Genomic DNA, 72,089 nt, shown 5'->3' with positions numbered 1-72,089 from the left:
ATGACCCATCTTTTTTGCACATCACAGATCTTTATTATGAGCAGTATATTATTGAGCCTTGCTTTTTAGAAAACAAATACAATCCAAAATTTGTTTTTTTAATTGTGGTGTACTATAAATTACATTTAACATAGTTATTGATATGATTATATTTAAGTCTAATTTTGTTGTTTTCTATTTGTCTATTCTGTCCTTGGTGACTTTTCTCTCTTCCTCCTCTGTTTTTGATACATTGATTATTTTTTGTATTTTATATTTCCCCTACTCATTAGATATTTATTTAGGTTTTAAATTTTCCATAGTTTCTCTAATGTTTACAATTAGCATCTTTAATTTATCGGTCTACCTTAAAATCATATTTTACCTTGTCATATTTGTTGTAATAATTTTAAAATTTTATCTTATCTCTCACCCTTTGTGCTAGTATCATTGTACACTTTACTTTTACATATGTTATAAACTCTGCAATACACTGTCATAATGTTTGATTTACACATTTCATTATCTTCAAATAAATTAAGAAACTGGGCACAGTATATATATATTTTACATATTTTCCAATTTTTTTGTATATATTTTTCATATATTTTCCAATGTTTTGAATTTTTCTATAGGCCCAAATTTGTGTAGAATACATTTTCTGTCACCTGAATGACTTTTTTTAAGAAAATTTTTTTTATTATAGCAAAAGCAGATAACATGAGCTCTATCAGCTTAACAAGTTTTCTAGTGCACACTGTAACAATAGCATTGTTAACTATAAGCATAGTATTGCACAAAGGTCTCTGGAACTCATTAATCTTGCAGTACTGAAACTTCACACTCATTGAAAAATAACTCCCCATATTCGTCTTTCTCCAGTCCCTAAAAACCACCATTTGTCTTTAGACTTCTATGAGTTGGACTATTTTAGATACATTGTATGAGTGGAATCATGCAGTATTGGTCCTTCTGTGACTGGCTTGTTTTACTTAGCATAATGTTCTCAAGATTCATCCATGCTGTCACATACGGCAGGATTTCATGTTTTTATGCCTAAATAATATTCCGTTGTATATATATACATTTTTATTATCCCTTTTTTTCTGCTTAGACATTTGGGTTGAGCTCACATCGGGCTATGGTGATAACAGTGCAGTGAACATGGAAGTGCAGAAACCTTTTTGCGATCCGGATTTTAATTATTTTGGATAAATACATAGAAGTGTTACTGCTGGGCCAAGCGCAGTGTCTCACACCTGTAATCCCAGTACTTTGGAGGCCAAGGTGGGCGGATCTCGAGGTCAAGAGTTTGATACCAGCCTGGCCAACCTGGTGAAACCCTGTCTCTACGAAAACTACAAAACTTAGCCAGGCATGGTGGCAGGCGCCTGTTGTCCCAACTACTTGGGAGGCTGAGGCAGGAGAATTGCTTGAATTGGAAAGGTGGAGGTTGCAGTGAGCTGAGATCATGCCACTGCATTCCAACCTGGGCGACAGAGTGAGACTCTATCGCAAAAAAAAAAAAAAAAAAAGTAGGTATATTGGTTGTGCATATTAACCCTCACTGTTTATATAAATCAAGTTTATTCTCCAAATAATTCTTTTCTAATTATAATAAAAGATAACTATCCAGATTTTAATTTTGGGAAGAGCATATTGAAGGCAGCATTAGAGATATAGAGAAGACAGATGGCATTAATAATAAACAGAAAGTGTACCAGGCATGTAATTATTTCCAGGTGCCTGGTATATTATTTAATCCTCATAGTAGCTGAAGTAGGTATTATTATTGTCTTTGTATTTTACAGAGACATAAATAATACAATTATTGCTCTGTATTTCATAACTTGAGGTATGCAAATGCATTAGGTCCCAGAAGACAGAAACCATGTCTTTATTTTTCAGAGGTGTATTTCTATCATCTGGCATGGGATCTGTGTATCCAATTAATGGTTTTTGAATGACCGAAGTTCACAAAGTGCATTCCTTGAACTTTTTATTGTATTAGACATTAAGACAAATGTTTCCTTTAGAAAAAAGATTACTGTTTTCAAGTGAGGAAATTGAGGACTAGAGAATTTGAATTTTACTATTAATCGCACAATTAGTAAGTGACACAGTCAGAACTAAAATGAAGTTTGGCATGACTCCAATTTTGTAGCCATTGTCACCGTGGGAAATGTTAGCATATGTAGCTTTAGCTTGTAAATGATCAGACAGAGATTAGAAACTGTCTTATATGCACAATTTATGTAGCTGTTAAGGAAGAAACAGAAAAATGTTTTAAAATATTTACAAAATATTTTCTAGAAACACGAATTTAAAAGCTGAATACTTTACTCTGAGGTGTCTGAATTAAAATAAAATTCTACACCAAGCATAGCAGGACAAGTGCACCAAAAGAAATTCTAGGACTAAATGTCACCTTCGTTTTATAAATTCCCCAACCCATTTATGTCACCACTCTACTTTCTGTTGTCTTTCACATCAGCTTTGAAAAACAGCAGCTGAGACTCTTCAGAATGAGAGTAATGTGCCTCAAACATACAGATGCAGTTTTTTTCTCTTTTAGGCCATACCTTCTGCCTGAAAATGACAAGTTGGCTTCATTTAAATATTTAGTGTTTCCTTTTTCTATTTATACCTAGAAACTTTTCATTCATGAACATTCTTCAGAATGCAGATTCTAAGAGTTGAAAGCCTATGTGGCATGTATAGTTTGCATTATCTTTCTGATATATGAATATATTTACTTGAAAAGGGTTTTAAAAAATAATTCAATATTAGTTACTGACTTATTAATTTTATAACCATAAAATTATTCAACGGAGATGCCCCAAAATTTATATATAGTTCACCTATAGATTTAATAGCATATTCAAATCTTGAAATCTTGACTATTATAAAAATAAAGACTATGTCATGATTATTCACTAATTTATTTATTACCAATTTTTTTACATATTAAGGTCAGTAAAAAAATGATTACAACTCAGATTACTTTCATTTTTTCTTATATATTATAATATGATATAAATATATATACATATACATGATAGAAATATACACACACATATATATATGTATGTATGTGTGTACATATGAGATAGATAGATACACAAATCTAACTGGTAATTCTAATAAAACTGCTTGTGTAAACTCTATTTCTTTAAAGAGTGAATGAAAGAAGTCTCGCCCATACTAATCATACCTCTTACTTTGCATAAGATGCTTTTTGTAAAGGTGAATGATAATCTTTCAAACTGTTTACTATATTTCCCATCACAAACATGTATTTGTATAAAAAGTAATACAGGCTCATGTTATAAGATTAAATATTAAAGAACTACACAGTGGAGAAAATAAATGTATTTTACCTCAAAATTGAAAATCATTAACTATCAGTGATTCAGTATATATTTTTTATTTTTCTTTTCATTACACATATGGCATTGCCTAATATTCTTAATATTTTAATTTGAGATTCTCAGAAACTCACTGTTCTTTGATAATCCACTATATCTATCAATCATTGCACACGTTTTCCATTTACTTTAACCAACAACACTAAATTAAACTGAAACTCACTAGATAGAATATTAACATGATATAAGGGAGTTAGTTGTACAGGGTGGAGGAGATATCTATAATACGAAGACAACATTGCAGGCCCTGTAGAAAAATTTACATGATAATAAGCATGCAAGGTATTTGTAGTGTCTCTATTTATGTGCCCTGGTAATTGAAATCCAGAATAATTGGTAACTAGCCAAACTCTTTCCATTGTGTCAAATATGTATGAACTCTTTCATGTAGCCTGCTGGAAGGTGCAATAGTATATGGAAATTGAGTACTTGGAACAATGTATTCATGTTTAGAGAGAAGGTAGCAATAAGTCAAGTGAGGTTTTCATGTTGGAATAATTTTAGATTTAGAGAAACTTGATAAACCTCTACAATAATTTAATAACCACTTATTCATCACCTACAATATATGACTTTTTTTTACTAATTTCGTCATAAAATAAGGAAAACAAAATGTTTGCAATCACAAATATTGTTGGACCATAAAGAAGGCTGATACACAATTATTAAAATATATACCTGTGATGGTTAATTTTATGTGTCAACTTGGAAGATGTTTTTGGATGAGGTTAACATTTTATTTGTGAAACTGGAGTCAGAGTCAGCAGATTTCCCTGCATAATATCACTGGGCCTTATGCAATCAATTGAAGGCCTGAACACAACTAAAATACCACCCTCCCAAGCTAGGAATTCTCCAGCAAATTGCTGTTAGACTTTATCTGCACTTTTAGATTGTCCTGTGTCTCTGCCTGCCTGCCTTTGGACTGGGAGTGTGCCACCTGGTCTCCTGGGTATTGAGCATGCCCGCCCACACTGCAGATTTTAGATTTGCAGTCTCCATAATCAAATGAGCCAATTCCTATAACATGTCTCTCCTCTCTCTCAATATCCTGTTGTTTCTGTTTCTCTGGAGCACTCTGACTAATACAATAACAAATACAGAGTTAGAGATGTAGAAATGTAAGAGAGTCCAAGAGAGTGACACCTGATGAATGAGTCATCAGATGTAGACAAGTAAGAGACTCAGTGAAGTGACACCTGATATGGATTAAATAATGATAGAAATTCAACCAGCTAGGGTAGGGAGGAAGCATATTTTGGGAGGAAAGAGAGAAAGCAAAGACCAAATGAAGCCATGTATAATGGCAAATTTGTATTTTCCAACATAATAAATAAATGAATGAGTATTGCAGAAGGCAACAACGTTTGTCTGAAAACTATACAAAATCTACTGTACAGGTTCCTAACGTGTCAGGTAAGGGACAAAAAAGATGAGTTTACTAATATTGGCAGGATTCAAATAACTGGGCCAGATCCAAGTCACTGAGAGACCTCTATGTCTTGTTAGAGAAGCTGTTTTTTTTTTTTTTAATCTTAGAACTGATGGCTAGTATTTCATGCCTATCTTCCCATTTCAAGGATATCTTCTCATGATCATGTATCTGTCATGGTACCAGACTGGAGAAGGACAAAGGAATTACAATGCAAGAAATGCTGGTGGTCTGAATGAGTGAAGGATATTGCAGGGGAAAGGATGGAGGCAAAGACAAATGACAAACCCTAACTTGTGAAATAAGGTATATGGTAATGACATTACCGAAATAAAGGATTCTGTACCAGACACTTTAACTGGAAGAATTAAAATATCCCAGACAGAAATGACAACAAGAAGTTGGATGTAAGAGTAAATGACTGAGACCTGGACTGTTTATGTAAATATGAGAGTCTAAAGCATTTCTATGGTTATTTGTCTAAGTATGAAATTTTTGGTACAACAATGGGGAAAAAACAAGTTGAAGACAATAGCTTCTAAGTAAGCTAGGGAATGATCGAAGGTCTAATATGTTCAGTGATCAAGCACACAAGCATGTCAGACATTTTTGGAAGAAAACAGCCTTCATTTTCCTGCTTTGTCCTGATTGATCAGTCAACATGTCTATTTTCAGAAAGCCAGGGGTAATAACTAACATCAAGGCCCTGTTCAGGGAGAGGACCATGCCATTGTGTGTGGAGTCCTGGTTAAGAAAATGGCTGTAAGTAGATTTTCACTGGGAGCATCTAACATAATTTTTGTGACGTGATTGTTAGGACCTTAATTACAACAAGGGATGCCTGGAGGTTGGAGCAATTGGGTTAAATAAAGGTAAATATACATAAATCTTAAAACCACTTCAGGTCAGATGAATATGGAATGAATATAAAGATATACAATTGTTTATTTTAGTAGCTCTTTACTTATTTCTATAAAAATTATTTAGATCCAAACATACCCTTTATTATATCCAAGGAAAACATAAGGATGTGATTGTAAGAAAAGGGGACCACACAGAAACAACCTAATTTAAATCTTTCAGTTACCCATGTTTGACTATGTTCTGCTCTGCATACCAAATGCCTCTTGGCTTTAGTGTTAAAGCTAGGCTGAAGGATTGCTTTGGCAGCCCATCATTGTCTTTGTGTAATCAGGCACTTAGCAACCCTGACACTGGATGCTGGCATCCTTTGTTTGGAAACAGCAGTTGATTTCACAATGAACTAGTTGATTGCTAATTTAGTGCACTAATGTGAAGAAGCAGGGGGCCCCCATACTGCACCTGAATCCAGATGTCAGTTTACTACCAAGATAATATGTTGTTTAAAGATTTTCACTCACACTTGGTTCTACACAGATTTTTTTTTTAGTGTGCATTTCTAGACTCTGGCTCTTTTCTTACTTTTCTCAATAGCAATAATGAATGGTCATTATTGCATTTACAGAGCTTCCCTTAAGCTATACAAAGTTTAGAAAAATGAGCATATTTCTTATTAATGGCAATTAATAAAATTAATACAAGTAATTAACAATTCTCTTATAACAAGACGTAAAGAGGCATATATTCTAAAAAGTTTATCATTTAAAAATATCAAATATCTATTTTTGATTAACATTTGGTAATTTGTCAAAATATAGCATACATATTCAGCAAAATTTCATATATTAAGAAGTATTTTCATTACAGCAATATTTAAAATTTTATATAAGATATTTATTATGATAACAGCTACATATTCTTTTTCACAGATCAGTGAAAACTAAGTGTAATTTTTTTTTTTTTTTTTGAGACGGAGTTTTGCTCTTGTTGCCCAGGCTGGAGTGCAGTGGCGCGATCTCGGCTCACCGTATTCTCTGCCCCCACGTTCAAGCGATTCCCCTGCCTCAGCCTCCTGAGTAGTTGGGATTACAGGCATGAGCCACAATGGCCGGCTAATTTTGTATTTTTAGTAGAGACGGGGTTTCTCCATGTTGATCAGGCTGGTCTCCCAACTCCCGACCTCAGGTGGTCCACCCGCCTCGGCCTCCCAAAGTGCTGAAGTTACAGGCATGAGCCACAGCGCCCAGCCATGTAATCTTAAATAAACTTTCTAAAGAACAAATATTAAAGATAATACAGTCCCTGAATATATTATGTATAAGTAAGTCATGAAGTTGTAATCATTACTTGACAGATTTTTAAAAAAATAATATGTTTTAACCCTGAAGATACAACATGGATCCGAGTGCCAAATGATATGTTTAAAATAAGTATACAATTAAAAGATTTTGAATTAGTATTTAAAAATAAAATGCATAAATAATAAATAACAAAAATAACATGTAACAAATAAAGAAATTTTAGAAGTATGAACACTGACATTACCTTTTACGACTATATATTCAAACTCTATATTTCAAACCGCTTTTGATGTATCCCCTAGAATATCTTTGTAGATGATAGCAATGCTTTTATTAGCTTCACTAATTTCCTCTCTTAAAATTTGCTGCCTGAATTCCAACATAAGGTGATGATGATGATGATGTTTGTGGCCACATGTAATCTCTAATTAAATGCATTTATTATTTACATAGACCATCTACTGGATTGCAGATGTGTGTTAAAAGCAATACATACTTCACATGGAACTTCCATCACTAAAGTCACAGTATACTACTCTATTAAAATTATGTACAATGTTTAAAATACAACTTAAATGGTCTTACCTTTATGTCCCCAAAGTATTTGGGTTTTTTTTTTTTTTGGTTGTTGTTTTTGTTTTTTAAAAGGCTACCCTTTTATTTTTATTTTTATCATTGTATTTTTCAACACTTATTTTGGATTCAGAGAGTATATGTGCAAGTTTGTTACATGGGCATATTATACTGCTGACGTTTGGAGTACAAATGATCCCATCACCCAGGTAATGAGCATACTACCCAATAGATAGCTTTTCAGTCCAAGAACCCCTCTCTTCCTCCCCACTCTAGTAGTCCCCAGTGACTTTTTTTCTCATTTGTATGTCCCTCAGTGTATTAGTCCATTCTTACGCTGCTGATAAAGACATACCCAAGACTGGGTAAATTATACAGGAAAGATTTTAATTGGACTTACACTTCCATGTGGCTGGAGAGGCCTCACAATCATGGCAGAAGGCGAAAGGCACATCTTACATCACAGCAGGCAAGAGAGAGAATGAGAACCAAGTGAAACGGGTTTCCTCTTATCAAACCGTTAGATCTCGTGAGACTTATTCACTACCACAAGAATAGTATGGCAGAATGTGCCCCCATGATCCAATGATCTCCCACTGGGTCCCTCCCATAACACATGGGAATTACAGAAGTACAATTCAAGATGCGATTTGAGTGGGGACACAGAATAAAACCATATCAATAAGGAACAAAACCATATCAATGAGTAACCAATGTTTAGCTCCCACTTATAAGTGAGAACATGCCGTACTTGGTTTGCTGTTTCTGTGTTAATTCACTTAGGATAATGGCCTCTGGCTGAGTCCATGTTGCTACAAATAACGTGATTTGGTTCTTTATTATGGCTGCATAGTAATCCATGGTGTATATGTACCACATTTTCTTCATCCAGTCCACCATTGATGTACACCTAGCTCAATTCCATTTATTTTATAATATCTGAAACATGTGTTTAGGTTTCTGAGTTTTCATTATGAATGTGAATGGCAGTGTTTTCTTATAAATCTCCAAAACTATATTTCACATTGTAACTGCTCAGAATATATTTTTGAATATGTAAAGACACTTGCTATTTATTCCCATCCATTTTCAGTTTTTCTTATTCTTTTTAATCCTTGGAATTTTTTTGGTAATCTATTTGTCTTTGAAATATAGTCCTTACTACAAACCAAAATAGAAGTCACACATTCAATTGCAACTGAGCCCCATGTCATTTTGCAATTCTTTTTGATTTTGGGGTATTACACTCTTAATATTGCATGTGTTTCCATATAACCCGAAATTGGTGGAAGCCTAATAATACAACTATATATTTTTCCTTCTATCACAACTCTATTTAATACTTAAGTCCCTAAATTTTGTTTAAATATGTATTAATCATAATGCAACTCACTGATTTCTTTTTCCTTCAGTTAAAAAAATTATTTCAAGAAATCTCTTTACTGTGTTTGCTAAGCTCACAACATGTCATATATAAATGTTTACAGTATGATATTGCTTAAATTGAAACATCAGATCAGCTAATTACAGTAATTCTGAATATGAAAACAGTATAGATAGCCAAGCTGGACACAGTTAAACAGATTAAATAAATAATAAAAATGATTCATTTAAAATAAGAGAATTTATTTAAAATGAAATGAATATACTTCAACACATACTGTGAGGGTTAATTTTATGTAAACATTGAAGGTGCTCTTGGATAAGATTAACATTTAAATAGGTAAATTTTGGGTGAAACAGATTACTCTCCAAAATGTTGGTGGCCCTCATCAGTTGAAGGCCTCACTAGAACAAAATGTCAGCCTCCCGGAGCAATAAAGAATTCTCCAGTCGGCTACCTGCAGGCTTCCTTACGCTATTGGCTCTCGCTGGTCTCTGCTTACTGGTCTTCAGGCTGGAACTGCACATTGCACTCCTTATCTCTTAAGCCTGCTGACCCACGCTACAGATTTTGACTCGCCATCCTCCGTATCATGTGAGCCATTTCCTTATTTTACACATACACAGACACACACCCACACTTACCCACATGCATGTATCCTATTGGTCTGTTTCTCTGGATATTTCAGACTAATAGAGACCCCTTATTCATTTTGCTACCCAGTTTAAATTAATATTGAAATTCTTAGTAAATTTATTTAGTTGTTTTGCAGTCATTTAGGTGGGCAGGTATGAAACTGATCTCTGCCCTGCATATACAATTTCAATATACTTATAATGAATAAGAGTATTGGCAAAAGCTTTTATTTATAAAGATTGCCACGTTTAAGTTCTTGGATCACAGCCGATTTCTGAGCAATGAGGCGATGCACATTGTAACAGAGCTGCTGGGGAAGAAATCCACAGAAGACAGATGACAGCAGGATGACAGCTGCGATATGGTGAGGTGAGGAGGGAAAACCACCAGCACGCAGCAGGCAGGAGAAACGCAGCAAGTGCTCAGTGAGGCACAGCTTCCCACCACATGACACAGCAATGGAATGTGGAGAAACAGCAGTGGACAAAGTGTCTTAGGCAACAGTAATTATAAATGGTGACTCATGTGGTTACAGTAAAGGCATCAGTTACCCCATGGGGAGAAGAGACCTGACACCGTATAAAAACATCAGCTCTCAGCAAATGAAGTTTTGACGTTTATGAGGTGTGTAAAGAAAATCAGTTGTCCTTGAAGCACATTTATACAAAGGAACCAACATGAGTGTTTTTTGTTTGTTTGTTTGTTTGTTTGTTTGTTTTAGTGAAGGTCAATGTAGCAGAAACAAATATCTGTTACTTAGGTGGAACAAGCATTTTTAGTAATAGTTTTTATATAAACAAAATTAGGAGATATTCATTTTGCAAATATAATAGTGGGAAAAATTACTTAAACGAAAAACTCTACTTTAATCACATGAGCTCTACAAGATACTTAATGTTATTACATTCTTAAATAATTTTCAACTATTTCTCTCATTTTTCCTGGCTTATTTGACTTAAATGCTAATATATACATATGTATATATATATGAACTCTATGTTATTGACTTAAAGGTTCATATAAACTAACGTATTATAAATGTTTGTATAAAATAATTTACTATTATTAATTCTTTTAGTCTCTTAGAGACATGAGACTTGCTGAGTGACAAGGATATTTCAGATTGAAAATACCCTAAAAGCATATTCTTTTTAGCTCATACTTAGTTTAGTCCAATAAAAGGTTCAAGAGCATTTTCCCAGCACCATTTGCTGGTAAAAAAAAAAATGGTTTAGGTCTGTTTGTGACAATCCCAATTTAGAAAATTTAAAATAAAATGTAATTGATATTTATTTTCTGTGTTTCGTTTAACAGGAAACATTGAGATTCCAAAGTTTAGTATATTTTCTCACATTCTTAAACTTGCCAAAGGTTACACTGAAAAAAGTACCATAGTTTTGCATGCTCTCTAACTCTTCTTTTTCTTCCCAGCATACCATTACCCATTTTCCTCCTTGTTCCAAACTCATATACAATTTGTTTGCTCAAAACATGTTTGTGTACTTAACAATAATTAAAACATGAGAAAATGAAGGCTAAAGGGTAAGTAAAATTATGGCTTTAATCCATGTTGGATTTATAACATTGTGGAGAAAATGTAGATATAAATGACTTTAACAACAGGAACATGTTATGGTACAAAGACTTTTGTTAAGAGTTGTAAAAAATACATAAACAGCATTTCTATTTGAGATTCTTAGCAAAGGATATATAAAAAAATTATCAGTTGCCTCAGGACATAAGAATGGGTAGAATCTTGACAGGAAATGATTCCAATGGGTATTTGCCTCTATCCATCTTACATATGAGAAAATATTAATTTGACAAAAACTGTCTTGATGATTGTTTTACATTTTGGAAATATACTTTTATAAAATTCCTGGTGTAGAAGTTGAAATAATGAGAGCATGCAGTCAGCAGGATATACAGTCATTCACTGTGGTGGAAGAAAAGGAAGCTTGTGGGTTTGAACCTGACTAGGGGTGAATGCTATGTGTAAATAGTAACTTTGTGTATTATTTATTTGCCTATTACTATATCAAATTTAACTTATTTATAAACTTTCTTCCTTTGCCATCTTTTTTCCCTTTCTATTTCTAATGTGAGATATAATTGGTTTAACTGATAACTCCTACTTTAAAATTAAAGGTTCTCAATCTGTCAACATTTTTATATAGAACAAAATATACATAAATATAGTTATTTGTCAGAAATTGATTAACTATATATAATATTTTGTACTTCCAGTAATATATGCTTTGACAAACATATTAAGTATAACAAAAATTACATTTAAAAAATAAGGTTGATCAGTAGAAAAAATAAGTATGTTATGCTCTCTTACCTTGCAAGATCCCAGACAACCTCTTTCACTTGTAATGGATTGCTGATTTATCCACTTCTCCTTAGAACTGGATAGATTAGCATGAATCAATTTGTGATAAACAAAATGAAATGGAATCTTGCTGTTTCAAGTAAGGCCAGTAAGAAGGTAGTAGCATCCTGCTGTCAAAGGGAATATACTTTTTTTGTGTCTTCAAAGAGTCATGAGTATCTAGGAGCCCAGTTTGGCATTGACAAAAGAGCCATATTGCCATATTCTTTACTTGGCTTTTGGAGAAAATTACATGTTTTGAGTGATATTGGGGGAAAGAAAAGTATATCAGTCACTTCTCTGGCCTCTTGGTATTTTCTTTTTCAGACCTCGTAAAAATTATGGTGTGTGTGTGTGTGTGTGTGTGTGTGTGTGTCCTAATAAAATGTTACAGCATCATGGCCAAATACTGGGTACTCTGCTTATACTTTGTAAATATATATATTTAATATCTCTGTTTCAGATAGATTTGCCCTCCATATGCTTAAAGAAAGTGGTAATTTTTTATTTAGTTTTCTTTAAGAATAGTAAATTGAGTTTTTATCTTATCTAAACAGTAAATTTTCATGAAATTTCTCCCTGAGATAATTTGCATAGGATGATATAGGAGAATTCAACCAACTAACCCTATATTTAATGATCATAGTTTAGTGATATATAATTAAACATTAAAATTGTTCAAAAACATACAAGATGTCTTAGAATAAAAACTTGAATCTGTTAGTCTGAAAAATTCTAATTAAATTAATATTTGTATTATACTGCCATTATACATGTACAATTTGAACTGCTAACATAGTTCTACTTGAGTAAAGTAAAAATTATGAATATGTTTACCAAACATCCAAAAATGCATTCATATATTGAATGTAAATTTTATTTTAGATATAAAAATTATATATTAATTGTAATAGTCTTTAATATTACCTGAAGGTGGAAATATATTTCTTGACTTTTATTTGAATGCCACACATTAGTTTATAAAGGTTTTATTTACTACTTTTGACTGAACACCATCAAGAAAAATTGCAGTTATTACCTGACATTTTAAATAATTTCAGGCTTGCAGAAGTTATTTTAACACTTCAAAGGTATAACCCATTGAAATTTAATAATAGTATCAATAAGAAATTTAATGATAGTGTCAGGAAGCAGGGCACAATGTCAAAAAAATTTGTTGTATCAAAAAGAGTAATTTTTATAAGTTTTTTCCAGGCTATATAGAAAATGAAAACATGTATAATATAGAAATGGAAAGATAGAATTGATGACAAGCTGGTAATGTTGAAATTTTATTGTTTTGATTCAAGATGCATAAGAAATTATTTACTGAAAAACAATGCAAAGCATTATACAAATGTAAACAAGAATTTTGCAGGTGCTTTTCTTATAAAGAAATATAATAAATAACATAAACATTATTTTCTTGTTAGTGAATGATGTCCATGTCTCTTTTCCCATTTATTCAGTGTACATGTAAGATGAACAAGATAAAATTCTCAGAGAAGAATTTACAAAGGAAACATAATGAGATATTAAATCACTGGAAATAGCTGCAGCGCTTGTAAGTGTTTTGTTACTGAAGAGAAAAACAGATTATTAAGGAAATGGTCCAGAAATAGAAACTATTTTCTCTAAAGAGTTGTTACACAAAAAATGGATGAATCATAACTCAACATAAAAATAAACTAATTTTTACACGGTAGTTTTGTGAATAAAATAACTAAATTTAGACCTGCAAAATGTAGAACAAAACATTTTTCTCATTTGAAAAAAAACATATTTGGAAATCAAAACATAGATACTATGGGAATATTAATAAGAATATTTATAAAAATGAATGGGAATAATATTTATCATTTTCATGATAAAATACAATATGTGCAAACAAAGAACAGAGATTTGTAACTACTAAAAGATAAATTTGTCAATTTAAAAATGTCAAAAATATATAAAAATACATTTTGAGATATTTTGGAAGAACTGGATAAGTTAAATATGTTCATTGTATTATATTTAATTTTGTGTGAGGAAATTGAGATATCTATACAAATGAACACAATGTTTGAAGAGACAATTCACAAAACATTTATAGAAATATATGACAATGTGGGAAACTTTAACATTGCTAGTACTTAAGGTTAATATCAACAATAAAATGTCACTTCAGAAACTAAATTAGTATTTTTTAAATTAAATTTGAGGAAGTTGTGATGGAATATCTATAGCCATCTCTAAAGGAAGGATGCTATGGCATAAGATTCTAAAATATTCATAGTCTGATATGGTTTTCTACTTCAAAACAATATGCTTTCAAGAAATAGTCTTGAATGTAAAAAATGCTATAGCATATAGTATAGCAATCTATACACAAAAATGATTCTGATATTTACAAGAAAAAGAATTGAAGATTAAATACTTTAACAGGAAAAGATTAAATAAAAGTGATTTTCTCTTCCTTCTAATTTGCAAGTGTTATAGTAAAATTTGAGTTTTAATAATGTTTTCTGATATTATATTTTTAATAACCCAGTAAGTGAAATAAATATGTGATTAAAACCATAAAAAATTACCTTAAATATACAGTTTCAAATTTCAGTACTTAAGATTGACATATCACCAGCTTCTACCTTATTTCTGACAAGATAAAAATAGGGGGAAATGTTTTAACAAAGCCACCACTGCACTAATTTGGATAATATATTTGTAACTGTGAAGAATTAAAACATGTTAGTCAGCCCAGTACACTTTAGGGGGTCACAGAGAAACTTTAGCGCAGTGGGAACTTAGCTGTGTGGAATTACAGATGACTACACAATCCGGCAAATACGAAATTTCTGAAAATACATCATCCCTTCCTCAACAGTGAGGAAATGAAAACAGAGGACAATCCTTCAAGTAGCACAGTGTAGTGTATAGGTTGTCCAAAAGAACAGAATTAATTGTTACCTCTTTGAGATTGGGAAATGACATACAGAATGATCCTACAGACAATAATGACCAAAACCCTCCATTGAGGCAAGGAGTTCTTTATTCTTTGATATGAAACTCAAGAAATGAAAAAATAGTAATAATGAGGAGAGCCATAACCTGAGACTTCCTGCTCAGCCCCTTCATATTATCAGGCAAGTTTTACGAGTGTGGAGAAAAATATTATCCAGAAAAATAATGCACTCACAGAACAAATACATGTATAACAACAGTATATATAAAATAACAACAAAAAACAGAAGTAAATAATGGCAAGTGTGGTAACCTATGTAAATTACAGCAGAATTTTTTGACAAAAGGGATAAGGAATGTTAACTAAGTTTTGTAAATATTCTCAAAATCATAAGTGTACAAGAATAGTAAGCCATACTAAATAATTAAAAGAGGGATCCATTTGAAATACTGGGTTTTAAACATATAATGTTTGAAAAACAAAGAACTTGGTGTTCAGTTGATAAAGTTGGGTGGCTATAGCTAAAGGACAGGTAGTTTCTTCGTACACCATGATGTCTTTCTGGATCTATTTATCTTCTTGATAGCGTTTGTTTTGCAATCATGTGTTTAACAGTGAACTGAAAGACAGTCAAAATCTCTCCCAAAAGAAAAGCATGATCAGAAAACGTTTAAAAATGCTTAACACAAGTCACAGGAATGACTGTGATATGTGGACCTGTCAACATTCAGGAACATGCACTTTCAGGTGGAGGAGAAAAAATCAAAAGAATAAATAAATTTGAATAAATAATGATGTTGATTTCCTAAGATTAAAGATTGATAGAGATGGCACCTTGACAAAGTTTATAGGGTTCAAAAATAGTTATGAATGATAAAAAGGCAGTAGGCACCCAAAAATGCAATTTAAAAGATTTAAAGATTACAGGAAAATGTGCAAACATGTCTTAGAAAAAGAGATCGCCTAAAAGGAATATTACTTATCTCATACCTCAGGTGCAACATGAAAGCTCGACCTCAGAGTAACATGTTCAGGGTGTTAAATGAGAGTAATGTAAAGGCCCAAATTTTATATTTGCTCAACCAGTAGTTACCAAATTGTGGCCAAATGATGGCCACAAGTCAAATTCTTCATATCATTTGTTTTTAGACATAAAGCTTACAGCCACACTCTTTATTAATTATCTAAGGCTGCTTTTGCACTATAATGACAGAGAGGAACAGTTGCTTCAAAATAACAAGGGAGAAGGAAATGTCACTATAAATGTAGTGGGCAGAACTTGTGATGATTTGTTCATTGTTACGATGGGTGATGAAAACATGCATATACTTATACTATTCTGATTTCTTCCAATCTTGAAATAAATAAACTTTGCTTTTTGTCTACCATTCTATTAGTCCAATATGTCATTAAATCAAACAAACATTTCTAAATTTTCATTAGACTTAGATATGTTTTATTCTCACATATCATTATATGAACAAGAAATTTTATTATAATCTAGAAAAATGTAAAATAAAAATCAATGTAAGCTACTTTGTTTTCAAAGAAAATGTATTTCAATAGATACTATAAAGGACAAATGGGACATTATCTTTTTATTTTTATTTTTATTTTTTTTTGAGATGGAGTCTCACTCTGTTGCCCAGGCTGGAGTGCAATGGCACAATCTCGGCTAATCACAACCTCTGCCTCCCAGGTTCAAGCGATTCTCCCACCTCAGCCTCCCGAGTAGCTGGGATTACAGGCATGCACCACCACTCCTGGCTAATTTTGTATTTTCTAGTAGAGATGAGGTTTCTCCACGTTGGTTAGACTGGTCTCAAACTCCTGGCCTCAGGTGAGCCACCTGCCTCGGCCTCCAAACTGCTGGTATTACAGGAATGAGTCATCGCGCCTGGCTGGGAAATTATCTATTGGAAAAAGAATAGCACATTAGAAATAAAAAAAATCAGTATAAGCATGCTGGAATGGATTTGCACCTGACAAAATTATGGGGATAGATAAACTGTTATAATTGGATATTTTAATATACTTCCTTCAGAAAATAAAAAATATGTCCAAATACGAATAATAACATAAAAAGGTATATGATGTCTCTAACCCAAACAAACCAAGAATAAGCATTTCAATAAAAATCAAAGAAATAGGCCAAGCACTGTGGCTTATGCCTGTAATCCCAGTACTTTGGGAGGCCGAGGCGGGTGGATCACAAAGTCAGCAGTTTGAGATCAGCCTGGCCAATATGATGAAACCCTGCCTCTACTAAAAGTACAAAAATTAACTGGCCATGGTGGCGGGTGTCTGTAGTCCCAGCTACTTGGGAGGCTGAGGCAGGAGAATCGCTTGAACCTGGGATGCAGAAGTTGCAGTGAACCAAGATCGTGCCACTGCACTCCAGCCTGGGTGACAGAGTGAGACTCTGTCTCAAAAAAAAAAACAAAGAAATATTGGAGATATTTTAAAAAATAGATTCTAAAATGTATAAAAAAGAATATGTATGTATTATCATAGAAACAAATCAGCCTGAAAAGGAAGCTGTAGCCAAGCACATGTGAAACCATACTGTAAAGGTAAGTATTTAAAAGTATGGTACTGATGCAGGAACAACAACAAAAAATCCAAGTGATAAATGTGCTCAGGCACAGATTTATTTATAGATAGGATATTTATTAATTAAAAGTTAGTAATGTAAATAGAAGAGGCAAGAATTTCTCAGTAAAAAGGATTAAAGAGGAGTGATTAATCTTTGAAAGAACACTAAGTTGAATTTCTTATGTTTTTTTGAAATCTGAAATCTATATTTAAGAAGCAAATGTGAAAGGCAAAACAAACCTGATGGATGAAAATGTGCACAGATGTCTTTGTGGCCATGAGGTGTGCAGAATATTTTATTTATTTGTTTATTTATTTATTTATTTATTTTTGAACTTTTATTTCAGAGTTGGGGGTACATGTGAAAGTTTGCTACCTATGTGAACTTGGGTCACAGAGGTGTGTCGTACAGATTATTTCATTGCCCAGGTATTAACTACCCGACAGTTTTCCCTTCAGCTCTTCTCCCTCCTCTCACTTTCCACCCTCTAGTAGAGCCCAGTGTCTATTGTTGCCTTCTTTGTGTTCATGAGTTCTCATCATTTAGCTCCCACTTGTAGGTGAGAACATGCAGCATTTAGATTTCTGTATTAGTTTGCTAAGGATAATAGCCCCCAGCTCTGTCCATATTCCCACAAAAGACATGATCTCTTTTTCAATGGCTGCATAGAACTCCCTGGTTATATGTACCACATTTTCTTTATCCAATGTTTCACTGATGGGCGTTTAGGTGTATTCTACATCTTTGCTATTGTGGATAGTATCTGCAATGAACATTCGTGTGGTGTGTCTTTATGTTAGAATGATTTATATGCCGCTGGATGTATATCCGGTAATGGAATGTTAGGTCAAATGGTAATTCTGCATTTAGATCTATGAGGAACCGCCATGCTGCTTTCAACAATGGTTGAAGTAATTTAACAATACTTCAAAGCACACTTTATATGTTGACACTGAGACGTTTGATTACATAAAAAATTACAGATTTATTTTCAACAAAGGAAATCTTAAGTAAAATTAGCAGACAGATGAAAATATGAAAGAACATATTTGCAATTCCTAAAACTGACAGGGAACTCTTTGCATAACAAAACATTTAAAATGGAAACAAGTAAGAAAATGAAGATTAAGTGTAGACAGTACACTAAACATAAGTATAAATGCCTAAGAATACAAAGACATCAAACTCTTTATAACCAGCAAAATATCTGTGAAATACCATTTTATATCCACCAAATTGGCAGAAATTAGGTAGTTGGATAATTCTAAATGAACATTAGTCTATATGGGCTGATATTTAAAATTAGACTTAAGTGAAAATTGATAAGTAAATACATTATCTCTAGATCCAATACTATATGAATTAGTGTTTTTAAGCTATATATATCACAAGTTAGCATAAACATTCAATGACCTATATCCACCACATTAGGGTTATTTATTGTCTATGAAATGAGGCATGCCATATCATTAACTCATATCTGCCCAACTCAATTCTTCATCAATATAATAAACTGTACTATAGTATAGTTTTATTAGTATGACTGGGTAATAGCTGATATATTTTTTATTTCTTCTAAAAAGCTGCATTTTTTTTTTTACCTTTTATACTCACTACTGATTTAATCGGAATGTGTTTAGTTCTCCTGTGCAATATTAAAAAAGGCTAATAAGGCCGGGCACGGTGGCTCATTCCTGTAATCTCAGCACTTTGGGAGGCCAAGGCAGGCGGATCACGAGGTCAGGATTTGAGACCAGCTTGGCCAACATGGTGAAACCCCGTCTCTACTAAAAACATAAAAATTAGCTGGGCGTGGTGGCAGGCACCTGTAATCCCAGCTACTCGGGAGGCTGAGGCAGGAGAATCGCTTGAAACTGGAAGGCAGAGGTTGCAGTGAGCTGAGATTGCGCCATTGCACTCCAGTCTGGGCAAAAGATCGAAACTCCGTCTCAAAAAAAAAAAAGAAAGAAAGAAAAGGACTAATAAAAGCATCAAGTTACTTAAATTATCATAGGCAAAAATCAGCCACATTAGGATTCAGAAAAGGAGGTTCAATTTTTCTTCCATTTCACAGTTCTACCAAAACAGTAATGCCAACAGGTAAAGCTGGTGGATAAAAGTGGATACATTATTGATGAATTACAGAAAGTTTAATGAAGATCATTATGAGAAATATGAATGTGATGTACTCTAGTTATTCCATTCACATTCAATTTAAAACATTAAATATGCTTGAAAATATTTTTATTATTCCACATCCCTCTCCTGCCCAGAGCATCACTCAAAAAATAGCCTGTGGGTTGCTATCTTTCAATTTACTATTTATTTCATCTCTTTATTTTAATCTTATAAGTTAACTTTGGTTGGACACAGTGCATTTGACTAAGCTAGCCATATTTGGATTGTTTTAATATTCACATTCATAGGACGTTAAAGGCATAGTGTAGCAGAAGCGTACCTGGTTTACACAATTGAAGAAGGCAAGTAACAAGGCACTGGCTTACAATTTCAGGGCACAGCCTCTGATATACCTAATATACACTTAAGATATGTGGGGACACAAAAGAAGAGGCCGAGTGTGCATGGATAATCTCATTTTAGAGAAGACTATGACAGCATAAACTGTTATACTTTAGTAAGCCGTACAACTTCTCAAATATATGAAGAAAAAAGAAAGAAGAGAAAAAGAAAATGCCATTTTCCAGCACAAAAACATCTCATCATTTATCAGTTACTAATTATATTCTGGTTAATTTAAAAAATGAAGTACAGATGCTCTGTAAGAGTGATAATCCTAAGCCACATTTTCATTCCTCTTGGATCCAGTATAAATAAACTTCTGTTGACTCCTTGAGGCTGTTGTTCAAAGAAGGATTCTAAGAAGTGTCAAATCCTCAAGCATTGCTGAGGCAGAAAGATGTAGAACCAGATGCTAATGTTTTCTTTCCAGTTAACCCCATGACTCTCCCTAAATATTCCTCAGGAATTTTTATAGTTCTTATTACAGAAACTTCTGCAATGCATTAAATTCCAACGAAGAATGGTAAAATTTGATGTTCATCAACAGTTTTACCATCCAACGAGCACCTGGAATTTCCTAAACAGATGTGATAATCATTACCATAACTTCTTGCAAGTTTTCAGTTTTCTTTGTTAATTGGATTGTTCTTTCTTTCTATATACTTATGTCTTGCACCCTTATATGGATATTAATATAGACAGTCAATAGTATATGTTAATTTTTAAAGTTAAATTCATTTTTCTTTCTGAGACTCCATAAAACATTATAGGTGTGTACACTTTTAGGCATTTTAATATTTGATATTGTCTTTATATGATGTAAAATTTTTTTCTAAAAATAGACTTACAGGTCCAATTTTGTTCTATGGTGTTTCAAAATCTTCCTTAAAATAACTCTTTGCCAAACATAATATATTTACAGAATCAGACACAAGTGCTTACATAAATATAAACATATATATTATACAGATATTCATAAATATATAGAAATTAATATCTGAATATGTGATTTATCTACATATAAAAAAACTAGTTATACTAGAAATACTGATTAGCAGGCTTAGTGAACAATATTTTATAGGCATCCTTACCTTATCAGTATTTACAGATTCACACTGTTAGTTACTAGCTACAAATAATATTGCCTTAAGAATATTTATTTAGTCATACTCTTAATCATAAAAGTTCACCTTATATGTACATATTTGCCATTGTATATAATGCGTCAATGAACATCGTCAAGCATATGTCTCTGCACACTTATTTGACAATTCCAGTTTAAATAAATTATTCAAAATGCAAAGTCAAATTATTTGAATTTGTATAAGTGTCATTCTTCTTTAAAGCAGTTCCACAAATTTACTAGCACTAGTGTGTATGAAATAATTCATATTATTTATGCACATTACATTTCAAAAATAATCAAATGAAGGTCATTAAAATATAACTTTTAATAAAATAACTATATTCATATGCCACATTAATCAAATAAGAGTAGAAAACAGAACAATATATTATTACATAATGTTCTTGCCCTATCAGCCATGAAGCAGATCAAAAGCCATTGCTAAGTAATACATATTCATATGTGTTTATTTTATAAAATAAATATTCTGTTATAAATTCACATGCTTTCATTACAAGTAGGATATAAAGGAACAGACCACATCCCTATTTTAGTGAAGCAACATAAAGTTAATTAAATGTGTTGCAACTTGTCTAGGGTTACTCTATAAAACTGGGTAGCAGAAAGTAGTGGCTTGAAATCTGAAATATGCATAAGGTTCTTACATGTTTTAAACTAAGATTAATTAATTTTTCCACAAAAATAAACACTTCTGATGTACTTTATTGGGCCATTTAAACTGAAATGAGATATTCCATAAGGAAATTTTGTCATAATATTAGATGAGATTATAATTAGGATTTTTAAGACTTTTAAAATTCTCTAATCTAGTCACATTTGTGATAGTCCATGTAATCATGTCATAATTATGAGTACTTCTATGTTTGAGTTGCAACTTTGGACTATTTATTTTTTATGTAATAAGATCCATTTTGTATACTTAGATTTACCAAAAATTTTCTTTATATCAACTTTGCAAAGGAAAAATGAAGAAAATGTTCATGATGATGGCGATAGGTTCTGATGTTTCTGAAACCACTTTCTGGGCTTGTTCTCCAAATAGCTTGGAGTGCTTTGTATTCACTTTCATGTTCACTAATGCCTTTTACTTCAACTTCTGTATAACTAGCTACCTAATGTAGCTAAGTAGCTTATAGGCATTAACTTATTCATACTTACAGAATCCAAAAATTTCTGAAAACCATAATACAGTTACTTAGCAGAAAACCTGAAGAAAACCAATTTAAGGCTACTTATGTTCTTTATATGTCTCACTTAGTCAGAAATGTTAATGTGTTGCTATAGGGATAATTCTTAAGATGCTATGTAGGTTGTAAATATTGAATGTCATATGTGCTTGTTTGTTTTTCTGAAAGCCAAAAGTGTAGACTCATGTCATTCAGATGAGGGTTGAGAATATAAAACAGACAACAGATTAATTGTGCAACCATAATTATTAACCATCAAAAAGCTTGATGTAATATGTCTCCAAGCTAATATTCATACTCTCAAATTGAGCTTCTCAACCCAAAAGAGTGAAAGACATTAGAATTTCAGTGTGAACAAGTTAATGGGAAAGAAATTAATATCAGAATAAAATTCCTAAGAGATCCCCAAAATACTATAATATACAAGTAGCTTATTTTAATTGTGGAAAGTCAACAGACTTGTTTTTCTTATTTTTATGAAGTTATTCCAAGAAGCTCAAAGATGACTAAAAAGTAAGAATTGGGTAACTTATACAATATGCTTTTATTTTTCATTGTGACTACTAAAGAGTTAGAATAAATTCCATACATATTTTCCTATTTTTCTCTCATTTTATTTTCCATTGTTACCTAATTGGATTTTTTTTTAGGAGATAACATTTTTTTCCTCCACATGTGTCTGCCTCCTTCATGACTGCAAGCCAACTCTGGCAGGTGAGGATAATGAGAAGACAATCTCTTCTCATTCACTCTCTCATCACTCACTGTGTTTCTCCCATTAGTTTCTTAGTTTTGCTCAGTGTCAATTTCACTGATGCCAAAAAGATACCATAGCTCTATGTTGTCTCCAAACCCGATTATCAGAGCAGCATGCTTTATTTCTCATGCCTAATCACATGTAAAATTTATTTTGACTTTCATTTTAGTTCATTAGAGATAGTGAATGCAAATCTATTGGTTATTTTATATTTGTTTTTAACATGTAGTCAATTTGTATTGTTTTGCTCTTTGTATAGAAAATGGCTAGATCTTTTTGAAATAATACTAGCTAAAATGTGCATAGCATTTTTGTGTAAACTATTTCTGATATTTCATTTAATTTTAGAGAAAAAATAAAAAGACTATTTTCTTCCCCAATCAAGTGAGAAGGAAACTAAAATTTAAAGCAATAAATATGCCTGTGACTACAACAATAATTAAGCAGTTGAGTACATACTGTATTCAAGCTGATTTCCAGCTAGCACTTTTAACTACTTTTCTTCATGGCTTCTCAATATGACAGATATGATTTTAGTGATTATACAAGTAGAAGACGTTCATAAATAGGCTATTTTTGCTATTGCTGATAATATCATGCTACAGTTAAATAATACCATTTGTAGAAAACATGAAATACTAAAATAGCATGAAATTTATATTTAATAAGTTTAATAAAATCCGTGCAATATTGCTTGATATTTTTTGAATTAAGTGGGTGGGTACAATATTTGATATTTTACATGTCATATTCAGATTTAAATGATAAGTATTTTAAGACCTGAAGAAATCTAAGCTTGTAGAATGTTTGCAGTCTGAACAGTGTGAAATATGGTGAGTTGTAGTGGTTTAGAAAAATGACTCTGGCTATCTGCACTCAATCTGTGGCTCTAAAAGTCTCAGTTTTCGAGTCTGCAAAGTGAGTAGGATAACAGTACCTACTTCACAGGGTCTAGACAGTATTAAATTAATTAATACATGTAAAATAGCTAGAAAATTGTCAGGTTCATAAGAACTATGAATTTCTTTTGTAATTTTATAAAGTACATAAATATTGTAGTTAGAGAAACAGAAGTTTGTATTGCAACTTTGCTATCAGCTTGCACCTGGAGCATATATCATCCATCATAACAGCCTTTATAAAATATCTAGGAAATAGAGTTGATAAGATCTATTTTGAAATATGTGGAAAAGTTGCATATAAGAAAGGTGCATCTTAAAATGTGGGGAAAAACCTAATTTTTAATTTGTTGAAAAATTATCCTATGAGTCAAAAGTTGTCCTATGATTGAAAAGATTGACAAGTTCTTGTGAAGTACAACAAAAAAAGTGAGAAAAGTCCTGGAAAATACTGACAAATTGTATAACACATATTGAACAATTCTATATAAAGAGTTTCTACAATATAAATAAGAACAAGACCAACAATCTAATAAATAATCACAAGATAAACAGCAGTTTCATACAAACACCCACATACACACACAAACACAGAGATATGTAAATATTCCTAATATATAAAATAATGTTGAATCCTGCTTTTAATTAGAATTGAGCATAGTAAAATATTCTAAGGTCCCATTAATTATCTATGACATTGACAAAAGTGCAATAATTTGATAATATATTCTGTCGGGAAACTTGTGGTTAAATGAATAAATTCATGTATCTCTTGTCTAAATGCAAAATAATAGAAGCACTGCAAAGACAGATTTGACAAAATCTTGCAAAATGACATAGGCATTCACATTTTCAACCAGCAAAAGTATTTCGGGAATATATTTCTAACATGCACTTGCAATAATACATTTAGACATGTGCAACAGTTTAGTTCCTGTATATTTCTTATAGAAAATGACTGAAAACAACCCAAATATACAACAAAAGACAGGCTGAAACCCTCTGTATGCCGTTTCCTTAAAAAAACCCTGAGTGACCTTGTGCAAGTCAAGTAGCCTCAGACTATATTTATTTGCAAAATTAGTTAGATCAGCTCAATGATTGATTTGGTAATTTTATACAGAAACAAGTTATTTCACATGTTTACTCTTATCTTGGAAGAATAATTTTCATTTCATTGTGTGTTTATAAATTATTCATGCTGGAATCACTGATAGAAAACATCTCCAAATGTAGCACGATTAGTTATTTTAGTAAATAGCTAGGTAGATGGAGATTGCAGTGAGCTGAGATTGTGCCACTGCACTCTAGCCTGGGTGAAGGAGCCAGACCCTGCCAACAACAACAAGGACAACCACAAACCTACATAGATTAATTTCCAATAGATAATAATATGCTATTTCCTATTTAAAACATTGAATTACTTTAAGAATACAATCTTAGAATATATTTTTTAAGTGTGGTTAACAGTTTTGCATAAAAAACACAATGTTTAAATAAGCCACCAAACCCTTCTAACAGTAATTAACTGAACAAGATTTGGAACTATTTCTGCTAGTTGACTAGAGACTCAAGTATCAGACTCAAGTCGCATAAATTTTTTTCTATTGCAGTTTCCTTCCCTCTAATTCAGGAATAGTGGTAGCAACTGGTAAGTCTACCACATGTTTTCTGTGAAGACTAAGTGAGTTCATTTAAGTGAAGTGCTGCAAACATTGCGTGATGCTCAGTAAACAATGAATATGTTAATTATTATTCTTTTCATTGATAAATAACAGTTGTTAAAAACAAGCCCTCCTGTGAGAGTGTAATGAATTCACTCTGCCCAATCTTAGTCACCCTGACCTAAAGAAATCAAGACCTACTTCAAACTGTATTTAAAAAAAAAAATAGCTTCCAAACTTTGCAACTCACTGTTATCCTTGTCCTTTATTGGCCAGGAGACACTCTTTTTTATCTCTTGCCTCCTCCTAACTGTCCTGCAGAAGCACTTTTCTGATAATATGGAAGCAATTCAATTTCTTCTCCAAGGACTTGTAAATAATCACTGTATGTTCATTAACTTTTCACTTTGAGAAAATGGTAGACATTGTTCAGCCCTAACACTAATAATTCAACAATTTTCTCATTTAATGACACTGTTACTTATTATCTCTGATGCTAAACTCCTTCACTCATTCATTATAGTAACCAATGAGTGCAATGACTTGGTCAAGCTAATGAAAGTAAAGCTTTAAAATCCCCCTTGTTATTTATCACAAGAGTTCTGGTGCTTTGAGGATTCAGAAGACAAACCACTGCCCCCCAGATGTCTTGGTCATCACACGACTTCATGTCTTGCCTCCTAATGAGTAACTCTCTGCTGCCATTACACTCTGCCGCAACCTCCCACTCCACCATTTTTCTGTCCTGCCATCACTAAATACTGGGTAGAGGCCAAGATTCCTCAGTGAAGCTTTAAACAGCTTTTCCTCCAAGAGTGTTGTGGGTTGTTTAATTCCCATTATAGCCTTCAGTGGCACTCTGGAAATATATCTGCTCTCTAATCTCCCCACCTTAAGGAGAGGAGTAAAAGAATAATAAAGAGAAATTACTGAAGTCACACAGTTTTCCTCCACTGATAAAGTTTAATCACACATGTTACCAAAGGGTTAGCCAAAATGAGTAGCTCATTTGTCTCCATAGAAGCATTACACCTGAATTTTAATTCCCCTTCTCAGAATATGACCCCAGAGGGGAGAAGGAAAAATAATGGAAGGCAACCTACATCTGTAAGGATCTTCTGATATCCGAATACCCTCTTAGCATACCCACTCCAAAAAGAAGAGCTAAATATTTATATAAACCCAGTCTTCTAAAATCAGCTCTAGGAAGAATTTGTCAGTCTCTGAAAGATGTGATTAACTTCTTATTTTCAGAGCAGAAATTATCCCTGATTTTTATAAATTTAATTACTTTTGAGGTGACAGGTAAAATTGTATGTATTTACTGTGTACAGCATGATGTTTTGCAGTATATAAATATTGTGGAATGACTAAACCTAGCTAAGTAACATATACATTACCTCACTTAGTTATCGTTTTTGTGGTGAGAACACTTTACATGCACTCTATTAGCATTTTTCAGGAATACAATATATGCACCCAAGGTAATACTATTTAGCCATAACAAAGAAGGAAATTCTGTCATTTGCAACAATATATATGAACCTGGAGGAAGTTAAGTGAAATGACCAAGGCATAGAAAGAAAAATACTGCATGATCTCATTAGTGTGGAATCTAAAAAGTTGATCTAGAACTAGAGAGTAGGCTGGTGGTTACCAAGGACTGAAGTGGTTTGGGAACAGAGGATTGGGCAGATGTTGGTCAAAAGGTAAAAAATTTCCGTTAAGAAGAATAAATTCAAGAGATCTATTTTAAAAGCTGGTCACTATACTTAGTAATACTTTGCATTCTTCCTAAATTTCTCTCCATAGTCTACATTCGTAGAATACAAATAATTAAAGCTAAAGGCCCAGCTAACCAAAGTGTTTCTAAAAATGTGTTAATTTGTGATTTTTTTCAAAATATATCTAGAAAATTTATTAGTTATGTAAGCTTTAAGGGAATAAAATATCACTTTTAACTTGACAAATCTTGTGTAATAGTGTGATTGAAATTTACAAAGATAAGTTATAATTTTAAAAAACGTTGTTGGGTTGCACTACTTTTAACGTCCCTATTTGTAAACATCACTAATTTTTGAATTTTTAAATTTTTACTTATTATGAATACATAATAGTGGCACATATATATGGGTTCATGTGAAATGAATATTTCATTGATTTGTAGTTTTTTATAAAATTTTATAAAATTGCATTCTTTTTTTAAAATTTTATGTATCTTTTGTAAAATTATGTACATTATAGGTTTTAATTTTCATTAAAATTTGTATTTTGATGTTATTATAATGAAAATATGGATTCATAATGTAAATATTAACTATTCTTTACGATCCCTTTTAGCATTGACAATGCCTAAATTTTAAAAATGAATACCTTGATTTCTTTTTTAAAAATTTAAAATATCATTATGGATACATAATAGTTGTATATATTTATGGAGTAAATGTGATAGATATTGTGATGTAGGCATCTTTGTATAATGATAAAATAAGTGTAATTGGGATATCAATCACCTCAAACATTTACCATTTTTGTGTGTGTTAGGAAGATTAGGAACATTCCAATTTCACTCTTTTGGTTATTTTAAAATACACAATGTATTTTTGTTAATTATAGTTGTCATATTGTGCTACCAAGGAGTAGATCTTATTCACTGTAGCTAACTATATTTTTGTGCCTATTAACCATCGTCACTTTATCCTCTCCTCCTCACTACTCTTTCTAGCGTCTGGTAACTAACATGCCATTTTCTCTCATTGAATTCAATTTTTTTTTTAGCTCCCACTAAAGAGTGAGAACATGTGATAATTGTCTTTCTGTGCCTAGCTTATGCCACTTAACACAATACCTTTCAGCTCCATACAGTATTTCAATACTTTTATGGCTGAATAACGTTGCATTGTGTATATGTACCACCTTTTCTTTATTTATTCACTCACTGATGGACACTTAACTTGATTCTATATCTTAGCTATTGTGACTAGTGCTGAAATAAATACGGGATCGCAGACATCTTTTTGATATCCTGGCTTCCTTTCTTTTGGATACATACTCAACAGTGGGATTGCTGGATCATATGTAGATCTATTTATAGTTTTCTGAGGAAATCCCATAATGTTTACCATAGTGACTGTATTAATTTACATTCACCAACAGTGAAGAGGAGAAAGAATTTTACTTTCTTCACATCCTCACCAGCATAAATTATTGCTTGTCTTTGGATAAAAGTAATTTTAACTGGGGTGAGATAATATCCCGTTATACTTTTGATTTGCATTTTTCTGATCATTAATGTTGAGCATTTTATAAATATACGTGTTGGCTATTTGCATGTGTTGTTTTGAGAAGTGTCAATTTAGACTTTTTACCAATTTTTAATCAGATTTATTTTTCCTATTGAGTTGTTTGAACTCTTTATATAGCCTGGTTATAAATGCCTTGTTAAACAGGCAGTTCGCAAATATTTTCTCCCATTCTGTGGGTATCTCTCTACTTTGTTGTTTGTTTCCTTTGCTGTGCAGAAGCTTTTTAGCTTGATGTGATCCCATTTGTCTATTTTTGCTTTGGTTGCCTGTGCTTCTAAGTTCATATTAAAAAATTGTTCTTAAGACCAACGTCCTACAGTATTTCCCCAATGTTTTCTTCTAATAGTTTCAGTTTCAAGTCTTATGTGGAGACCTTAAATCCATTTGATTATATTTTTGTATATAATGAGAGATAGGGGTCTAGTTACATTCTTCAGCATATGGATATCTAATTTTCCAGTACATTTATTGAAGAGACTGACAATTCCCCAATGTATAATTTTTACACCTTTGTCAAAAATAAGTTGTCTGTAAATGCATGGATTCATTTCTGGGTTCTCCATTCTGTTTGAAAGGTCATTATATAATAAAAAGGGATAAATTCAGCAAGAAGAGATAACAATTGTAAATATCTATGCATTCAATACTGGAACACCTCGATATATCAAGCAAATATTATTAGAGCTAAAAAGAGATATACGGTATATTACAATAATAGCAGGGTCTTCAACACCCCACTTTAATCATTGGATGTATCATCCATACAGAAAATCAACAAACAGTGGACTTAATGTGTGCTATAGACCAAATGGACCTAATAGAAATTTACACAATATTTTATCCAACAGCTGCAGAATACACATTCTTCTTCTCAGCATTCTCAAAACATAGAACTTTCTCAAAAATAGACCACATATTAGGCCACAAAAGATATCTTAAGAAATTCAAAAATATTAAAATCATATCAAATATCTCCTCTCACCACAACGGAATAAAACTAGAAATCAATAACAAGGAGAACTTTAGAAATTTTGCAAACAAATGGAAATTAAACAATGTGCTCTTGAATGAAAATTGGGCTAATGAACAAATTAGGACAAAAATGAAAATTTTTTTAAACAAATGAAAATTGAAATACAACATGCCAAAGCTTATGATATACAGCAAAATCAGTACTAAGAGGGAAATTTATAGCAATAAACACCTATGTAAAAAAAAAAGTTTTAAAAAACTTCAAATAAATATTCTAACTATGTATCTTTAAAAACTATAAATGCAAGAAAAAAACAAATCCAAAACTAGTAGAAGAAAAGAAATAATAAATATCAGAAGAGAAATAAATAAAATTGAGACTAATACAAAAGATCTGCAAAACAAAGTTTTTTTCTAAAAGATCAACAAACTTTGAGCCAGACTAAAGGAAAAAGGAAAGAAGGACCAAATAATTAAAACCAGAGATGAAAAAAGAGACATTATAACTGATAACTTGGGAATTCAAAGGATTATTAGATACTGTTACAGTCTCTAATAGTCCTTTTTTTTTTTTTTTTTTTTTAATGAAATTTCACTCTTGTTTCCCAGGCTGGAGTGTAATGGTGCGATCTCGGCTCACCATGACCTCCGCCTCCTGGGTTCAAGCGATTCTCCTGCCTCAGCCTCTTGAGTAGCTGGGATTACTGGCGCCTGCCACCACGCCCAGCTAATTTTTGTATTTTTAGTAGAGGTGGGGTTTCACCATGTTGGCCTGGCTGGTCTTGAACTCCTGACCTCAGATGATCCACCCACCTCAGCCTCCCGAAGTGGAGGGATTACAAGCATGAGTAACCACACCTGGCCTACAGCAACTATTAATGTTTACCAATAAATTGGAAAATCTGATATAAAAGAATAAATTCCTAGACATATACAACCTAACAAGATTGACCCATGAAGAAATCCAAAACATGAATACACCAATAACAAGTAATGAGATAGAAGTAAAATGAGAGATTTCCCTGATTCCCCTTGAGGGAAAGGACATGCAAGAGGGGTCTGGCTCACCTGCTTGGCTGTCCCACAGCTCAAACTCCTAGGGGGAGCATGCAGTCGGGCAGATGCAGAGGCAAGGGTGAGTGTTTTGGGCTCTCAGTCCTCTGGCAGCTTCTAGGGGTGGGTGTCTGTGACTCCTTAAGCCCAAGAGGGTGTGTGTTAAAGTGTGCTCCTTCAGCTTTACTGTCTGCAGACAGCTTGTGTTTTAATCAGTTCAATGGATCCTGCCTTATCGCAAGGGCAGTGTGCCAGTGTGACATCCTTCTGTATTCTGAGCTCTTTCCCAATGTCCCCAAAGAATCAGATCATGTTCAGGCTCAAAGGATGAATGCAGGGTTTTACTGAGTGGTACAGGTGGTCCTCAGTGAGATGGATGGGGAGCCAGAAGGAGTGAAGGAATGGGAAGGTGGTCTTCCCTGGAGCTGGGCCACCCAGCAGCTGACTCTTTTCTGACGGCCCATGGGTGAACTCCTCTCAGTTCCCAGACACCCCTTCTATTTTCTCTTTCTCTGCAGCATCTTTCCATTGTCATTGATTGGCTGGTCTGCTGGTTCACTGGTCTGCTGGTCTGCTTGCCTCCTCTTCTCCTCACTTGTGGGTCTCATCTGGAGCTTGGGATTCAGGGTTTATATAGGGAAGGATAGGGTGTGTGGTGGGCCAAAAGGCAACTTTTTGGGTGTGAAAACAGAAATGCCTGTTCTCATTTAGGGCCACGGGTCTTCAGGCATGAGGGTGGGGCCTTTGCCAAAGAACTGCCCTCTTCTACCCAATATTTCCCTGTCTCTGTTCCTGTAAGAAGCAATGATAAAACATCTTCATTTAAAGAAAATTCCAGGACCTGATAGCTTCACTGCTGAATTCTACCAAACATTTAAAGAACTAATGCTCATCCTACTCAAACTATTAAAAATTGAGGAGGAGGAAATACTTCCACACACATCCTACCAAGCCAATATTACCCTTATACTACAACCAGACAATGACTAAGAGCAGAAAACAAACAAATATATATCTGATGAACATAGTTGCAAAAATTCTCAACACAACACTAGAAAATGAATTCAACACATTAAAATGATCATTCATCATGATCAAGTGAATTTCATCCCATGGATGCAGGCATGGTTCAACATATGCAAAGCAATAAATGTGATACAAGGTATCAACAGAATGAAGGACCACAACCATATGACCATTTCAATCGATGCTAAAAAAGCATTCAATAAAATTCAACAGTTCTTCATGATTAAAAACTCTCAAAAAACTGGGTATAGAAGAAATATACCTCAACACAATAAAAGTCATAGATGACAAATCCACAGCTAGTATTGTACTAAACAGGGAAAAACTGAAGACTTTCCCCTAAGATCTAGAACAAGACAAGGATGCCCACTTTTGCCACTTTTATTTAACATAGTGTGGGAGGACCTAGCAAGAGCAACTAGGCAACAGAAAGAAATCAAGTATATCCAAGTTGGAAAAGAGTAAGTCAAATGATCCTTGTTTAAATATTTCGTTTCAGACATAAACCACAAAATTTGAATGGGATATCCAATTTAAAAATGTATAGATAGTTCTGTTCAGAAGTTGTCATGTATATAAAAGTGAATAAGAAGTAACAAATGAGTTGTGAGTGTGTAACAAAGCACAATTTAAAGAGAAGCTAAAACATGTAGGTGTACCTAAGTAATACCCAGGCATGCAGGTATTATTTCTAGAGGTGAAAATACGTAAAAGTCCAATATTAATATCAATGCTTTCTATTTTATAAATAATCATTGCATGTCATCTCCTAAAGGCAATTGTTGATACTGAAAATTCCAAGGCTGCATAGAAATTATATTATTGATAGGAATAAGAAAAATTAATTAATGCCCATGTGATTTAATTTTCTCACCAGCGAATGAAAATAGTGATAATGACTCTATCTTACAGAGTTACCTTGAGGAATACATAATTTAGCAAAATCTTTAAGAACCACAGAGTATCATATAACTTAAATATAGGCAAATAAGTTATTTGAATTCCACTTTTAAATTTGCAAATGGGGAAAGTCAAGCACCGATAGCTTTATTTATGTTTTTAATTCAAAATAATAATAAGTACTATAGATAACATGAACCTCTGAAAAGCAATCTTTTGTGACAACCAGATCGTACAATGTCATGATTCATTGATTCACTTTAGAATAGTATATTTCAAATATATATGACGTAAATAAGACATTTAGTTTAGTTGATATATAATTTTTAGTTCTCCAGATAAAGTTGGGACTGCCAAAAAAAAAAAACCCACTAATGAAAAATGTAGCTTATTATGTTTTCCTAAAACGGGATCTTTTTCCCCACTAAATTTGACAAATATATATTTTTGAATTTACTTGCAAATTTCTAGTCTAAGAATATTTTGGTTATTCATGCGTACAAAGGAAATATTTTGAACAGTTTTACTCTAAGTTTTCTTGTCTCCATTTCAGTTGAAATAGATGCTACAGGCATGGCCAACTAGGGTTTTGAATAATGTTTCTTCAGCTGCCAAATTGCTGCATATAAACTTGATTGAGACCGATTTAGATTTGGATTCTGACTGACTACACTAAATGCGAGGAATGAAATTAAACGGAAAATTACAGTTCAATCTAGTTCATTCCAGCGGGAACAAGCACTGTTATAGATATTTCTGGTCTTGCTACTTGCAGCTTCAAGTAAATCATGTGTTCACATTGGCCCATGTGAAAAATCCTCTTTGTAGTCTGACAACTTTCACATGTCTAAGGAAACAGAATAGATAAAATATAAATTCACAGGAGTAATCCAAAACAGATTCATTATCCAAACCTCTCTTCAGAAAGGCAGGGAACAAATGATGCAAAAAGAAGATAGTAAAAATGTAAGAATAATTTAAGCATTAAATGATAATTTAATCAATGTTCATGTGGATCAATTTAATGCTTGTTCAAATTTCCTTGTTGTTTTATCTGCTGACAATCTTTGATATATGTTAAGTACTAGTAAAAGAGAAAGTGATGTAAAGAATACATCCACTTTTTTGTAACAAGGATTTGGTTTTACTTTTGAGATAAAACACTTTATAGCAAGTTAGTTTTGCCGTGATATATATTAACGTAAGTCAAAAAGCAAAGGGACATAAAATGCTATATAGTTTGAGACATTTTGCCCCAATCCTGTCCTGACATCTACTCTTCTCCTAAATTTCCCATAAAAATACTAAAGTTATTATAATGTATTATATATTTCAAAATTGTTTAAGGAAATTTAAGAGATGTCATCACAAAGAAAAAATAGCCTAATATAATCATTCAACAATTTATACATGTAACATAACATCATATTGTACTCCATAAATACACAGAAGTATTATTTTTTTCAGATAAAATATAATTTATGAAAACAAACCTACTTTTTGTAGTCTCTTATAAAAACAACCAGATTTTCTTAGGGCAAATATGGATATGTTTTTTCAAACTCCACTTTTTTCATGTTAGTATATTACATATACTCTTCTATAATTTGTTGTCGTTGTTGTTTTAATCAGTCTATCTTGCATTACTTTCATATCAATACACAGACAGCATCCTAATTTTTTCAGATGCAGTATTCTTCATTGTGTAAGTGTAACATTTTATTTTTATTCATCAAATCTCATATTGCAGCATTGTGAATTGTTTCATCTTTTGCTATTATAAATAATGTTGCAATGAAGAGATCTATATATACATGATTACGTATATGTGCACTTATACCTAAAGGATATGTTTTTAATAGTGAGTTGGTGATTCGATGGATAAATTCATTTTTAATATTGATAGCTATTTCTAAGTTTGTTTCCACAATGGTTGTTTCATTTACACTCAAAACAGTAAAATATGAATGCCTATTCCCTACAGCCTGATCAATGGATTCTATTATTGTTAATCAAATATTTATCACAATTTTTATCACTTATTATTAGTATCTTTTTTGTTGTTGTTGAGATGGAGTTTCACTCTTGTTGCAATGGCACGATCTCAGTTTACTGCAACCTCCACCTCACAGGTTCAAGCAATTCACCTGCCTCAGCCTCCTGAGTAGCTGGGATTAAAGGTCTGCGCCACCACGCCTGGCTAATTTTGTATTTTTAGTAGAGACGGGGTTTCTCCATGTTGGTCAGGCTGGTCTCGAACTCCGGACCTCAGGTGATCTACCTCCCTCAGCCTCCCAAAGTGCTGGGATTACAGGTGTGAACCATTATGCCCAGCCTAGTATCTTTTTTTTTTTTTTTAATAAGAGAAAGCAACAGCTGTCTTTAAGAATAGTTATATTTGTGATTACACCTCTAGAGGAATAAGCCTCAAATTGCCACTCTCTGCCTATATTGAATGTATTGAATGTCAGTATGTGGTTCTAGCTTCAAGTGGTTCTTTTTTTTTTTTTTTAATGGCCTCTAAATAATATCTCTCTCCTTGTTTTGGTCATTTTCCCAAGATTACCTGGGACATTGGTGCTCATGCATACAAATTATCTGAGTACCTCAATACGCATAGAATCCCAGGGTTTATATACCAATTAACCTAAACAGATACTTGAAATCTTAATTTTGTACAGGCAGGCCAGATGATTAATTTGTAGATGTTCCATAAACTATACCTTGAGGCATACTGTTTTTTGGGCCATCCTTAAATTAGCAGCTGATTCTGTAATATTGCAAAACAATATTTATTTTTAATTGCTTCAAATCTAAAGATTTGGTGGCTGTTTCTTGCACACAAAATTCAAGATGAGAGAGTGTCATAAATGGTTTCATTCTCTAGAAATTTGCCAATAAAAATTTACTTACATGAAATAGATTAAACTCTTATGGATGTTGCAGGGGTCAAGTAATCCCACAACTACATTTATTGCCAATGCCTTGTATTGTGTACTGATCACAGGTTTTATTCCTTCTTTTTAATATTTTTTTCTAATCAAGCTGCATTCTTAATTAAGTCTCTAAATCTGATTAGTACTAACGATTAGGTGCTTAGCTTAGGAGATCAACAAGATGTGCTGCAGTCTCAATTCATTTACCCACAGTAGATTCCAGCCTGTGTTATACATCCTTTGAGGTTAGTTTTCAGAATGACAGATTTCTCGATAATATTACTGAATGGTTACATATTTGGGATGGCAGAGAGCGTAGTGTCATCTGTGTGCAGACCAATGTTCCATAGAAGTAAGGCTGTCACAGTCAATTCAGTGACATGGTCCTAAGATCCCAAGTATTCTTAGAGAAGAGCAAGCTTTTATATGATCTAGAACATGATGTATTCACCCAACAATGCATTATACGAGAGTTTTCATCATAACAATTATTTTGTTCGACATATGTTCAACCAATATGTCACCTTATGTTTTATTTCTTTACATCACATTCAATTGACATGCAATTTAAGTATCATTTATTGTCATGCAATTGAATGTGATGTAAAGAAATAAAACATAAGATGATATTTTGGTCGACCATAGAAAAATGTACCTGGTAATGAAGAAGAGAAGAAGGAAAAATATCATTATATATTGAGCACTTGTTATATGCCCAGCCCTATGATAGGTGCTTTAGTAATATGGTTATTAATTTCAAGAACTTGGAATGTTATTACAATTAAGATTTGGAGAGTACAACGTTTCAATTATACAAGATGAATTAATCCTAGAATTCTACTGTACAGCATGGTGCCTGTAGTTAACAATGCTGTAATTGTGTATTTAAAAAAATGCTAACAGAGTACATACGTTAAGTATTCTAATCACAAAAATAATAAATAAGAAGGCAAGAGGAAACTAGGAGGTAACAGATACGGCATAGATTGTGGTGATGGTTTTATGGGTGTTTACTTACCTCTATACTAATCAAGTTGTATATATTAAATATAGAGAGCCTTATTTATGTCAAACATACATCAGTAAAGTGATTAAAATATTATTGCTATGTGAATAAAAAGGCATATATAACTTTTAAGTGACATTGTTTGGATTTGATTAAAATCCTGAAGCCTAGGCTATTTAATATTTTGGCTCTTAATTCTTATTTTTTAGCAATATTTTGAAAAGTAATTCTAGTATGTTCATTTTTTTCCTTAAAATTCTCTGAAAAATGTTTTAATTTCAAATCAAGGATTCAACACAACAATTGCATTTCCAGCACTAATATTCAAAGAATCGAACTCTCTGTGTATTCTCTTCTAAATATGCTACAAGGCATGCCAAATTATAATGACAATATCTGTTAAATTTATAATGAAAAATGCAAACATTTAATAAGACAAAATTTTAAAGCTGTTAGAACATTTTTATCTCTAGGCAATTTACTTGAAAACTTGCTGTGTATTTATTGGATTGTGAGGTGAGCTTGACATCAGAAGATATTTATGGAGATTCTAAGCAAAACTGGGGTCAACACTCCCACCCAGTTGCTTGCTCTGCTGCTAGAGGAAATTGAATCTTTGTGGATTTCTTCACAGGTATAGTGGAAACATCTCACATGTAGTTTTATCCTCTACATAGATAATTCAAATTATATATATAAAAAAATGATCACAAGATTTATAATAAAGATAAATGTAGAGGGAGAATGAAGAAAAGAAAATAGGGAATGACCACATGGTGATTAAGTTATCTTATTGTCTCTGTTCTAACATTCCGCTATATGGTACTTTTTAAATTAATAGATCAATCGATGGATCAATAGATCAATAGACAGACACATATATACATACATACATACACACATACACATACACATATACATACACACAAAATCTTGCACAATGCAATACATATATACATACATACATACACACATACACATGCACATATACATACACACATAAAATCTTGCACAATGCAATGATGGGTATAAGTTGTGAACCAGGATTTTAATCCAATGCTGTGAACATACAATCTCTTAAAGAAATAAAAGTAAAAAAACAAGAAAGAAAAGGTCAAATTTTAGCTAAAAAAACGTAATTGTGACATACTCCCTGAATAAATTTTCATCAAGTTACTGCTAGAAAACTATCATTTTTAATTCCAGGCTTCCCAAGCTACCTAGCATACACTGATAAATTATTGCTGTATTTTCAGATTGCTAACTATTTCTGTGGCGTCAGGTTTGCCTGATTTATTATTTTTACAGGTTAACTTACCTCCAAGTTCTTGGGATAAAACTGCATATTAATGCTGTAGGACCAATAGGTCATATATATGCCTGCTATGCAGTGACACACCAATACACTGAGACAGAAGGATCTGCAGCAGAGAAAGAGTTTAATGATTGCAGGACACCTAGGGAAGAGATGGGAAGAGACCTTCAGATTCATTTCACCAAGGATTTCTGGGCCAAGATTTTTAAAATAGGATCATAGAGTGAAAGGGGCTGGAAAATTGAGGTCATTGATTGGTTAGGGTAAGGAGAATGAAATCACCAAGATTTTGAAACTTCACTATTAGGTCCGTCAGCTCCTACTGGGTCCTTCAGACCAGCTGGCATCAATGAGGTCCTTCAGATGAGCTGTTGTCCACAGAGTCCTTCAGACCAGCTGACATCTGCAGTTTCACTGGTATGCAGGACGTGAAAGAATCTCTCAAAGGGGAAACTTAATGTTTCATAAAGTTCACATTGTTATCTACAGAACAGTTAAGAAGAACTATACTCTTATGATAGGGTCTACATGATTCTGAGGCAATAGGCACTGAACGACTAACTATGAGAGACTGAGTTAGAAAGTAAGCTGACCTAATGATCAATTTGCTGAATGTGCTACAAGCTTGGTTTATTTTGGTTTCTCCCCCTTCCTTCTTTCCTGGTTAATAGTTAATTTTATAAAGTTTATAAGGATAGTTTTATTAATACTCCCAGATACTCTTCCAAAATAGATCAGTTAAAAGAACTAGTCAGTAATACAAAGAGAGAGAGAGAAAAAATGAGGTTGGAGAAACAAATAATGTCACTGTCAGTTTTCTGTAGCCAGATGTGAAGATATATGAGATATATGGCTTTCCTGATTCTGCAGGCAGGAATATTTCTACTGAGAATATTCATGCATCAGACTATCAGGATTTATTATTAAAATTTTCTCCTTATTTAGATTTTATGACTATCAATCAATTATTGAAAAATGTGTCAACATCTAAAGGAAATCCATCCTCAGTGGAGAAAATATATTATTCAGATGAGAAGAGTAAGTTGCCTTCTCATTGCAAAATAATAAATTGACATTTGAACTAACTGGCATCTGAGGGCTCTGTAAGTTATCCCTGAGAAACAGATTAATTTCCAGTGTGCTGGTAAAAGCTCATTTCTGCCCCAGCTCTTCTTACGAAACTGGAGACATTTTTGCTAGAGTAAAGTTGTCCTGTGACACTTCTTGGTCGACAGCCAACTTATTTCTCCTGATGACACTTCAACTTCCCCTGCTCATCCTATTCACACTTCAACAGGTTCTACTTGATTGAAGTACCCCCTCAAGCCTGCACAAATGGAGATAACTCTCTTAATTAGACTTCTCAGCATGTGCCTGAAAACCTTCTGTGAAGTCACCAATCACAAACCTGCAAAGGGAAACAGAATCAGAGAATGCCTGCTAGTAACTTTCTGAGACCCCTCTCAACTTCCCTGCCTCCTGTCTTCTTTTAGTTTGCCTGTCTGGCTAGTCTATGTAATTTTAAACTCAAATCTTGTCTCATCTTAGACTTAATAAAAGCAGTCTCAGACAAGCACATATGAAATAGTAAGGACTGCATTTTTGCTTTCAAGTGTAACTCCAACATTTGCTAGCACTCCAATTAGCAGAAAATTTTGTTACTTATAAATTGTTTTTCAAGTACATAAAAAAATCACTCAACATTTGGAGTGAATTGGTCAAACTCTACTCCTCTATGTTATAACAAACATCTTAACATATAAGAAAACAATTATTTTTACTAATTAAATTCATGAGGACTTTTTAAGGGGTAAATATATAGATAAATTGATATAAAACTTCTTGAGCCCATATCCGTATGTTACTGAAAAATATTACTAGTCCATCATGTTGATATGGCATAAACATTTAGAGTAACACAGGTTTTATTTTAAAAGAAAGTAATGTGTATATGTTTAAAAAATCCTCAGTATTTATGGACTCTGTATTTGCAAATGTGCCAGTTTTACAAATTTAACATTTATGTGTAACCCCAAAATCAACACACCTGGTGCTTTTACCATCATTCATGGATATGCGGACAGCACTGAACAATTTTAGTCACCTGACACACACGTTCCCAGCTGAAGCTAAACAAGACAGTGCTCTACCTTTTTGTTTTACTCCTCATACTGTAAACAAGGGTCCTTTTAAAGTACATTTAGGATTACATTTTTTTGCATTTTTGTGCTTTTTGTTGGTGATTTTCCTGTTTAAAGTGGACTCTGAGTATAGTACTGAAGTGTAATCTACTTTTCCTAAGCTCAGAATGGCTGTGATATGCCTTAAGGGGAAATGTTTTTGTTAAATAAGCTACATTGAGGTATGAGATATAATGCTTTTGGCCAGTTCTGTGTTAATGAATCAACAATATTTATTAAATAAGATGCCTTTTAAAAGAAATGCACATTAAACAAGGTTATGCATTCATTGGTTGACAAAGGTGTTGTCATGGGTGTCTCACAGGACCCTTAACCTCTATTCCAGCCACAAGCACTCTTCAGTATTTACTCCTTCAGTGCTCAGCCAAATTTATAGAACATAACTACTGGGAATAACTTGAATCATCTGTAAACACACACATGACTCGAGTTGAATACGGTTTACGTTAATTAGACAGATTTTATTCATATTAATATGTTTTGTTTGCATTCACTAAGTACTTTATCTTCCATTTTCTAAATACATTTAGAAATTATTTGCAGAATTTAACTAACAATAGATCATTTAATCAATATAAAGTAGACGGAAATAAAATATAGCAATATAATACAGCAAATGTAAACTACTTATTCTAGAACTTGTTTATGGATGGTTTTCCAATTACAGAGAACCCACCCCTTCTCAGCTTTGTAAATTTATTCCCTCTGGCCACAGCTGATTGTACCAAGAGAAAAAAAAATCTCACTCAAGAAAGACAAAAAGGAAACGATACATAGAATGAAGCAAAATAACATGGATGCTGAAGCACTAAAATGAGTGTTTGAATTTGGCTGTTATCTCTAAAGCAACCTTCAATTTAGAGACAAACAGTAAGACTAACCTTATGATACTCCTCATACTTAGATTATGTGATATTTTTCTACACATTTACAATAAACTACAATTTTAGTTATTCTAATGTATACAGATTTATATTGTATCAAAAATTTTGGTTCTGCACCAGACATCTTTAGATTTAAAATAGTCTTAACAAGATTTGGGTATTGCACGATGTGATATTTAAAGTCTAATAAAATTGATTATGAATTTGTTATTTAAGAATTTAAAAAACATAATATTTTTGATCATTTGGTCTTCAGAAAAAGCAAAAAAAATGGAATAATTTTAAAAGAAGATAAAAAATAACATTTTTATGCAGCTTGAATTATTTTACTATTTACTATCAGATTATGTGCTGTCAGATACTATCTGAGCTTCAGCATCTCAAATATGAAATGAAAGAGGAAATGAATTGCCTACTTACATCAAAATACTGATGTTGCCTGTAATTAAACAGGAGCAGTATGATATAATTGCATGATTTTGAAAGCATTTATTTGGTATTCCCAGTAGCTTCCCTTTGAATATGTAACTTACTGTAATTGATTAGAAACTGAGTTGTTCATACATTCATCTTACTTACCTTAGAAAGGTAATTGTTTGTAGTGGAAAGAAAATAGACACAGGCTAGTGTACTTAGGAGTTTAATAAATGGACATCTGACCCTGGCAAGTTATTTCCACTCTGATTCAGAATTCTTGTTTCTATGATGTACCAAATAGAGCTAATTCTTATTATATACACACCTTTCATCTATTTTAATAAATTCCCTCTCCAATTTTCAGCTGGACAAATTTAATGTATTATAAATAAATACATATTTATAATCTCTCATTTTAAGAGGGGTCATTATAATAATAAGTTCAGGCTAATAATATATGAGTAGAAGTATTTTGTTACAGTTTAAACTTTATAAAAATTTCAGTACAATACTTTCTCATTCATACTTTCTCCTTGTTTCTGTCTGAAATTAGAAACTAGACCACAGGGTCTCTAGTAGATTCAGAGTTGTGCTTTCAGAGCCACTCGTCAAGGAAGAAGGAGTTATCCTTCCACCTTAGAGTATTGCTCTCTTGGGAGGACGTAAGTCATCTTGACCAAGATCCCACCACGTTTTCATAGCACCTTGCATTTAGTGAGCGATTAATGTGGGTAGAAAGCCCCAGCCTCTTGATCCAACACTGGACAACTCTGAAAAGCTATTATAGCTACAGAGCTCCCTGTACTGTGAGAAGAGACCTTGTTGTAACAGCTTTGCAGCCAAATTTATCCTCTGTTCAGTGCTGCTTTGTCTCCTTCCTACTAAGACATATATCCTAAGAGTAAATGCTAATAAATTTCTTTCACACCAATCTTTAACTCTGAGTTGATTCCAGGAAAACCCAACTGGCAAGATGTTAACTGTCAGAATGATGTCACCCATCAAGCTCAAGAAATGGAACCTAAGTTGCTAAGAACTTTATGTGGTAGAAATGTTATAGCAGTCCTGGGAGAAAAATAAAATGTATCTTGTTTACATCTGTTTATTATAAAGCTCTATTATTCACAAGCAAACATAATCTGAAAAAGTTAATAATCATTCAACATTGTTTTAAAATATTTCAAAGACTAGCATTTCCAGCTTACATGATATAGTGTTTGGGGTGGATATAGAAAATGATCAGTGAAAACTCCCATTCTTATATCTCTCTATTCTTTCTTATATTGCTGTCCACTGAATAATTTTTGGAATATTGATTGTAATTTTAATATATCTAATTTTGTAATAAACCTGAGTAATTTAAGGGATTCAATTTTTCTTTACCTGAAATCATATTTATCATTTTTATAAATATAAAGCAAATATATTTGTGAATAGTTTTTATTAAAATTTAGAAAAATGGACTAACTTGATTTTTAAACCAATAAGTTAAATATAAATAATATGAACTGTAAGTTTAAATAACTTGATTTTAAACCATCCCTGTGTCACTTATTAATTGTGTGACTTTGGACATACTGCATGAACTACAAATCTACACTTCTTCACCTGTAAGAGTAGTAAGAAAGTTACCTTCCATTAAGGTGTTGTTGTGACTATTGAGGTAGATCCAATATATAGACCTCATATATATACTTATATATACTCCATATAAAAAAGCTGTTAATTGTCACTATTTTAATGTCATCCCATTCTCAACTTTACTGATTGGTACTAATTTGTGGGATACAAAAAATTATTTTCTAATCAAAATTTTAACAACTCTTACCAACTTTAGAACTTCTGCCAAACATATATTACTGTATATTCTTGTGATTTTTGTATACATTATAACATAGTATGCTTAACATGTATTGAATCCGTCATTAAGCTTTCAAAGAATGGTCTGATTACTACATTTAAGAGCATCAATTCCATATCTAATTTCCCAAATTACTGTCTTAAAGTATTACTTGTTTCTTAAAGACTCTTTCTCTATTAATGAACTTTAATTAATGAATTCATTAATTTAGTTTAATTAATGAATCAAACTAAAAAAAAAAAAAAGGCTCAGTGTTAAAAAGTTAAAAGACCAGAACTGGTAAAGCAATGGAAATATCATTATGATTGAAATAGTTCGGTTTATTGAGACTAATTGCTTTTTAAAAGTTAATAAAAGATATGTACACATTTAAAATTAGATGCAGATGTATTTTTAAACCTGTGTATTCCAGACAAGAAAGAAAATACATTGAGCAATGAGTTGGCCAACGTTTAAAAACAGGACAGCCACATCCTCAAAGCTGGAAGGCACTCTGATCCATAATTGTGTATTTGATTCCAGTGTTGAAAAAAATAAGTTTATTTGAAGGTTTTTTCCCTCTCATTTCATATTCCTGCCTTTTAAAAAATTGCATTGAATGATACTGATATTGCATAAAGCAGATAGCAACAAGAAAAGAGTGTAAAATAATAGTTTTGGCTATTCTTAGTGATCTGATCATTGTCTGACTTTGAAATAGTTTCGTGTCAAGTTTAATTGTTTTTCTGTGTTAATGCACGTATCTTTTAGGGAAGTCAAGCGATAGAAACCATACAACAATTTGACAGAGAAAAGTAAACATGTAAATAATTAATAACTACAGGTTAAATGTGAATTATTAAAAGAACACTAATGAATAAAAGAATATCAAATATAGGGAAGAACCACTCTCTTGAGGGCTGAAACAGAGGAAACAAAGAAAAACAAATGAAAAAGCTCCTTCAATTCCAATCAGAACCCGAATTTCAGACTGTGTTGAAGAATTTTTGGCCTTGAGTCACTGGATGGGAAAGTCATGGAGGTACCATAAGTTAGGACAACCAAGCAGTGAATAATCCTCTGTTGTGCTGATTAAATTAACTGAAAACCTTGTGCAAAGATGCTTAGGAAAGCCTAAGGACATTGTTGGAATTCTGCCTTCTGACTTACCATGCAACTTGCCATGAACTCAGGGAAACTCACTGGGAAGCCATTCCCTGAGATGTTGAAACAGGATGGGGGTGAGTGACTATGAACATTCTCCATATGGAAGTCATGACAGATGAGAAAAGGGAACGCAAGCACAATGGAATGAAGGAGAGAAGCCACTTTCTCCTTCAAGGAACCTCCAATACCTTCTACCTGTAAATTTTAAGATTGTGCAAGGTATCATAGGAAAAATGTTTAGAGAGCCAAACTATATTATTGCACTGCAAGCAATGAAATATGAATGTGGAGTTCTAATTCAATAAATTGATAACCAGCACAGTCCAATGACATGAAATATGATATGCTTGAAATTAAAACAAAGTGTGACATTAAAATACCTCTGCAAATAAATTACTCTTTTTCATTTTAATGCTACCTTTGTCCATGGATTAGTATATTGGTTATTAGGATATTAGTTACATTAGTATATTAGCATAACATCAGATAGAGATCCTCTTGAATTTCATGATTGACCATCCTAAGAACTGCTTGCTAAAATTTAGAGCTCATTATGTTTGGGCTGGGCGCGGCAGGTCATGCCTGTAATCCCAGCAGTTTTGGAGGTCAAGGCAAGGTGGATCACTCAAGGCCAGGATTTCGAGACCAGCCTGAGTAACATGATGAAACCTCATCTCTACAAATATAGAAAAATTAGCCAGATATGGTGGTGCATGTCTGTGGCCCCAGCTATTTGGGAGGCTGAGGTGTGAGGATTGCTTGAGCTATCCAGGATCATGCCACTATGCCACTCACTCTGGCCTGGGGGACACAGTAAGATGTAAGACTGATTCCAAAAAACTAAAACAAAACAAAACAAAAAATAACTCTTCTATATTCAGTAAATATCCTGTAATGTCATCAGTTAACCTCAAATCCATATGTGTGAGCTTTTAAATTAATAAGATACTGTATTTCAGTAATAATCTTGACAACATTTATAGTACTGCAATAGAATGTAATGTACTCAATTAAAAATAAATATTTGCAATTCAGTTAAGACTAAAAAATGTTATAAACATATGTAAATATGTAGTTGTGTGTCCATCTAATACTCAACATGGCAGTGAATGCTATAGTTGTAAATTTTAAAAAATACTATTTCTCTATGGAATAAATTATATAAGACTGGTGTTTCATTTCTGTGTGTAACCTTGTAGTATTTGAGGGTTTCAATGTGTACAGTTAATGATTTTTTAACTACTCTTAAGTAGGAGAAAATGGAGATATGTTGCTAATAATAAAACTCAATTTTTCTTATCAATTATGAATTTTAACTTAGTCTTTAAGGCATGGCAAAATGAAACTGGATTAGCATTTGTCAGAGAAAAGTAGGACATGTGAAGCAACAACCTCGCTTTGCTCCAAAATTAATAAAATATTACATTGCTTCTTAGTCTCGGTTCTATTTTATTTATAAATAATTTTACTAAATCACATATTATAAAGTAGGTATACATTCAAGTAATTTATTAAATATTTTATTTTGAAATTATAAACCACCTGCTGATGCTTTTTAAGTATGAAGCTGAGAATTTAATAGCATCATTTTAACAGTAAGGCATGGTTTGCAGAACAATTCATTTACTTCTCAGATGGATGTTCTTCCAGGTACCTCCACTGGAGTTAGACACACAGATAAGCCGAAATAGCTGGTTAGATTTATTTACACTCCACAGCAGGGTGACTCAAGGAGAAACAGAGTTCCATATAATTTTGAAACTTCCAAGTTGATAACACACACACGTACACATAAACACATTTTCAAAAAGGAAACAAGGGTTGCCTCAAAGTAAGAGTAAAATAGCCAGGATACTAAGTATTTTGCTTGAACTCTAATAAAATCACTTCTTAGATAAATATTTTAAGAAGAAATCAGGTCTTTATCACTTAATATTAAGCAGGTAGTAGCTAATTTCAGGCCTTGCAACGGTTTACTTTAATCTCTACATTTCTTTATATTTGGTCTGTTTTTGACAAAAACAAATGCACAATAAAACAAAAAAAACCTTTGAAATCCTTCATGAAAAGAATAATCTAATTAGGTAAATAATATTCCTTCTAATGTAAAGCAATGCTTCTACTGAAATGAATTTATGTACTCTAATATCCAATATGCCATAAAATTATAAATCATTTACATATTGAAAAATAATAAAGTGATATTTAATATTTTCATACAAGTTTTCAGGTAGATATTTATTATATTAAAAATAAATAATGGACAAAATATTTAATTAAGAAGTAACAATGTAGAAATCAAATGTCTGCTTTTAACCCAAAGCCTTTTCAGAATCCCAAAGGCATATAGATGCAAGAAAGATAAGACTAATTGTTACAAAGAGAAGGAATAACTGTCTAATTCTTTCAGAAAAATCTCAAATGGAAACGTTGTGACGATACTATTAAGATTTTTTTAGCATGAAGTAGGATTAGTACAGGGAGTTTATGAAAAGAATGTCTGGAATTCTACTTGATTCTTGCACTGAAACATTGACAATAGTTTTCATGTCCAAGTTTTGCTTCCTGTGGACTGAGGTACCCAAATTAGAGGACCTTGCTTAAATGTGATTTTTAAAAGGCAGATAGTAGGGTGAATAGAGTAAGTGAAAGTTGTCAAAACCAACATAGAAATAGATTTAATAAAAACAAGAATCGGCCCGGCGCGGTGGCTCATGCCTGTAATTCCAACACTTTGGGAGGCCGAGGCGGGCAGATCACGAGGTCAGGAGATCGAGACCATCCTGGCTAACACGGTGAAACCCCGTCTCTACTAAAAATACAAAAAATTAGCCCGGCGTGGAGGCGGGTGCCTGTAGTCCCAGATACTCCGGAGGCTGAGGCAGGAGAATGGCGTGAACCCGGGAGGCGGAGCTTGCAATGGGCGGAGATCGAGCCACTGCACTCCAGCCTGGGCGACAGAGCGGGACTCCTTCTCAAAAAAATAAATAAATAAAATAAAAAACAAGAATCATCTAGTCTTATGGCAAGGTTAAAAACCACCTAACTGCTTCTAGCAATTTATTCATTATTCTTCACATTAAAATTAATTTCTGAAATAAATGCTAAACTTCCAGGTAAGGGACCTGGAACAAGAGCAGGAAGACAAATAACGAGAGGATAAAAGTTCCCTAATATTCACACTAGAGAATTCCAGAATGAAGTAAAATATATATATATATATATATATCCTCATTGACAGGTGTAAAATGATTTAAAAATGGGCCAATCCAGTCTCTGAAAATATTCCATTATAAAATCAATTTCAGGAAAAAAGTTACAGGACAACATTTTTTTACAAATGAAAATATACAAAAGCACTTCTAATTTTTTATTAACATAAATCATGGAATGATTATAAGCAATTATATTAAATGGTCCTTGATATAACAGAATCAACATAATAAAAATAATGAATTCTTGCAAAAATGTTGTATTCCAAATAAGATTAAAAAGGAATATATACATATATGTATGTTATATATACAAAATATAAAAAATATACAGTATATATGCATATACTTTAAATATGTGTATTATGTATAATACATATAAAAGAGGAAATATGTATCAGAATATTATTTCACAAGAAAAACATAATTACTCAACTTGAAAATATAGCACTAATAGTTAATATACCTACCAACACTGCGACAGAGACACCAGGATCAGCTCTAGCACTCTTCCTAATTCAAAATAAAAGGATTCCCAAACTAATATTGATGAGCAAACATTATAAGAAAGTTGTAAAATAGTTTTTTGAAATTTGTATAGTAGAAATTACAGAAGTAAATGTAAAAAATTTAAACAACAATACAGTGAAGAGCTAAAAATAAATTTCCTGTGCTAAGTAAATATATACTTTATGTGAAGACATTTTATGGGGTATTAAACAAAATCAACAAATGGAAAATAAATTAGCAACTAGGTATCTTCTAATAAAATTTCTGAACGTCAACATTAAAATATATATTTCAAAAGTTGAATAAAGGATATGGAAGATAAAATATCAGAATGACCTCAGGCTCCTCTGTCATGATAACAACATGGAGATGTCAAATTTGTACCATGGCAAGAGAGAAAGAGAGGTAGGTATCATTTTGGTTCACAAGAGATAGGAGTTAATTCTTTATTCATATCATGGCCCAATTTTCAACTCATCAAAAAAATTCTTGGAAGTTTACTGAATAAAAGGAATATATTTGATTGAAAAGTTATTTCCCGACATTATCCTAGACATTCATTTTATTTTGTAAGTTTCTTTTCATTTTATAGCTTCTCCAACTAAAATATGAGTATCATGTTAGTATATACTCTGTAATTCAACATCCAGACTAATTTCTGTTATGTAATAGTTACTCAACAGATCACTATTATGTGAATTAATCAACTTTTAGATATGTAAATGTTTATAAATTGTATGGTATAATCTACTCAATTTATAAACATATAAACACATGTAAATGTTTATAAATTGAGTACATTATACCCTACAAACAGAATTTTAAGCATAGATCAAATGCATAATAAAAATACGATAATATATAGATCAATAGAACTTAAAATTAATATTTACAAAAAATTTGGTTTCCAGGAAGATGGAATTGATACGTGTCCTCTCTTTCTTTCAATAAGTACAAATATAAAAACTGGACAAAGCATGTCAAAAATACATAAGAAGCCTCTAAAAAGTTGGAGAGAGGACTTGGTGACCCTCAAAAAGACAAGATGCTGAGTTCACTAAGGTTTCCTTTTGTTCCCACAAAAATTCAGATTTTGACTTGAAGAAACTGACAACACAAATACCATAGCTAGCTCCCCTATCCCCCACAGACTCACCTGTCTCTAGTCAAAACATCAGGAAGAGTGCAGCTAGCATAACAGACAACTTTCAGAAATAACCAATCCCCTACATCTAAACAACATGGAGAAACAAACAACAACAAAAAAGAAACAAACAACAACAACAAAAAATTAACCTAAATCTCTCATATGCAAGCAAAACCTGAGTGGGAAGCGTGAGCTTCACCCCACTGTAACAAGGCATCCCAATATCCCTGAAGTGATCTCAAAGAAGGTCAGTTTGGAAGCCAGGATATCATTATTGCGCTATCCCTCTCTCCACTGGCACAATGTCAGAAGAGGTATAGGGGAGAGTCAGAGCTTTGACACAGCTTGTCCCACATGGTGTCAGTGTAAACTAAGTTAAACTCACACCTGCCCATCAATAAGGAAGACAGTAGCTTGTAACTTATAGTGGAGAACCTGAACTTGTACTTTCACCTATCAGTAACGAAGCAGAACCTTCCCCATTTCCATGCTAACCAGTGTCAGAAAATGTCAGCTGAAACAGGAGATTGATTCAGGGTCACATGACAGTGTATAAAAACATCCATATTTCAAAAGAAAGTATTAATCATACCAATAATCAAGATCTCAACCTAAATTAAGAAAGTCACCCAATAGATACCAACACCAAAATGGTAGAATTATCTGACAAGATTTTGAAGAAGCCATGATAAAGAAGCTTCAGTGAGCAATTATGAGCATGATTGAAACAAGTGAAAAAAAATTGGAAGTGTTAGGAAAGAAATAGAAAGTCTTTACCAACAATAGAAGATACAACAAATGAAAGAACTGAAAATACAATAAATTCAGATTATGGGCTCAATAGTAACAAAATGGAGAAGACAAGAAAAAAAGTCAGTGGTTGAAAAAAAAAGAACAATAGTTATTACTGAATCTGTGCAACATTCTTTTTTTCAGAAAATGCCCTGAAAAATTAAAGAGGCATTTATAACATAAAATCTAATTCTTTAACATTGGAAAACAGAAAGGGTAGAAGAATGAGTGGGGCGAAAATTATACTCTAAGAAATACTGGTGAAAAATTTCCCAAATTTGGCAAGATACATAAATAAAAGTACAGATTCGAGAACCAGACCAAGGTCTACCAGAATAATCTCAAAGAAATCCATGCGAATACACTTCATAATTAAGCTTGTATAAACTATAATCAAACTATTTTGAAAGCAGCCAGGTTTAAGTGATATCAGAGAAAAAATTAGAAGGCAGGAGGTTTGTTACCCAAAACCATGAGTTCAGATGGAAGTGGCAAAATATTTTTTCAGATGTTGAAAGAAGAGAATTGTTAACTCAAAATCCTATGTAATAGTATCCACTTACCCACGGTTTGGCTTTCTGTGGCTTTGATTGCCTGTGGTCAGTCATGGTTCAAAAATGGTAAATGGAAATTCCATTAAAATCATTAATAAGTTTTAAATTGTGTGCCATTCTTAGTAGTGTGATAAAATCTTATGCTGTCATGCTCTGTCCTGCCTGGATATACTAACTTGATAAAATTTCATATCCTCAGAAATATTAGGATTTTGAACCAGATGATTCTTATTGCAGAGGGCTTTCTTGTGCCTTGAAGGAAGTTTTGGAGCATCCCTGGTCTCTATTCTCTAGTTGCCTGTAGTTGCCCTACTCCAATTAAAGCAATTTCCATCAGAATAACTCAAGATATTGCAGAATGTTCTGTGGATGGTAGGGGGTAATAGCTCCCATAAAGACCACTGATTAGACATTAAATAATATATTGACATCCCACTTTGAAAATTAAATATTCAAATTGCCTACAAACACGATTAGCTCTCCTTTCCTTTAAGTGATTGAATTTTATACTTTTCATATGCTTTTTGAGTTATCTTTCAATTTTTAATAGTATCCATGAGACTTCATCTTTTAATCTATTCATTTATAAAAACCTATTTATAGATTACTCATCATGTGTGACCCTCATGTTCCCCTCAACTTAATATTTCTTCTTGTCTACTACTTTAAAAAATCTCTTAAGTATGCATTTACTTTTAAATTATCAAGATAGGTCATAGTTACACTGTATTCCATAAAGTTATGAAAAATATTATAGCAACGTTGCAAAAACAGATAACTAAAGAGGCAAGGCCATCAACAGAAATAAATGAGAACTCATGTCATATAATTGGAGATAGTAGTAAACTGGATAGTGCATGACTGATACTGTTTTTCATAGAGGTTATACTAACTTACACTTTCTCCAAGAGTGAATAAGTGTTTTCTTTTCACTCCATCCTCACCAGCATCTATCATTTTTTACTGTTGAATAAATGTCACTCTGACTGGTGTAAGATGGTATCTCATTGTAGTTTTAGTTATTTTCAAATGATTAGTGATGTTGAATTTTTTATCATTTTCTTGGCCATTTTTATGTCTTCTTTTGAAAATGTCTGTTCATATCCTTTGCCCACTACTTTTTTAATCTTAATAAATATTTTATATTTAATTGTTGTGGGTAGATAGTAGGTGTACATATTTATGAGGTACATGAGACTTTTCACACAGGCACACGATGCTTAATAGTCACATCAGGGTAGATAAAATATCCATCACTTGAAGCATTTATCCTTTCTTTGTGTTACAACATATCCAATTCTACTCTTTTAGTTATTTTTAAATGTACGCTAACTTACTGTTGACTATAGTCACCCTGATGTGCTATGAAATACTAGATCTTGGTCATTCTATTTTTTGTACTCCTTACCATCCACACTTATCCTCAACTACCCTCCCCAGCCTCTGGTAACCATCATTCTATTCTCTATCCCCATGAGTTCAATTGTTTTACTTTATAACTCCCCACCATAAGTGAGAACAAATGAAGTTGATCTTTCTATGCCTGGCTTATTTCAATTAAAATAATGACCTCCAGTTCCCTTCATGTTGTCCTGCAACATGACAGGATCTCAATTCTTTTTTTATGGCTGAATAGTACTCCATTGTGTATAGGTACTATGTTTTATTTATGCGTGGTCTGCTGGTGGACACTTAGGTTGCTTCCATCTCTGCCCACTTTTAAACGAATTTATTTTTATCTTGAGTTGTTTCAGATCCTCGTAGTCTCTGGATATTAGTCCTTTGTTGGATACATAGTTCGCAAATACATCCTACTTTATGCAGGTTTTTTGCTCAATCTATAGATTATTTTTTGATGTGCAGGAGATTTTTAGTTTAATTAAGTCCCATTTAACCTTTTTTTGGATTTTTTTGAAGTCTTATCCATGAATTTTCTGCCAAGGCCAATGTCAAGAAGAATTTTTCTTTTTTTTTTAGATTTTCTTCTCAAGAAAATAGGCACGGAAGAAACATATCATACAAAAGACTGTGCTTTTTTATACACCAACTCTTTTAAATAATGTTTTATTTTTGGCCTCTTTTATATTTTGATGATGACTTTATTTTACAAAGATTTTTCATTCAGAGACTCTAACTGCTTTCACCGAGAGAATAAGGGTTTCTTTTTCATTAAGGTAATACAAATTATATGTATTTTATCTGTAGCTTGTGATACTTTTCCATCATTAGAAGCTATTTTTATACCTATTGCCTTTCAAATTGAAAAAAAATGCTTTTTATACAGCATACCTTTATCCTAATTTGTTTTGTTTTGAATTTTAACAACAATCCTGGCTCATTTTCAGTTTGGCCTTTTCTGTTTTGTTTGTTTGTTTCTTTGTTTCTTTTAGTTCTAAATTCTCTCTTTCTTAATTTGAATATTAATGTTGGACTGAAGTTGTGTTTTGTTTTCTCAAAAAGAATAAATGATGAGTGTATTTTTAAAATCTCTTTGTCTATTAAAGTCATTAAATTACCTATGCAATTTCATTAATAGAATATATGGTATGAAATAATATTTCCAAGATATATTGACATCCAAATTATTACGGTCCTTTTTTATTATCTTTTACCTACCAGTATTACTGATGAAAAGTCTGATATTAGTCTGATTTCTTGCCTTTGTAGCTGACCCAATTCTATTTCTCTCTCTCTCTCTCTTTCTGTCTCTCATATACACGTAAAACACAATATTTTAAAATCCAACCTCATTTTTTGGTGTACTTTCAAGGAGTCATTACGTTTTCCTAACTTTTTGATGATGGCGGCGGGCCATATACAGCAGCTGCCGCGGTGGGAGAGGCTGGCCGGAGCTGCACACTCCACAGAGCAGGTGGGGGCTGGAAACAGACGATCCCAGCAGAAGCCTCACGCCCTACCGAGTTGGTGGGATGGCAGCCCACGCCCTCGCATGCAGCTGCAGCCTCTCAACGGTGGCTCCACACCTGGGCATCCCTGCGCTCTCAGGGGACCGGGAAGCCCCCTGCTCCCTGCAGGCTCAGAAGTGCCTGCTCCGGCTCCCTGGCATCTTCCCCCTTCCAGCACCAGCTCCTTGATGGAGCAAAACTGTGGATGTGTCCTGATAGCCGAGCCTGGACACTGTCACAACCTGGCCAAGTGTATGTGTTCTCAGGGCGTCGCTGACATGCCAGCCACCTGCTGCTTCGACCCCCTCTGGAAACTGCTTCTGAGGCGGAAACTTTGGGCACAGAAGGGCATGGGAGGTAGATGACGGGGCTGAGGGCAGCTCGGCGTGAGCCTGCATGTGACCCTTGGCATGGACAACCTGGGTGCAGTGGACAGCATTGATGACAGCAGGAGGCAGACAGGTTCCTAGGCAAGAAGGTGTGGGTCCCCGGTGAGGCTGAATCTTCAAGCCAGGGATGGCCTGAACCTGGAAGGCCAGCCTCATAGTTCTGGTCACGACTCAAATTGAGAAAGACCTTGATGCCTTTCAGCCAATCAAATCGTGCTTTTTCCGGGACCACCCATGGCCCAATCAGCACACACTTCCTCCATTCTGAGCCCATAAAAAATCCCTGGGCTCCGCGAGACTCACACTCACTGGGACAACCTGCCTGTGGGTAGGAGCTGCCCATTTCGGTTCCCTCTTCTGCTGAGAGTGGTTCTGTCACTCAGTAAAGCTCCTCTTCTCCTTGTTCACCCTCCAATTGTCCATGTAACCTCATTCTTCCTGGAAAAGACGGTAAGGACTTAGAACCTGCAGAATGGCGGGAACAAAAGTAGCTGTAACACTTTCCTGGATGGCTCACCAAGTTGTGGCGGGGGCGGGGGGGGGGCGGGGGTGGCGGGGGGAATACTCTCCCAGACTGGAGGAATGAAGTGTGTCGACCTTTCTCGGGGCCCAGACCTCAGGATTCCTCAAGCCAGAGCTGTAACACTATAGCCCTCTCGCCCTCTGAGTCGCCCCACGTGATGGGAAGCAGTGGTGGGGCCAGGCCAGCCCAGGAGCCATGGACCACAGCAGAGTGGCATGGCTGAAAGAGCTATAACATAAATGGGCTGAAACACAGCCCCCTGAAATATGCGCCGCCCACCGTGATGCAGGAGATGAGACGGAAAGAAGAGCTGTGGCACTTCTGGGATCCCAGACCTCAAGGTTCCCTGAGTCAGGGCTGTGCCATACTGTCACACCCTCTTTGGGGCTCTGTGACTCCTGGCATCTCCAAGCTTTCCAGCCACCACCACATTCTCCTCGTCCAGACGCTGGTGCCTGCAGCAGAAGTCCAGTGCAGTACGCCTGGTCCAGGCACAGCCTTGCAAGCAGCCGGTGCCTGTGCCGGCACCTGGAGATGCCCGCCCCACCACAGCCGCTGGCACACCTGGCTGTGCGCAGTGGCCGGAGCCCTCGCTTGCTCGCTCACACATCCTTCGCTGCTCCACATCTGGCTCGCCTTTGGCGGGCATGGGATTCACACATCTCATGAAATTTTGTGAGGTTGGTAGGGTGAGCCAATGCAGGCTGCCGGGCCAAGTGAGCCGAATGAGCCCAGCGGGCAGTAGCAAAACTCAAACAGAGGCGCAGCTGGCAACAAAGGTTTCTGGCTGGTGAAGCAACACCTGAAGGAGCCTGTAACACCATGAATACTTCTAATATATGATTAGTCTGGAAATTTCAGGTTCTACATTTTCTCTCTTCTCTCAGAATCTCTTGTCAAATATTGGGCCATTTGGGTTGATACACTTTTTATCTATTTGTAATTCACCATAACTGCAGTGTTATACTTGATGTAAGTCTCCAAAAGATTAAACATCATCTTACTGATTGCTTAATCAAGAGACCCATTTTCTGATCAATGTTGTGATTAAAATCATTGATGCTATTAATGGCAGAAAACGTTGTTGCCTGTATTTATACATTTATTTGGAAGTTGTGTATTTTGTTTAGGGCATATTCTTTATGTTCTTTAGGAATGCATAGTGATGACACTAGCTGTTATATATTTTTATATATTTTCTGCTAACTGTTCCTCGATGATGAAGTGTTATTCTCATTTATACTGATTTTTTTATATGCTGGTATCCTTGGTTATTATTCATATTAAAATGTATAATAGATTGTGTTTCTAGAAATTATTTATGGTATTCCTCTCATGTGTTTGCATATGTAATCAAATGTGTGTGTGTGTGTGTGTGTGTGTACATATCTATTTGATAATCTGTTTCACTGACAGGTCTTTCCCTAAAAAGAAAAAAAAAATGATTTGTGTAAATATTGCCACTAGGCTGTCTTTGCTTAATGGTAAGGAAAAACTTATTTTTGGAAACAAACGAGAACAATCTAACCCTGGAACACCAGGATTCACAACTGAATCCCTAATTGACTCCAGGCAATTAATTCAGATCCTCTATTGGTTAGCCCTCAGATTTTTACTGGGGTTAATCTTTATGATACTATCTGTATTGAGATGAAATAATTCAAGAGCTGAATGGTAGAGTGCTTTCATAACTATCCCTGTAATTAATGAGCTTGTTTTCAGCCTGAGTTTCACATGCTCTTCATGCTGATACTATGGTTGGAAAAACCCCAGTGGTCTGGCTGGAAAATTGACTCCCACTATCAATGCAGTCTGATATTGAACCTGTATTGGAACAATGCTAAACTCTTTCATCCTCTGACATCTCTTCTTTTATATATATATAATCTCAGCTTTGGTGGGTTTGTTTCCTTTCATGTCACTTTATTTTCATATTAATAAGATCTGTTGAAGAAGGAGGGAGAAAAATACAAATGCCTATTTCACCATCTTGCTGGTGAATCAAATAAATATGTACTGAGTACTGAGTTTTCAAAAGCTTCACACTGATATCTGTAAATGTAATATTGTCCCCTGCTTTTCAGAAAAAAAAAATAGTTACAAGATTTGCCAGAATCTGTAATATTTTTAAAAACTGGATTATTTTTAATTATATTGGATATACAATAATTTGTATGTTTAAATCAAAGTCTGATCTAAAATTGTCTAATCTTTTTCTTAATGTACTTAGTAAATGCAAATCAATGATGATCACAAAAAAAGAAATTCACTAATATGACAGCAACATTAAGACATATATATGTATATGTGACTATACATACTCAAGTAAGAGCAATATTGGACATGACTAATGGATACGGTAAGGTTGGTTCACGCATCTCATGATGTTTTGTGAAACTATTAAGGAAAGTGCACTTGACATACCATATCATTGGGTTAATTACATTCTGTCATGCTTCAGGTTTATTCATTATAATTTAAGACATACACTATTTTAAGAGTACATTATAACTCACCTTTATCGTGTATAAGTGCTGTGTCATTTTCTGCTTACCATTTTTTTATCATGTGCTGTCATACTTATTTGATGGTCATTCTAAATTCTCAGTGAAGGGACAAATCGCATATCTCTAACATTATGTAATATCAAGTTTTTAATAGTATTTATCCTGATATGTATTTGACATTGAGAAATTATCTTCCGTTATTAGCTGGGTAGTTAATGAACAGTATTGACTTTTTATTTCTGATTTTCTAATTAAGAAGAAAGCACAGAATACATTCTTAAGATCAAATTTAATCATTTCCTGTTGGAGGCTTTATTTCTTTTATGTCTTTGTGATTCACTGTGATGTTTTACTTTATTCTCACTCCTAGCCCATAAGATTTTGTCTGCTATTATGTTTACCTTTTGTTGGACAGCAAAATAAAATAAATTATGATGATCCTAAAAATTCAACAAAATGAATGTTTTCACTATTCAGCTTCAAAAATTTGGTAAGTGCAAAAATCAATGCATGATTTAGGAATATAATGTGATATAACTTCTAGACAGATTTTTCAAAATAAATAGTCCAATTAATGCAGGGCTGTATCTCTTAAGAGTCCTTATCTTAATTTCAATCTTTATGGTACTTTCTTAAATTATATTCCTGGTAAGGAAAGGGATAGCAGCTAGTCTGTAACCTTGGGGGAACACAAAAATAAGAATCAGTAAAATGATTCTGTAAAAATACTCATGAAACTTTTGATGCCCTCCTTATGATGTCTTTTAACAGAAGAAACACATTCTGTCCGTGTTGCTTATGGTCCAAAATTTGAAATTTATGTTATATGGCTGATGACTACTGAAGAATGTCAGATATAGCATTATTGGACAAAAAAAGGTGGCAATATTTTCTGACTGAAATAGGTCTCTTTTTGAAAGCGATGCTTCTTTGTGTATCACTTAGATACTTCATATGCTGGATCTCAGTCTGGGTGCACTCAAACAGCTAAGATGAACCCAAGAGCTGTCTCAAACTTTATGTTTCTCCTGTGTCTTTTGATCTCTTCTGTCTTTTGATTTATTGGTAAAATGTAATAATGACTAAGATCTCCAATTGCTGTGAGTCTGATTTGATGACCCAGCTACAGGTGTGTTATGTCAGTGTCATTCATCTATTTTCAAAAAGTGGTTCCTTAGTAAGAAAATTACAAATGTGGTTTTGTATTGAAAAAGCAAGAAATCTATCTCCATAATTACAACAAGATACGATTCCTTTTGTCAATATCTAGTGCTGTTTGTATTTGAAATTCAACAAGGCAAAGACCCTGCGAGGTTTGAAGGAGAATAACTTGTTCAATACCGTGTATGTTGGCAATGTCCCTTGTAGATCAATTACATTTAAGACTTTATTTAGAATTTGTAAAATCTCTGAATTCACTACAGTTGTTCTTCAAATCCATAAGTTTAGTTATTAATCTGAAATTTCCTGTAGAAATCAGGTTGCAGAACTTTGTGAAAATGTGTACAAGAAACCCATGGGATTAATACCTTCAACAAACAGGAGAAAAATCTTTTCATTTTTTATCATAAAGCATTGTGCTTGTAGAAATTTGAATTATATCGTATATAGATGTAGAATTGCCCTGTTATTATCCAAGAATATATAACTTCAATATTTAATATTATATTAATATTTTAACATAGATACCGCATAATCAAATAGACATTAGAGTGTAAAGATTTCAGAAATTTTGATTCTGTGTGTTAGAGTAGGTAATGTTTTGTTCTAATCTTCATATAATACAGTGGGAGAAAACAGGGAAAACTTATACAATAGAATATAGTGTAGTGTAAGAATCAACATCATGAAGAAAAACCTGAAAACACATTAACATTTTCAATAGCTTAATTTATCTTTTAGGAAAAATTACTTAGTTATAGTAGTATAACTCTATACCATATACTATATAGTATAGTATATAGTATAATATAGTGTAAATTCATTGTAATTTTTTTAAGAAATGAGAAAAAAGTTTATACCATTGAAGTGGTGCACCAAAGACCTCGCAGGGTCTTTTCCTTGCTGAATTTCAAATACAAAAAGTACTAGATATTGACAAAAGGAATCTTATCCTGTAATTATGGAGATTGATTTCTTGTTTTTCAATACAAAACCACATTTGTGATTTTCTTACTAAGGAACCACTTTTTGAAAATAGTATATATTAGTATATAGTATATATTAATATAGTATATATTGGTAATATATAGTATATATTAATATAGTATATATTGGTAATATATAGTATATATTAGTAGATATTAATATAGTATATATTAGTAGATACTATATATTAATATAGTATATATTAGTAGATACTATATATTAATATAGTATATATTAGTAGATACTATATATTAATATAGTATATATTAGTAGATACTATATATTAATATAGTATATATTAGTAGATACTATATATTAATATAGTATATATTAGTAGATACTATATATTAATATAGTATATATTAGTAGATACTATATATTAATATAGTATATATTAGTAGATACTATATATTAATATAGTATATATTAGTAGATACTATATATTAATATAGTATATATTAGTAGATACTATATTAATATAGTATATATTAGTAGATACTATATATTAATATATAGTATATATTAGTATATACTATATAAATATATAGTATATACTAGTATATACTATATATTAATATAGTATATATTAGTATATAGTATATAAATATATAGTATATACTAGTATATACTATATATTAATATAGTATATATTAGTATATAGTATATAAATATATAGTATATACTAGTATATACTATATATTAATATATAGTATATATTAGTATATACTATATAAATATATAGTATATACTAGTATATACTATATATTAATATAGTATATATTAGTATATACTATATAAATATATAGTATATACTAGTATATACTATATATTAATATAGTATATATTAATATATACTATATAAATATATAGTATATACTAGTATATACTATATATTAATATAGTATATATTAGTATATACTATATAAATATATAGTATATACTAGTATATACTATATAAATATATAGTATATATTAGTATATACTATATAAATATATAGTATATATTAGTATATACTATATATTAATATAGTATATATTAGTATATACTATATAAATATATAGTATATATTAGTATATACTATATTAACATATAGTATATATTAGTATATACTATATTAACATAGTATATATTAGTATATACTATATATTAATATAGTATGTATTAGTATATACTATATAAATATATAGTATATATTAGTATATACTATATAAATATATAGTATATATTAGTATATACTATATAAATATATAGTATATATTAGTATATACTATATAAATATATAGTATATATTAGTATATACTATATAAATATATAGTATATATTAGTATATACTATATATTTATATAGTATATATTAGTATATACTATATAAATATATAGTATATATTAGTATATACTATATAAATATATAGTATATCTTAGTATATACTATATATTAATATAGTATATATTAGTATATACTATATAAATATATAGTATATATTAGTATATACTATATATTAATATAGTATATATTAGTATATACTATATAAATATATAGTATATATTAGTATATACTATATAAATATATAGTATATACTATATAAATATATAGTATATATTAGTATATACTATATAAATATATAGTATATACTATATAAATATATAGTATATATTAGTATATACTATATAAATATATAGTATATATTAGTATATACTATATAAATATATAGTATATATTAGTATATACTATATAAATATATAGTATATATTAGTATATACTATATAAATATATAGTATATATTAGTATATACTATATTAACATAGTATATATTAGTATATACTATATTAACATAGTATATATTAGTATATACTATATATTAATATAGTATGTATTAGTATATACTATATATTAATATAGTATATATAGTATAGTATATAACTATGTCTAATACATATAGTATATATAATTATATTTACTATACATAATATATAACTATATAGTATAGATCATGTATCATGTAACATTTCAGAGGAAAGATTGTTTTGTGGCATCCTAAAAGTAACAAGACAATTTATATTTCTTTGCATATTTCGATGGATGACTATGGCATGAGGATGTAATATTACAGTGTTCTTAACTTGTTTGTTTGTGAAAGCAGATGCACTCTAGACAAATTCCATGATGCTGTTACAATAAAGCAATAATCTATTTATAAGTGCATAAATGGTATATCACTTAAATGGTATAACCTTTTTTCTCTTTTTTTAAAAAAAAATTACAATGAATTTACTGTGTCAATTGGTTTTTTGTCTGGTTACAGAAAAAAAGTGGTAGGTCTTATAGCTAGAACAACTCTTATCACTAAGTGCTAACAGCATAATTCATTCCAAAAAAGTAGTTTTACTTAATGGACATTAGTTACCCTGAGTATGTGTAGATTAATTGGAAGGGATATTTGAATTTTTCACATGGTTGTGTTATAATAGTTTACCCTTAGTTTGAAGTAGCAGTCTTCAATATTGTAAAAAACAATATTCCTGAAACTTATTTTCCCTAAATAATTATAGTATGCCCTTTGAAAATATATACAGATAAAGCAAATGAAGATATACATTGAATAGTCTTACCTATTACATATGCTTTAAAAAATCAGATGGAATTTTAAGCTAGCAAAATTTGGAGGAGGTGGATAAGTTATAAATTGGCATGAATCACTTTACTGGCAAATGATTCTGAAACTCTTTTGATTACCGATCATAAAACTTTTAAAGTGTCTATTTATTTGTTCATTTCTAGCCCACTTGTTTTCTTTCTCAGGGATTGTAGATCATTAAGAAAAAAATGTGCATAATGTGTAATCTTTCTTAATTGCCTTAAATACAGTTCAGACAAAGGCTTATTTTCCGAATTCCATAGAAATAATACTCTTGATTACAGTCTTGTTTTCAGTTAAGGGTTTAAATTGCCTTGGATTTTCAATTTTTATAGTAATATAACTCGTATTAGACATAGTGTATTTTTTACTCCTGAAGAAGAATTAGAAGTTATTTTTGATAAATGGAAAACTGGGGAAATATCTGAATTGTTAGGTCGAGAGTATTATGATCAATATATACTTCAGAGACAAGGGGAACTATACAAATGGCGTAAAGTACTTACAAGTAGGTATTTAATTTGTTTTTGCAGAAATAATCAAATTTATCAGTATTGAACCTTTGTGTACATGCCATTTTGGCTTTAGAACAGAGCAAATCATATTTGACTTTCTGTCTCTTTTAGGCTATGCAAACCCAAGATAAACTTGTACAATGAGAACACAAATTTTATTTTACCTATGACTTGGTTTCTATCTGCCTTTGTCTCAGTGATCCTGAGAAACTCTGTGTGTGTGTGTGTGTGTGTGTGTGTGTGTGTGTGTGTGTTTCTTGAGCATATTATAGCTGAATTTTCAGAAACAGTTTGCTTAAACTGTCTGAGAGTTATGATTATATTCTTATCACGGTATTTAGATTGATAGACACATGGGGAGTACAGACTATGAAAATCTGAACTGTTTTATTGTTTGTTTGTTTGTGTGTTTGTTTGTTTGAGACGGAGTCTCGCTCTGTCGCCCAGGCTGGAGTGCAGTGGCGATATCTTACCTCAGGGCAAGCTCCGCCTCCCGGGTTCACGCCATTCTCCTGCCTCAGCCTCCGGAGTAGCTGGGACTACAGGCGCTCGCCACCATGTCCGGCTAATTTATTGTATTTTTTAGCAGAGACGGGGTTTCACTGTGTTAGCCAGTATGGTCTTGATCTCCTAACCTCGTGATCCTCCCGTCTTGGCCTCCCAAAGTGCTGGGATTACAGGCGTCAGCCACCGCGCCCAACCTGACCTGCTTCTTTGTGAATCATAACAAAATCTCTAAGATACAACTGGCAATTTTTGAAAAAAAATGCTTCTTCTCAGAGTGGTTTCAAGGCAACTTCGCAAAATTATATTTTTTTGGTGTTGATTTGCTTTGAATTTTTGCTATGCCAATTAATCAATACAAAATTATTGATTCCTGAATTATTGATTAAATATTCCTGTAGAATGAATTATTTCTGGCAGCCTGTAGAAGGAAACACAGCCCTGCCCAGACTTTGATTAGTCCAATGAAACCTCCATCAAACTTCTGACCTAAGAACTGTGATGTAATAAATTTGTGTTATTTTAACTTAACAAATTTGTGGTAGCTTGTTATGGTAGCAATGGAAAACTAATACAGTATGAAATTACAAATAGTAATTCTAGTTTAAAGATAATTTGTCCAGCCTACATTGCCTAGTTGACAAACCGATGTGAAATTTCAACACTTATTGGTCTTATACATTTCAGTAAGTCAAGAAAAATAACCTGTGACATAAAATAACAAAAGTTAAAGTAGAAAATTTTTAAAGTTTCTTTAGAATTTAGAACAAACTACTTTATGAAAGCTTGCCACTTTCTACTTTTCTTCCTTTTTCTCTTTTTCCAACTTTTTCTGTTGTTTCTGAGCAATTTTTGAAAATAAAAGTTCAAAATGTAAAGGATCTATTTTATACTTGATTTTCAGAAATATTTGCTAATGTACTCAAAGAATCTCTATCTGTTCTAATTATTATTTACACCTATATTACCTCTCTCATTCACTATTGACTTCTTAATATTTTATTACTGTATGCATTTTAGAGAAGGATTTGCTGTTGAACGACTCCTTAATCTTTTAAATGTAATATCAACAAACCATATTTGGAAAACAACCCAGAAAAAGGACTATATTTTACTCTGGAGATATTATCAAGATGGTTTAATTTGATATATGTATAATAATTTGATATATGTATAATATTTAATTTAATATATAATATATTTATTTAATTTAATATATACAATAATTTGTAGGTTTAAATCAAAGTCTGATCTAAAATTGTCTAATCATTGTCTTAATATACTCAATAAATTCAAATCGATGATCACAAAAAGAAATTGGCAAATATGACAGCAAAATTAAGACATATATATATTCACATGCACATATAGATATACACACACATTCAAGTGACAGCAATATTGGAAATGACATGAATATGGTAAGGTTGGTTCACACATCTTATGAAGTTTTTTGAAACTAGCTATTAAGGAAAGTGCATTTGACATACCTTATGACTGCATTAATTACATTATGTCATGCTTCAAGTCTATTCATTATAATTTAGGAAGATATACACGATTCATTTTAAGAGTATATTACAACTCACTTTTATTGTGTATAAATTCTGCGTCATTTTCTTTTTACCATTTTTTATCATGTGCTATCATACTTACTTGATGGTCATTCTAAGTTCTCAGTGAAGGGACGAATCGCATATCTTTAACATTAGTTATTATCAAGTTTTTAATAGTATTTAACTTACCTCAATGTGTATATGACCTTGAGAAACTATCTTGCATTATTAGCTAGGTAGTTAATGAACAGTATTGACTTTTTATTTCTGATTTTCTAATTCAGAAGAAAGTACAGGCCAGGTGTGGTGGCTCATGCTTGTAATCCCAGCACTTTGGGAGGCCGAGGCAGTGGATCACATGAGGTCAAGAGTTCAAGAACAACCTGCCCAACATGGTTAAACCCCTTCTCTACTAAAATACGAAAATTAGCCAGGTGTGATGGCAGGCGCCTGTAGTCCCAGCTACTTGGCAGGCTTAGGAAGGAGAATAGCTTCAACCTGGAAGGAGGCAGTTGCAGTGGACAGAAATCTCACCACTGCACTCCAGCCTGGGAGACAGAGTGAGACTCCATCTCAAGAAAAAAAAATAAGGAAAGAAGGAGAAGAAGGAGAAGAAGGAGAAGAAGGAGAAGAAGGAGAAGGGGAAGGGGAAGTGGAAGGGGAAGGGGAAGGAGAAGAAGGAGAAGGAGAAAGAGAAGGAGAAGGACAAGAAGAAGAAGAAGAAGAAGAAACATTTTTAAGATCAAATTGGATAATTTCCTATTGGAGGCTTTATTTCTTTTACTTCTTTTTGATTCACTGTGATGTTTTACTTGATTCTCCACCCTAGCCATAAGATTGTATCTGATATTATGCTTACCTTTTGCTGGATAGCAAAATTAAATAAATTATAATGATCCTAAAATTCAACAAAATGAATGCTTTGACTCTTCATTTTCAAAAATTTGGTAAGTGCAAAATCAATACATGATTTAGTAACATAATGAAACACTTTTTCTAGACAGATTTTTAAAATAAACAGTCCAGTTAATGCAGGGCTGTATCTCTCAAGAATCTTTATCTTAATTTAATTTTTATGATACTTTTCTGAATTATTTTCCTGGTAAGGAAATGGCTAGCAGTTATTCTGTAACCTTGGAGAACATGAAAAAAATCAGTAAAATGATTCTGTGAATGTATTCAGTACGGCATTTGATGTTCTCCTTATAATGTCTTTTAACAGAAGAAGCCCATTCTGTCTGGGTTGCTTATGGTCCAAAATTTGAAGGCTAGTGACTACCAAACAATGCCAGATACAGCATTATTGGACAAAAAGGTGAAGATATATGTTGTAATATATGCATATAATAATATATTACTAACTTTCAGGAACATTTCTAAGTTCATTAATATATCTGTTTCTTTTAAAACTAATAAATGGCATTTCATTACTCTACTCAAAATTAATAATAAATAATTATTAAATAATAATTTCAATGTAGTGTCAAGCTCCAAAAGCTTTTGCAATGGGGCCAACCATATATGTGTGTGTTTGTGTGTGTGTGTGTGTGTGTGTGTGTGTGTGTATATATATATATCTCCATGTATGTACATTTAATATATAACTTAATATATATATGATGAACAGTAGCAGAACTACTGAGAAGTCAGTGAAGCATAACGTTCATGAATCTTACTCGTATTGGCTTCTTTCAAGCACAGGGGGAGATCTTAATAATATAGTCACAAGATATTATAAAATTTACAAAATTATGTATTTTCACAGCAGTCAAAATTTATTTCTTTTTTCTCCTTTCTTCTTTTCATACCCTTCCCCATCTCAGTGGTTCAGTTATAATTATTGCTGCCACCACAGTAATCTGAACATAACATATTACCTTATAACAACTACTTAAATGTCTCTCTTAAAATTAGAAATACCTTCCGTTATTGTGTCTCTGTTTATATTAACAGTTTATATTTATATTTATTCTTATATATTTAGAAATATTGTTTCATCAGTGAATTACTATAAGCTACTAAAGTTTATAATCTTTTTAATTTCAGATAAAACCAAAATACTTCTTCTAAAATTGGAAATTATGATTTCTAATTTCCAATACCAACAGCCCTATAACAAAATAACATGATGAAAAACAAGCATAAGAATTCTCAATTTCTTTTTCATTCTGATCCTCCAAGAGAAATGAAATTGCAGTTATATAAACAGATCTTTGATCACCACAGTAACCAGAGTCTAAGAGTTTTTCAGAAGCTTGTCAGGATCACAACCCACACACATATATTAGAAAAAAAAAAAAACTAAAAAATCTTCTGTAAGATTTAATGTAATTTATACAGGATCTATTAGTGGGCTTTATGATGTTAAAGTAGTCAATATATTTGTAGTCCTTGATGTATCTTTTTTTACCAACTATTAAATTTAACCAACACCTAATGAGCAACTATTTTATTTTACAGGCCACTATGCCAAGCAAACCAATGGATTAGGTAGATAGATAGATAGATAGATAGATAGATAGATAGATAGATAATAGAGAGATTATAGGCCTCTCTAAAATTATTTTACAATCTAACGAGTTAATAAATACACTTAAATTAAAAAAAGAAAAATATAACATACCTCTTAAGATATAGGAATTATGGAACAATCATAACATTTGAAATATTTATTATTGCATATATTTATCAGGTACAATGTGATGTTTTGATATCTGTGTACATTGTGGAATGCTGAAATCAGGATAATTAATATGATTATCTCTTCACTTAATTAACTTTTTTGTTTTGAGAACATTTAAAATCTATTCTCTTAGTAGTTTTCAAGTATATAATTATTATTAACTACAGTTACTGTGCTATAAAATAAATCTCTAGAACTATACACAGACTATTTTATATATATCCAATTATAGTTTAAAAATGCATGTTTTACACAATTAGATGATAGATAGATAGATAGATATAGATAGTTAGATAGATTTGAATAAAACAAATAGCCTAGACTATGTTACCTTGGGCAAATTATTTAAATTCTCTCTCACCTATTTGTTAAAAGTAGATTGCAATAGCCAGATTAGTTTTGTTGCATGAATAAACAATACATGCAAAGTAATCACAGACATTGCCATATTGATATTGTTGGTTTGAACATCATTGTTATCATTATTACAACCAATAAAAATGCATGAGGATAACTTAGTGGTGGTGAGATCACAGTTCCCAGGTGAGTCAGTAAAGCCTTCCATGTTTACGTGAACTAAAAATGAATGTGATCACTGCAGGAACTTAAGAACGACTAACTGTTACGAAAGAAGTCAAAGGAATTGAATGGAAGGTATGTTTCTACAGAAAGTACGTTCTGATTTTACCAATAGTTTGTAGTATATTGAAGATTTGTGCATTTCTGTGTGTATACATGATTTGAGGAGGCTGAGAGGGAGGAGTGCAAGTTGCCCTGTCACTTATAAATAATGGGGATGACTTTTCAAATTTTAGAGTTAAAAAAAATCACTAAATGGAGACGATAGAGATTAGAAAGGATGAAACGTGTGTTCATGATTGAGCAGGTAATTAAGTCTGTCTGTGGGGAAAATGTAGGCAGTAGAGAGGCCTAAGGCCTAAGTAAGGTCCAGGATATTAGGAAATTACTTAAAGTGGTCTCATGAATACTGTTTGGTCCTCCAAACATCGAAACACCTTTCGTATATTAGAAATCTCCTCTTTAATGAATAGTAAAAGCCAATGTTGTGATATTGCAAAGGAAAATGAACTATTGCGATGTATCAGACTGTTCTAGAGAGCATTTCCCTAAGAATTTACAGGCTATTAGTAATTCATAATGCACTACAATTCTTACATTCTATGAAGTTAAATGATGAAATACCAAATTAATGTCTCACATTATACATCCTTGAATTTAGTGTCCATTCATGTTTCTAGCACATTGTCCTTCATCTAGAAGATATTCATTAACTAAGTATGGTGTTAGTAAGTGTTGAATGCATGATAAGACAACACATTAATTTATACCTGCCTGCATTAAGAAATGTGTTGAACAGAGGTTTAGGTAGCTAATACAACAAGTAAGTGAAGTACCTTTTTTTCAGAAACAAATTTCAACTGGGAAAGAATTATTACAGGATTCATCTGTTGTGTTCACGAATCAAGGGTAGAGCAAAATAAATTAATAGAAATATTTTATTGGAAAGCACTTAGATCCTTGATCTAATCTGTGAGGTCAAAGAAGTTCATCTATATGCATTTTTTTGCTTGGCTAGATATGTTACTTATACTTGAGAAAAAATAATACACTTTAGGATTTAAATTGTTACTTTTAACTGTTTTTGCTAATTAAAATTTAAATGTATATAATTCAAATTCATTAACAAGTTATTATAATGTAATCTTTCAATATTCCTCTGCATTCAAGTTTATTATGTGTTTTATTACAAAAAGATGTGATTTTCTTCTAGAATGTTAACTTGCAAAATTTTTATAGTTTTTGTTATCATCCTCACATGATGAAAGTTTTAACTAATTTTGACTGCCTTTAAATCTTTTATTTTACATGTTAAAATATGTCAGTTTTTATTAACATATGAGTGATTAGTATTTATAAGAATAATCTAAAATGTTTCTGGGAAGAATAATCTTTATTTTTCTTCCAAATGCTTAACCAGATTATCACATTTATTTTATTAACAAAAAATACACAATAAATTTTCTAATGGCAGCAACATTTTATGTGTATATTGTCATAGATAAGATGTATAGTAAAGTATATATGTATATAGTTATCATCAAATATATGTTGTAATATGTGTATATAATAATATATAACTAAGTCTTAGGAACTTTAAGATCAGTAATATATTTATTTTAAAACTAATAAATGACATTTCATTACTGTACTCAAAATTGATAATAAATAATTATTAAATAATAATTTCAATGTAGTGACAAGTTCCAAACACTTTTTAAATAGGGCCAACCAGCCACCACTTTATGGGAATTATATGTATTACTTCTTTTAATTCTCAAACAGTTCCATGAACTATATTCTTCTTCTTGTCTGGATTTAGAGAATAGGATGTTAAGAATTGGATAGGTGAGATAATTTATATCAGTTAACAGGCCTACTACATGTTGGAGCCAGTAAATAAATCCGGGCATTGTGACTCTAAAGCTAGCTTATTTTTTTCACTGTTTTATTTTTTCTTTATTTTTAAAAACAATACTTCATTTTTTATTCTTTTTAACTGTCATGGAAATGACAGAATTATTTATTTCTTACCCTTTTGAGGAAATTTGGGAATTTTTCACTTTGTCACCCTCATATTTCATGCTTACTAACCCCCCTTGTTCACAATGTTGTTGGTGTTTCTTTTTTGGTCGTATCTGTAATTACTTTTCCAGACCATATAATTGGAACTTCTGCTATAAGATGTTTGCAGACTTTATAATAGGTAAATGTAAATTTCCGAAAAGCTATGTTTCCCTAGAACCAACATAGTTATGGAACATTGGCATGGCAACCTCTTCATCAACAGAGTAAAAAGATTTTACAGTAGTAGATCATTCAGTATCAGCATCACCCCTGGGTTCAGCAATGTGGTTGGCACTAATTGTCACTTGATATGGGAATTTGCCACTGTGTGTTATACCATGTAGTGAGCCAAGGAACGTGTAAGGCACTTGGCTAGTGTGGTAGCTTGACTTATTGATCTCAATTCTTCACTGCCCTGTGGTGACAGTATTATGCATCCATATGAACCCCTTGACATTGGCGTTGGTCTTGTGACTTGCTTTAGCCAATTAGATACTTTAGATGTGAAGTGAGCAGAAACTTGAAATATCCTTGTGCAGTTGAACTTGTCCTGAATTTTGACTGTGGAAAAATGTGCTTCAGTTAGCTGCTGAGAACGGAACATGTGGTACCAGACTCAACCTACAACTTGGAACCAAGACCAGTGGAGCCTTCCTTATTAGAGCGGCCAAGCAACTAGCTGACCCAGATACAATTCAGAATCATTCATCGGATTTAGTAATGTCAGTCTCCTTCAATTTGGAACCATTCTTCAGCCTTCATGACCTTGACATTTTTGCAGAGTACATGTCATTTACTGTGTAGAATATACTTCAATTAGTCTTTTTTGGTTACATTCTGGTTATGCACCTTTGGTTTAAAAAAAAAAATAAAAATAAACCCACAGAGATGTGCTTATGTCCTGGAACGTGATGAGTCTGTTCAACACAGTACAGTTGGCCCTCACTGTCGCTGGGTTCTGCATTCCTGAATTCAACCAAAAACCGATTAAAAATATTTGGGGAATAAAAAGTGTCTGCAGACTTTGTTTTCTTTGCCATTATTCCCTAAACATAATAGTATAACAACTATTCACACAGTATTTACATTGTCTTAGGTATTATACATAATCTAGAGATTATTTAGTATTTTGGGAGGATGTGTGCAGCTTATATGCAAATATGACACCATTTTTTATATTGGGCTTGAGCATCAGTATATTTTTGTACCTGCAGAAAGTCCTGTAACTAATTCGTTACAGATCTCAAGTGACAACTGTAGTGGCATAAGTAGTCCTGGATTTAAGGCCCCCAAATCTGTGTGTTCAATCACATAACTCATTTTTTTTTAAGTCTGTAAAAGACGGAGTGTGGTGGCCCACGGCTATAATCCCACTGCTTTGAGAGGCTGAGGTGGGAGAATCACTTGAGCCCGGGACTTCAAGACCAGGCTGGGGCAGCACAGTGAGACATTGTCTTTTCAAAAAAACAAAAAAAAATACCTGGGTGTATTGGTGCACTACGAAATTCCAGCTACTCAGAGGCGGGAGGACAGCTTGAGCCCAGGAGTTAGAGGCTCCGATGAGCTATGATGGTGGCACTGCACTCCAGCCTGGATGACAAAACCACCTCCTGTCACAAAACAAATAAATGAGTAAATAAATATAAATATTAATTTTTAAAAATCGATAAACTCCAGGGAAAGAATTTAAAAGACATAATGCATACATAATCTTCAAAAATGTTTTATATTTTTAGCAGAAACTAAAAAGCAAATTTAATCAAAAGAAATATGTAAGAAATATGTTAAAAATATGTTAAAGAATTTCTCTAATTTTCTTCTGGGGGGAAAATTGAATTTCTTTTTCATTTTTCTTTCTTTGTTTTGTTTTGTTTTGGTCCCTCCAGGTGCTATGCTCAGAGAATGGTTGCAGAGTAGACTACCTTCATGGGTATAATTTGAGGCCAATTCAGGATTTCCAGAATGAAATATTTTTTTAAAAAGTACAACATAGTTGGGAATTGAACAAAGAGAACACTTGGACACAGGAAGGGGAACATCACACACCGGGGCATGTCTTGGGGTGGGAGGAGGGGGGAGGGATAGCATTAGGAGATATACCTAATGTAAATGACGAGTTAATGAGTGCAGCACACCAACATGGCACATTTATACATA

Source organism: Pan paniscus, chromosome 14 (assembly GCF_029289425.2).
Source record: "Pan paniscus chromosome 14, NHGRI_mPanPan1-v2.0_pri, whole genome shotgun sequence".
Classification (NCBI taxonomy): Eukaryota; Metazoa; Chordata; class Mammalia; order Primates; family Hominidae; genus Pan; species Pan paniscus.
Note: the sequence above shows the minus strand (reverse complement) of the source record.